Here is a 72,089-nt window from a genome sequence, read left to right as displayed (position 1 = left end):
TGGTGCCATGTGTGCAGCACTTGGTGCTCTTCTGGGATTGAACACTAAGCCTGTATGGCACCTCTGTCTACAGGGTTTGTGCTGTTTGCTCCTGGTGGCATATTCCAGCCAGTGCTATAACGGCCTCTAAAGTTTTTTATATTTTCTGGAGCTTGTTTCTAGATGCTGTCCTTGGTAGTCGTTTCTTTAATGAACCCATAACCCAGATCACTAAGTCTAGCAGAATGGAGCTGCGCAGAGTCCAGGACCTGCTCTCCTGCCTGCAGTCCTTGGAATCTCTTTGGCTCAGTATGTTATTCATCAGCACCCCATGGTCCTCAATATAGATTAGACTGCCTTCCTACGCTCCCACATCACCTGGGCACCAGGCCACTTTCAAGGCCCTTGTGTGTCCAGCAAATGTCAAGGGGTCCCAACAATAGGACCCATCCACAGAAGTCCTGGAGAACCCCCTTCTTCAGGGTTCACTTCAAGTTTACCCGCTAATGTTCCCCAGAGGGAGTGGAAAGGGGATACAGCTGGAACAACGCTGGCAGAGCCACACGTGCCATTCCAGCACAAGCACAATCACACTAGCCTGAACCATGCCTCTGCTTTAACCACCCATATGCATGTTTAATACAGATATCACGGTCTAGTGTATGGATGAGCGCAGAGAGAAAGAGAAAGCTTTGGAACAGAAAGCTCCAGACAAGTAAGTGGGGCTGGGGCTGGGTTTCAGGGGATAGTTTTTAAGGTTTGGGGGTCAGATTTAGGGTTCATGGCAAAGGGGGTTGGGGCAGTCCTATTAAAATGGGGCAGGCTTTTTGGGCTCAAGGTGGGGGAAGGGTTTGGTTTCGTTTTAAGGGCTGGGTTGGGGGTAGTTTTCAGGGGTGAAGGTATGATTTAGGGCTCAGGGCGAGGGTCTGAGTAGTTGTTTTTAAAGGGGCAGGATTTTAGGCCTCAGGTGGGGCAAGGGGTAGGGGTAGTATTAAGGGCAGCATGGGGGTACATTTTAGGGCTCAGAGCAGGGGTGGCTGAGGTAGTTTTTTTAAGGGGCAAGCTTTTAGGCCTCAGGGCGGGGGAGGGAAATAGTAGTTTTAAGGGTAGGACGAGGTAGGATTTAGGACTCAGAGTGTGGGTGAGATAGGGGATAACATTTTAGGACTTAGAGCAGGAAGAGGGGTCGGGGTAGTGGCAATCTTAAGCACTCGTATCCCCTTACTAATCATGCCTTTACAACAAAATTGCATGGTAAAGGCATGCATGGTAAAGGAATGCATGGTTAAGACACATTCGTCATCCAGGTTGCGTGGTTTAGGCATGCACGCCTCTGTCGTACAACCAAAAAGGGTAAAGGATGGAACAATGCGGGCAGAGCAACAAGTGCCATTCCAACGTAAGCGCAACCACACTTGCCTGAATCACGCATGTGCATAGTTAAGTCAAATAGAAAGGTCTAGTGTCTGGATGGGTGGGGAAAGGAAGAGAAAGCATCAGAACAGGAAGCTCCGGATGCTTACAGGTAAGTTGGGCTGGGGCCAGGTTTGGGGGTCATTTTAGGTTGAGCATCAGTGCGCATGCGTTGTCTGCAAGACCTGCTGTAATCACTCGTACTGAGTGTAATCCCGCCTGCTGCTTGCCATTGGTTCACTCCAGCATTAATTTTCCTCCCTGCCTCCTAACTTGTTTGAGCAGCTGATAGCTCACTTCTGTTTAAGGCTAAGGAGGATCACCGGCCCAGTACAGTTCCCTTGCGATTTAATTCTTTATATTTGTTTGGGAGAACTCTTATTATTTTTTTTTTACCGCGGGTTGCTGCTTGTTTTGTTTCCCTACGCTTGCCTATCAGCATGGCATCCACTTCAGGACGCTGTGATTTGTTTGGGCAGCATTTGCATTTTCCCACTAATATGTAAACAAACTTTGCCTTTTGTTTTATCAGCATGGCGTCTGTGGACGCTGCGCTTCATTTTTCATTGTGGTGGAGCTTCCCGGGTTTACTTATGGGCAGCGCAGGAGCCCGTGGCTACAGAAATGGCTGCAACTTTACTTTTTTAAGGAATGTTATGAGTTTGTAGTTTTACCGAGATTGGGCTGTGACTGCATCTGTTGTATACTCCTATAAACGCACCCCCAGCTAAAAGGTTTACATTACGACCAGCCAGTAACAACTGCATCTGGTAACCTCTGACCCTACAATTACAGGCCTCCAAGAGCATGCTGTCCAACACGTAACACAGGTGACACCTGCTTGGCATCCAGGTGCATCCAGGTGTTTAAGCTCACCTCATTAGCAAGAACACCAAGCCAAGCAGTGCAATCCGGTGTAACCAGTGCTTTAGTCACCTGCTCTGTCGTCCAGCACTTGTATCCATGACGATGCCATGCTAAAATCCTACCAGGGGTCTCAGGAGGGCAAGCAAGCTGGTACTGAGCAGGAGCTCCCGCACAGTGCGAGCTCCTGGACTGGTGCATTGCAAAGGCATACAGTACAATTCATGAATTTATATGGACAGCATGGTGACTTTTAGTATATTAGTTAATACTCTGGTAATATTGAGGTCAGAAAAAGAATATTTTGTGACTGAGCACTGAAGCCTCGTAGTTACCATCAGCATACAGGGCTACACAAGGTATTTAGTACGGACCGAGCCGGTCGATGTAACACATTTAGTACATGAAGTATCCCTAATACCTTCGTGCCATATAACATGCATTCACCCTTCCATCCCCTGAATTGTTTTTATAAGTGCTCTGTCATCAGTATAAGCTATTGATACGGTGAGAGCTTTCATGGAAAAATCTGTTTCTTGTGGGAATATAGGCAGTACATACAAAATAATTGTTAATTTTAACATTAGTAAACCTCTGCTTTTTATTGAATTGCTTTGTATAATATTAATCTCATTTGTATATATACAGGCGCTAGAAGATAATACCATTGTCAATCTATCCAAAGTGACCCTGAGCAAAGCGGAAACACAACTTTTGGCGCTGGGACTTTCTTTTTGCCCTGAAAGTAGTTTCAACTATGGCAAAACAAGAGTTGACATTTTCTCCTACATACGAAAATTGAAGCTAAAAAAATTCTTTACAATCAAAGGTAACAACAATGAACCACAAGACAATATCCACAATGAGGCTTTCACTGATGGCGGCCCTGTTACCAATCTGCAGGCTTCCGATGCGAGCATGCTTCTGACCATTCACGAACTCGCAGGGAATACAGCGGTGGAAAGTGATAGTACTGCAATACCAAACTCGACACAAGAACAAATTAAGACACTGAATTTAATTGACTCATGTGCTGGCAAAAGCCCATTCAAAAACAAATCCACCTTTTGTCCTATGATGCCAAAGGACGCTATTGATATCTTCCATGAGAGAATGACCGAAGATTTGAAAAATCTATACCACAAGGTTAACCATGTGAAGAACAAGCACAGAGCGAAATTCCATGACATTGAATACAAAAAATTGATATCCAAATTAAAAAACAATCAGGAAATCATCATCAATAAGTCCGACAAAGGTGGCAATTTGGTTATATGGCCACGCAATGACTATACAAATGAAGCATTACGCCAACTCAATGATACCACATGTTATGCTCAGTCATCTATGGGTGAATATAATAAAGCTAAAGAAGCCCTTAAGAAACTTCTGTTGGAATATAAACGGAATGGCCTTATTTCCAAACAGGAATATCTGTTTTTGCACAAGGAATTTCCTATTATACCCATCCTATATCTTATCCCAAAGATCCACAAACAAACAAAACCTGTTCCTGGAAGACCAATTATCTCTGCTATTGGGGGGATGTGTGAAAATATAAGTCGATATGTGGATTACTTTTTACAAAGTCATGTACAGATGCTCCCAACGTACGTTAAAGATACTGGAGACTTTCTTAAAAAATTGGAACAAGCCAGCTGGAATGATGATTGTATACTCATCACTCTTGACATAGAAGCACTGTATACAAGTATTGAACACCAAAAAGGATTGGCTGCTGTGCAACACTATTTAGAAACTAGATCCCTCAGTTATTATAACCACAATACAATGTTAATTGAAATGATCAATTGGTGTTTGAATAACAATTTTTTTATGTTCAATAAAAAAATGTATAGACAGTCTAGAGGTGTGGCGATGGGAGCTTGCTTCTCTCCCAGCTACGCGTGTTTACACGTGGGCTGGTGGGAGGAGCAGGCTCTCAGAGGCATTTTTAGTGAGACAGTGGACACTCATGTTAAGAGCTGGTTTCGTTACATAGACGACATCTTTATCATTTGGGAGGGAAGTGTTGAGAGTGCTGAATCGTTTATATCCAACATTAACGTCAATGAAATGAATTTACATTTTACATCATGTATCAACAAAAGTAGCGTTGACTTTTTGGACACCACGGTCTATGTTGAAAATAGGACACTTCACACAACTCTACACAGGAAGTCCACCTCAGGCAACTCAACACTACATGCCACCAGCTCACATCCATACCATCTGATAGCAAGTATCCCATTGGGGGAGATACTAAGACTTAAAAGAATTTGCAGCACAGAAGAGCAATTCAATAAATGCAAATTAGAGTCCCTTGATCGTTTCAGAAAAAGAGGGTATAGCGATGACATTTTACAGAAAGCCATTCTAAAAGCTGCCCTTAGAACTAGGGATTCATTGCTAAACAGAGACACTGTTAGTAAGGACACTAGTAGTGGAACTGAGACTAACCTAGAAGTACCCAGACTAATTACTACTTTTAGTCAACAGCAAAGACAAGTAAAGGCCATTATTGTGAAAAACTGGCCTATTTTACTTACTGACGCTGTTTTGGCACCTAGTTTACCTAAAAAACCTACCCTTACTTTTAGAAGGGCTAAATCTATGAGGACGGAACTGGTCAAGAACAGTCCTGAAATTCTTACCAACACGACATGGTTAAAGCCTCAATCAGGTTTCTATAAATGCTCGACATGTAGAGCCTGTAAATTTGGTAAGAATACTACTCATTTTACGGTTCCTTTCAGTCCCTATAAAAGAGAAATAAGAGGACATTTTACATGTCGCACAGATTTCGCTGTTTATGTCCTTACTTGTACCTGCAATTTACAATACATAGGCAGTACCAAATTACCAGTTCATATGCGTATTCTGCAGCACCTCCGTGCTATAGTTAACAATGACACAAATTATCCTGTAGCACGCCATTTTAAAACAACACATCATAATGACCTTAACTGGCTAAGGTATTATGTAGTAGCAGCAATCCCTGTTCCAACAAGAGGTGGTGACAGGGAACTCATGCTGAGAAAACTTGAAACGCATATGATAATGGAGTTTGATAGTAAGTCGCCCAATGGACTTAATACAACAGAAGATCTGCACTATTATTTATAATCAATTTCCGTTCGAAATACTTTTTCCACCACCATCAGGTATTATACCACGATGTAAATATAGTATATCCTTGGATAGACATATTTATTATTGTCTATGTACTTGGCCGTATCTCTGGAGGTTTCTTTTTACACTCGCTAGCCCCAGTCTTTCCCAGTAATATTACCATCTTACGGTCACATACACGATTTTAAAAATAATCAATTAGAAAATTATCCCATAAAAAATCAACTTAGTTAACATATATTTTAGAGTGTTTAGATGTGTTTTTAGATAAGGGTTTTACTATATATGGTATTTATTAAGCACTAGAGAAGCACTTTTGGATTAATAATTAGGTGTTTTTAGGCGTAATTTGCACAAAAAAATAAAAAAAATGTTTTTGATAATAAACAACTGGTATTTTAATTTAGATCTGACAATATGACCATGGGAAACTATCAACATTGTTCATAATCAAATAAGTGTTTGCAATATAGTTTCAAGAGAGGTACACGTGAGATTTTACTGTGGGTTTGTAAAAACAGGATTTTAGTACTAAAGGATGTACCCCATTGCTGGTTGGAATTTTTTGCATTTGAGCAAAGTATTTAAGCATATGATCATGCGAACAAACTTTTGTTTTGTAAAATATTATTTTTTACGACAGCAATTTAATGGCATCCACTCACATATTTATGTGTTTTATTTCTGCATATATACAAAATCCGGCCCACAGTATCATGTACCTCACCAAACTCCATATCTTGATTTCCATTGGTCTAGATGTATTATTTATGGATTTATCCAATTAATATTGGTGAGATTGTTTTAAATAATGTATTTATTATTGTTACCTATTTATTATAATATTAGCGTTATTTTGCACATGTGAAAGAAGAGGAAGAAAAAAACACTTTCATAGTATGTTTTCTATGCCCTTTGGGAGCACGTGACACTAGTAGGTAGTATTTAAAAAAGCTATGGTATACGCATTTCTCCATGTGATCAAGGCTGCTGCGTCAGTCGAAACGCGTAATGACATATTGAGTGAGCAATAAACATCCTGTCATTCCAACTAAGAGGAGTTCGTGCTGGTTCTTTTCATCGCCCGTGGGGAAGTTGGAAGGCAGCAATTCAGTCATATATATATATATATTTATATACCGTATTCCTTTCTCCCAACGGTCCAATCTCCCGGAACCAAGAAAGGCACGAACTCCACTTTTTTCAGTGCGATTATACGTTTATTTCTTCAGTGCATGGCCGCCATGATGCGTTTCGAACCTCCGAGGGTTCTTGATCACATGACCCACCACGTCATTTTTCCCCATTTTAAAGTGACAAGTGGATAGTTTTTTTCTCTTTCACTCTCATGATGAAACTGGAAAACAGATTGTTATGTCTGTGCAAAGTACGCTAACAGATGTAAACATTTCCTACTTATGTAAACAATCAATTATTCATTGTAAAATGAATCCTATATTTGTGCAAGATGTAAGAAAAAAAGTGCTAGTGCAATATACCCTAAATTGTGCTTATAACTAACTTGTCTAAAAGTGTATTGTACACATGAGCCCATGTTTTTACAACAACACTTAAAAGGTAAAAACAAATCGGGGGGATTTTTTTGTGTGCTATTTGAGGTTTTAGATTTTTAAAATCATAATGATTGTCAGACAGGTACATGTAGATTTTATTTGTGTACCAGTGTAGCTTTCCTGTTACCAAAATACCAAAATTATTATTATTGTTATAGCCACGTATGTAGATCCTCCGTCGTATTTAAACCATGAGGGCTTTTGCTATCTAATTCTAGAATATATTTGGTTTCTAGTCACCTCAACATGGCTTCCCTGTTCCCTCCTCTATATATATATCTACATACACACACACACACACTCATGTCAAAAGTAAAAGCCCATAAAACTCAAACTAGATCATGTTCACATCACAATGCTGTATTCAAGTACTGCAACAACATTACACAAAACACTATGGGAATGTAATAAAAGAACAATCATGTTCAACAGACTATGGTGATGATAATATTTGACTTTCACTGACCTGACAGTTATGAGGTAAAGCAATTATGCAGCTGAAATATGTTGTCAGGTAAAAGATACTACACAAACACATAGTCACATGTTGAACAACAAACGCAGTGTCCCACAAAATGCACAAAATCAAAATGTTTACTGTTCAATTGTAATAATTAACTTCAAACACATAAAAATGAACATAACCCAATTCCATTACCATCAAACAAATTCTTCAGACCATATCAAAACAATATAAATTTCAAATATGCATTTTTTAAAGTTTATTTACATATGTTTTTGATTACATATGTGGTTTTCAAACCTCAGATTCTCATTTCAGTTTAAGTTCTATGCAGATTCACATTTATTTTTGTAGATCCACCTTGTTTAACATTCACTTCCTCTAAAAGCCTGTACCCATCATTCTGGAGAGAGAGATCCAGTATTAAAAAAGAAGAGAGGCAGGAATTAGAACAATGTGACTTCTGGGATTGCCATCTAACAATATTGGGTGGAACCCCAACACTGCCCCACACTCTACTTTTTTGTTCCTTGCACTGCATCCAACCAGCCACAAATAATCTACATAACAAAACAAAGTAGAGTCAGCAATTACTGCACGCTGATTACTGCGAATATTGCCAACTTCTCTGAAGTTAAGCCACATCACTGCCTGTTACTTCCCTCTGCAGTTGACATCCACCCCCACTACTTTTACCATTCTGTCACTAAAAACCTGCATAACAAAGCTGAAGAGAGATAGCAATTAAAGCTGTGTGAGTGATGGAATTACAGAAAACTATTTTTGATAAAAGGAAATATATGTCAGTAAGGAGCCAGAGTGACCATACAGTGCCATAGATTATTGAAGAAATAGTGGAAAAATAGGAACATTGAAACTCAGTATGAACATGAAAAATGTTATTATTTTAGAAATATAAGAGCTACATCTTTCAATTTACCATGCAGAGCTCAGTGGTCACTATATCCACCTGCACCTCAAGCACCACTAGCAACTTTTTTTGCTTCATCCTCATTATCTGTTAATGGTCAGGGACTTGGTTGTCACGCCACATGGGCCAACTGGTATCTTCTTGTTCCCTTATTGGCACGATTGCCATCATGGAAAATTATAAATAGGCTGCATTGAGATGTATGGCTTGCTCCTACAGTTCTTCACTAGTGTTGTGGACAGCGTCTTTCCACTCACCAATGTCATCCCACAGAAATGACATGGCTTTGCACCAATGATCATGGTTGATTTGCACTTGGCAAGCATTGGTAATGGAGAGCCAAACCCCAAAAGCTAAGTGCCTGATTATGAGTTTGGTGGTGTGGGACCGAGTAGCCATGCCACCTCCCCGCTTCCACAACGCCAAACCTCACCCCCAGCCACCTGCCAGATTACAAAATACCTTGTCGTCAGGTGGGTGTCCTTTTGGCGTTCCCACTCTGGTGCCTATTAAAAAGGCACTGCAATGGGAGAGCCAAAGCCCGTTCCTGAATGGCATGAACTGTGCAGTCCATACCATGCAGGAAAGGGGGGGTAAATGCAGACAGGGGTGCACACCATGTGCCCCCCCTGAACGCATCCCATGCCCCTGAGGCAACAGAGTGCCCTGTAGAGCCCCTTTTTTTCTTTTCTGGAGGCCTCACAGTCATAAAAACTGTGGCGGTGAGGAAAGTCCAGATATGCTAGGCTGTGTCGCTGCGTCACCGCCAAGCATATTGGGGCCTCTGACCACCTTGCCACCGCCAGGGATAGCAGATTGCTTTGTAATTTTGTGATGTCGCTGCAGGTGTACAAAGAGGGCTGTAGTGCCAACAAAGAACTTAGTGTGCAGGTACCATCTTACTACTTAGTGGCTGTATTAAATGCAGGCAACAACATGAAAGGTCTGGGGGTTGCTCTAACAGAAACCCCAAACTACTGTTACATCCATCACTTAAGCAGTGTTGGCACAGTTTTAGATGGGACTTTATTTTCCGATTGATCTGATGCTGATGACACCAGAGCATCCACAGGAGCCTCTGATTGTACCACTATATGATTAGAATGTGTAAGGGATGATGCTAGTGTTTCTGATGTTGCTGCCACTGCTTCCTTATGGGTTTGGCAATAAGACCTTAAGCTTGTACTGCCTTGGAAGATATTTCACATCTTTATCCTTATCACCAATGGTTATTGGGATAGGATAAGATGATAGGTAGAGCAGGCAGTTTTGTGAAGTGACAGCGGCAAGTAATGAAGTTGTCTGAAGTGCAAGCAGATGATACAATGAACCTGAATACCGGTTCTTTTTCTCTGCCTACTATTGATCTGTGAACTTCTATGGAGGGTCTTCGTCTACTTCCCTGCATCCTCCTCTGCGACATTCTCTTGTTGCTTTGTATATTCTGGTAATGCTTCATGCCACTCGAACTCAATAGGGACGTCTTCCATGATGAGTTACAGGTAGTTGAATCTGAGCACAGTATGTGGTGTACTGTGGATGCGTCATTTATGTCTACTAATGGGCGTCAGAGAGAGGTGGTGGCAGATGTGGCACTAGTGATGGTTGAAATTGAAGTGAAGATTGTGATGGAAATGGTGGTTGCAGTGGTGGTGGGAGACATCAACTTCTCTGCATTGTGTCTCCCGCTTGCCACCGATGCATCCTGTTTCATGATGCCACCTACAATCAGATACAGAAAGAGATGTGTATACATGTCACGCTGAACAAGTATAAATAGTCCAAGGTTCAGAGCGAATACTAGGCAAGGAAATTGCAGCTGACATATGAACACATAAGTTAGATTTTGCAGAGACTTTTTAAATAAAACATTTAAAATGAAAATGATAAAAATCAACTGAAGCAGGCCCTACATTGCAAACAAAGAGACAATGCACTAATTAAAAATGTACGGTTTATATCTGTCCTTGAGGCGAGGAAAAAGGAGCTACAGGAGTTAGCTTGGGATAACCTATCTATGGCAGCAGATACAGCTAATAATGTTATTTTGGGAAACAGTGAATTCGCCATTTTTAAAGTGTGATTCATTCCCTGAATTGCTATTGCATGTTACATATAAAGAATGGGTGTCACATTTCTTAAGTATTTTTAATCTTTCAGATTATGAATCATCTAGGGTTTTAAGCGTAGCACAGAGTAATTGGCCAGCTTTACCACTAAATATGACAACTGAAAAAGTTCAGATGGGATGAAAGGGAAGCAGGGGGGGAGTCCCAGGCCCGGATGGGGTCTCAGTAGATGTATATAAAGCGTGCAACAGATCTATGGGGGCTCATTCCTACTAGTGTTTTTAATACAGCCGCAGCAGAGAATATACCTCCCTCATGGGGTCAATCTGTTATCATTCCTATTCATAAGAAAGGCAATAAGTCAGAAGCAAAACATTACCGCCCCATCTTGCTCCTAGATTCGTCAGTAAAGGTGATGAGTAAAGAATTGTTAGTGAGATTGGAAGAGTGTGCAAACGAAAATAAGATACTCTCCCCAGCGCAATATGGTTCTAGGAAACGTTTAGGGACCATAGAGCAATACATTCATTTGGAATTACTAATAGGCAAATATACATGCGCCCAAAAAGGGAGATTATATCTATGCTTTTCAGATCCAAGCAGCGCTTTTGATCTTGTTGACCACACAATTCTTTGGCCAACTCTGTTTAACCTTGGCGCGCCCAAACCGATCATTTGTTTCCTTGCAAGGCTTTATGAGATGCTATTGTGCAAGGTGCGATATGGGCAATGGGGCGAGTGCACACCACATTTTGATGTAAAAAAAGGTATTCGCCAGGGCTGTGTCCTCACCGCACTCCTTTTTTCAATATTTATAAATGAGGACGACAAAGTTTTGCAATTGGTCCAGGCGGAATCCCCACAAAATGCTGATAGTTATTAATCGGTGCTGCTATATGCAGACAATGCGGTGTTGCTTTTTAGAACCCCGGTAGGCCTACAACGATTAATTGATTATTTTATGAATTTTATTGCTGCAAGGAAACTGCTAATTAACAAAACAAAAACTTTTACTATGATATGCGGTCCTAAGCTAAAGAAATGAAAAAAGTTTATGTTGATAGCACCCCTGTAGAAACTGTTAACACTTTCTGCTACCTGGGAATATCTTTCTCGTGCAGTGGGAATTGGATACATGAAATGACCAATGGTCGACCTTAGATGAGTAAGAGCGCATATGGGGTTTTTAGATTTGCATCAAAATTGGGCAATCGCCAGATCATGGAAATGTTAGCAACATATAAGGCTAGATATGTTGCTACTGTCCTTTATGGTGCAGGGATGTTGGGCCATACATATAGCCAGATACTCCAGCGAGAAGAAAACTCCTTTTTTTAAACGGCTCTTAAGTTTACCCCCAACAGTGCCCACTGAAGTAATACTTGAAGAAGTACGATTAGTATATTTAGCCGATCTAATTGCTATGCGGCTGCTGTTGTTATGGAGATGTATCTGGGCCAAAGATGAAACTAATTTTACCAAATCAATAATTAAGGACTGCCTCCTCGTGGATAAAACATTGTGTATTCCTTGATTAAAATATATTAGTGACACATATAGTAAATTATTTAAGTTAAAAATTGAAATGAACCAGGGGCAAGTGGTTACCTTAACTAAACAGGAAATTGAGGATGCATTTTTGACTTATAAAACAAAGGCCTGTATGAGAGGGTAGGGAAACAATCAGCTGTTATATTTTACCAAACAATCGAATCTAGGAAGGGAGTCCAAGATCATATGACTCAGGTGACTAAACCTACACGTCGTTTGGTATTGATTAGACTGAGACTAGGAATAGTACACCATCTAGTCGCTTTTCCTGTGATTAAAATATGCCCCTTAGATTCTACGCCCTGCCCTTGTGACGTGTAATCTGAGCAAAGTATAATGCACTTTATGCCCTTTGGCAATTGTTATCTGTATTTTAGGCGTTATTATTTGAAACCACTTTTTATAAAATGCAATGTGAGAACGCACACAGATGCTATGAAATTACTTGCTGCCCTTAATGATCCTGGAATATGTTTTAATGTTGTGTTATTTATTTTAAAAGCAATTAATATAAGAAACGGCATTGTCTTCTGATAATTGATCAACATGTATTTGATATGGAGTGTTCTATGTATAACTGTGTTTTTTTTTTTTAAAGGACTGTTTTTAGTACTATATTTTAAACTTGTGATTGTTTTTATGGTTGTTTGTACATGCCGAATAAAGCTTATATTGAATTGCATTGATAAAATTATACAAAATAATGATATATGCGATAAAATATTGGAACCTCAAACTGCCTAAACTCCCAATATGATGACAAAGGTTGAAACAGAATGAAGGAGTGTATTACCCTATTATGTGGTTCTCACCGCCTGCTCTCTACTGTACTAATGGATGTGAACAAAAGAAGCAATATACTGAAATGCACACTCGTTCGCTGCGCATCTGTAGCAATCTATTTCTGGATAGATATCAAGGTCCATTAGAAATTCACCCGACAAGAAAGAAGCACAGAAAAAGAAAAAATGGCACAAACAAGGATGTCAACAGAAAAAAGAGTGACTGCTGATGCTACATTGCTGCCCATCACTACAAAACTTACCTGAGTGCCTGGCTGGGCAACGCATCAAATTTACAAGCACTTTCTTACTTTTCTTACTGTCTAGTTAAATGTTTAGAAGCAGCGCCTGGCCGTAGGTACAAGATCCCATGTACATGTGTTTTTGCCTACGTTAGTATTAGAGAGTGGAGGGTACAAGCAGTTATTAGACGCCTGCAGGGCCGGCTTTAGGGCGGTGCGACCGGTGCCACCGCACCGAGTGCTGGCTTCCTGGGGGCGCCGTGCTTGAAAGTTTATTATGCTTTTCAAGCACCTGCTGCAGTGTTTCTTTCCCCCTGCAATTACCAGGCCTCATATAGATGTCACAATAAATCCTGTGATTAATTAACGTCCTGGAGAGAGATCAGCGTTTTGCATAGTTGATGATTTGACTTATGTGAAGTTAGTGCAGAGGGTTAATATGCCTGCTGCAAAGAACGTGTGCCAAGTAGATTACAGAGTGCGTATGATGTAAACAGATCAGCAGGTTACTGCTTTTAAATGAGACATCATTTTGTTACTTGCAATTTATAACTTAAAGTCCTAATATATAATAGTGAACTATTAACTTTCATCCTAGAACTGCATACACACTGCAAAGTATACATTATTAGAACATTGATTAATGTTGCAAAAAGGATTAATTTGGCTCGAAATCGATTCTTATTATTAAAGAGAACTCCCAACTATGCTGTTTCTTTTTCGACTCTGAGTTTGTGCTTCTCCACACCAAGCACTCTTAAACTATACTGCCTACCAGTATGGATGACATGTGACTCCTACACTTTTAGTCCTTTGGCTTATGTAACATTTCCTATACACTGATTTACACACTATGATTGATTGTCTCTTTGTAATGTGTGTGTGATGTAAAGTGATCGGACACCCTACACTGGTGCGAGTGGCGCTATATAACTAATTCAATGCATCTGAGAGAGTGTGGTTATGGAGACCTCGTCACTGTGAAAGGGTGCTAGTGAGAGAATCCGTGGTGGAGGTGGTCATTGGGGGGGGCGCCAACAAACATTGTCGCACAGGGCGCCGCCAGCACTAAAGCCGGCCCTGGACGCCTGTATCAATCAAGGACGGGAAGTAGAGGCAGAGAACATGAGAGATAGAGTGTAGGAGGAAAGAAAAAAAAATCACAAACAGATATCAGCAAAAAAACATTAACGCCTGCTTACGCTGTACAGTTGTGGGTCGGTACAAAAATGTACTTGATTTCCTATCTGGAAGCCTCCTGGAACGTTTGAGTGTTTCCCTCTCCACTCTCTAGCCAGATATCTTTCAGGCAGCTCCTGGCCATAGGTCCTCCAAGTCCCCCGGTCTGTGCGCTACTTTTGTGCATAATGGCATGCTTGTTTCTTGCCTATTTGCGCACACCAGTGTAATTTGGTGAAGTGATGAAAATATTACATACGACCCAGAAAGCCTTCCTCCTATTTGTAGAAGCAAATAAAATTTAGAAAACGTGATGGAGATATCGTTTAATGTCCCGCCCTAGATCCAGGGGAAATATTGAACTTCCTGCTATAAGCCAATCAGGGATAAACACGGAGTGGAGCAACCTGCCATTTATAGGGGGAGAAAGCCAGGATTGCTGGAATTATGCAGCAGGGGAAGCCCAAATTATGCGAAAGTGTTGAGTAAATTATGAGTCAAGAAAAGGTAAATTATGGAATAATGTGGCTGATTTTGTTCTAGTATACGTCATTATGTTGTCCTTTTCACACATTAACACTGTGTGGGGCAAGATTTCCTCTCATTAATAATACCCAAACATAGAATAAGCAATTGAACCACGACCAGTCAAGCTTTGTGAAGGGCCTTCCACTGATTGGTAACACGTGTTGTTGCATGTTTAGTAACATTTGAACCATTTCAGCTAGAAAGATGTTTTTGTTAAAATCTTCAGATTATGTAGCATTTGATGGATTATGTGGCAAATGAGTCAAATCCATATTTATGTGGAAAAAGTTGCCACCGCAGATTTCTATAATTCCAGTGGCCCTGGATACAGCTTTGCTGCTAGCTTGCTTTTTCCCCAAGGTGATAAAGAACTTCATTTTGTATGTGATTGTAATATCCCACGTTAGAAGGGACAATGACCAGCTGAGATGTTTTCTCTCAGTGTAGGGGTTATGAGAGGTTGGGTGGGCATCTGGAGACCTTTCCTTTTATGCCATTGCCCTGTTGGGAGTTGTGTAGTGCCACAAGTGGGCAGCCACTGCATGGGTGTGGATGAGGAACTGACCCGAAATGCAACACATACAGGTTAATGTTCCAATGGTAAATGCTGTTTACTAGTAATACTGGCCTGGGGGCAATCCACCGGGGCTGAGATCATATGAATTTTTACCATTCCCAGCAGCAGGGTATCGATTTATCACTGAGAGCTTACTGCTACAAAGCATTTTCGATAGGGGGTTGCTTGAGCCCAAGTGCACCAGCCTGTCACAAACACTTTAAAACAGTTACCTCTGCGATGAATGCTTGCAGTTTATGTTATGGTCTATGACACCTTCGACAATCAAGACCACCTAACCACTCCATCTCCCCCTCATGGGACGTCACCCAACAGACCCTGCTCAAATGGATCCTGCTCACAACAGAAAACAGATCCCTACCCGCACTACAGAGCCATCTCTACCATCGCACCCAAACTACGTTGGACGATCAACTGCTCCTACAAGACTACCACCTTCCCCGATCACTGGAAACACACCAAAGTCAACCCTTTCCTGAACTTCAGACCTATCTCCCTGCTTTCATTCACAGCCAATGTCATCAAAAGGCCATCAACACCCAGCTAGCAAACTTCATCAAAGCAAACAACGTCCTAGACATTTCCCAATCCGGATTTTGAAGCAACCTCATTACTGAGACCGCCGTACTCACCACCACTGAAGACATCTCCTCCCTCCGCGACCATGGCCAAATGGCAGCTTTCATCCTACTGGACTTCTCGGTTGCATTTAACACTGTCTCCCACTACACTCTAGCCGCCAGTCTCTACAACACCGGCATCCACTGCAATACCCTCTACTGAATTTGCTCCTTCCTCACCAGCAGAACATAGCAGGTCAGACTCCCTCCCTACCTCTCGGAACCGACAGAGACCAACTGTGGAGTGCCACAGGGTTTCTCCCTCATCCCCACCCTCTTCAATGTCTACATGGCCCCCCTAACAACCATTGTCAGGAACCTCGGGCTCAACATTGTCTCGTACGCTGAGGACACACAGCTGATCCCCAACTAACCCAACATCACCAAACACATATCACTTCACCATGTGGCAGGCAGCACATGGTGACTGCCACGTAGTGCAGGGATATGTTCCCTGTCTATTTCTTGCACTGCAGCGTGTGCTGCAGCACACAGCAGCCGCCTCAATACAAGAGATAGGCAGTGAGACCTCCTTGGAGGTGGTCGCATTCTAATAAGGTTCATAGGACTACCGGCAGCAAGTCGGTCGGTCCCGTTTTCTGAAAGGGTGGCGGGTAGATGTAACTCCACCCGCCATCCTAATCATCCCCTTAGTTTGTGATTTGTTTTATTTAATTTGTCAATATTATAAAAAGTTATTTAAGTATCCTTTAGATTAATTTATTATGTTTTATAGATTTCATTATCTTATAGGAGTGGGATGTTGGGTTTATAGGGGAAAAGTGTTGTGAGATTTTAAAAATATGTTCATAATAATTTGTTTGCAAAGTTTGGTGTGTGGATATTGATATGATCTGTTTTTACATTTAAAATGCAATCTATTTTATTTTTTGATAACATTTTGTTTTATCATGTTGTTAGATTTCAAACTGAATATTTGTAATTAAAATGTGATTATTTAAAATTTATGTTGACATGAATGTAAATATCTTATAACAAAATATAACAAAATAAAATGTTGAATTTTTTTGGCAGTGTTTTAAATGTTTATTCTTGAATAATTTTTATCTTTTTTAATATATGTTTTATGTTAAATATTTATTTCTAAGTCATTTAAATGTTAATATATACATTTTTTGTTTTGAATCTTTAAATATTTTTATAAAAATGTCGTTTCGAATTAAGGGGCTCCATCATAACCTGATTTACCCCTGTAATGGCGGGGGTATTGCGGCGGATGCAAGGTGCGTCCGCCGCTTTTCTGACGGTCTGCAATTGTTCCAATCGCTGGCCGGGTGGATTTGGGCCACAATATTGTGGCAGTACCTAGCAAGCACCGCCAACCATATTATGATAAGTGTGGTGGAAGGCCTTTCCATGGCGGCGATGCTGCCATGGATGGCTGACGGGGATGAGCTTTGGGGGCCTGTTGCAGGCCCCCAGGGGTATGGGGTGGGGGGTGCACTTGGGGGGTTCCCATGGTACCCCCTCCATTTCCATGCACAAGGTGGCAGGCACCGCGCGGTTCTGTAAGCGGCACCCACCGCAATGTCAAAAATGCGGAATGCGACCGCCAGGGTGGCAGTCTCATCCTAATTAGCAGTGCAGGACCGCCGCACGTCTGGAGGCCGCTCCCAACACCATGAGGATGGCGGGCGGACTCAGGTCCGCCCGCCATCCTAATAGGCCCCTTAATGTATAGAGCAAAACATTAATTTAAATATCTTTAATTAAAATATTTATCATCAATTATATTATTTTATGTTATTTGATTGATTTTGTATCCAGGTATGTTGTAGAAATATACATTTATATCAATCTTTTTTAAATTAATGAGCACTATCATTTTTGTATTAAAGTTTTTAAATGAAAAAAAAGTTGTTCAAATTTTCTAGAAACATGCATATATTTAATACTTTTTGTTGCTTTTTATCTTACATTGTTTCCATGTATGTGATGGAAAATGATTATATGGTATATATTAAGCATTGCGGAGTGGGGGCAAATCTACGCCGACCCGCACACTTCGCGTAGCCCCACTACGCGCTGCCCGCCTCCCTCCCGCCTCATTTTACAATTACTTAGAACATTACATATAAAGAAAATTACTTACATGAGCTGCCGCATCCCGGGGCTCCATCTTGCTGCTTCCTGGCTAGCTTCTTCCTCACGAATGAGCATGCGCGGTAGCCCGCGCATGCGCATTCGTGAGGGAGAAGCTAGCCAGGAAGTAGCAAGATGGAGCCCCGGGATGCGGCGGGATGCGGCAGGTCAGGTAAGTAATTTTCTTTATATGTAATGTTCTAAGTAATTGTAAAATGAGGGTGGGAGGGAGGCGGGTGGCGGGCAACTCTGCTCCGCCGCGGCGTGTGCGTAGTCTGCCCCTGCTACACCTAATTTGGGAAGCACGAAGTAGGCAGTACTACACACACTCCACGGGCGGAACGGAGCACTGCACCCACCCTTAGTATTTATGTGCATTAGTTATAAAATTATTATATGTTATTTTATAATGTGTAATTGATGTATGTTGTTTACTTTTCCAAATGATTATTTATTTATTTCATTTTATATACAATGTATGTTTTTAATTCATATTATTTTCTTAATCATATTAATAATTTGTGTATATATATATTACCTACTGGCAGTCGCCAGCAAGTAGTTATAGTTAGGACCTAGTTTCTATAGGAAAAGAGTTTATTGTTTTCCCAATAACTTTGGCGCCGCTTGACGAATCTTCACGAAAGTTTCAAAACTAGTGGGGCGCTCTGGTCAGCTCCTATCCTTAAAGTTTTGGGGTGGTTCGTCAAGTGAGAGCAGAGAAAAAAGGGGTGTCCCAAAACGTGTTTTCTCTAATGTCATTCCCATAGGAAACTTTAGACAAAGCTACAGCCCGAACTGCTGAACGGAATTACACCAAATTTGGCAAAAAGGTGGCCCTTGGTTCAGAAAGAGACCCTTTTTTAAATGGTGTAAATCTGTTCAGTAGTTCCTGAGAAACTCAAAAAATAGAGGTCAGAAAATCAATTTCCCATAGGAAATTTTAGACACGGTTACAGCCGAAACTGCTGAACAGAATTACACCAAATTTGGCAAAAAGGTAACTCTTGGTTCAGAAAGAGACCTTTTTTAAATGGTGTAAATCCGTTCAGTAGTTGCTGAAAAAATCAAAAAATAAAAATATCGATATCTAAAGGCACTGTGGATCCGTGCACCCTCCCGATCACGAGCTTTATTCTAATTTGCTGTCAACACTCCAAACCAGGAAGTGTTGGCAGCCATATTGTGCCTCAGTAACCGAAGCACAAGAAAACAGTAAAATAAACGCAAAAAACAAGAAAAGGCCTGCTCAGGGGGTCCCAAAAAAGCTTATTTTTGGAAAAAAAATCGGGCTCCCGCACTTCGTTATTATTTTGCCCCCGGGTGGGCCAAGTCCCGGGGGGCATGCTTAAATATAATCGCGGAGGCCAGGAGGACCCCCGCAGCCTCGAGGACCGCCACCTCCCTGGGGCACTAAAATCCAAAATGCTTATTTGGGGTCCATTACGGACCCCGAGCCCCGGGGCCACCACCGCCCTGAGGCTGTGCATGTGATGGGAGTGGGGCCACGCGGCCCCCCTCCTGGAGCCTGTGATGGCCCTGGGGACCGCCACCCCTCAGGGCCGGCTCCTGCAGTGTCCCGGAGTGCCCACCCCCGGGACCCTGCAGTTTGCTATGACAGGGCGGGAGCCGTGCGGCTCCCGCCCTGTTATAGCAAACTCTGGTTTGTATTTTGAAAGAGAGAGCAGTAAACCTGCTCTCTCTTCCAAAATTCAAACCACATTGCTTTTCCACACGGGGAGCTGAATGTCAGCAGCTCCCTATGTGGAAAAGCAATGCCGGCTCCCGCAGGAGGCGGGGAGCCGGCCGAGACCGTGGGGGCATTGCGGCTCCCCCCACGGTCCCCAACAAAGTGGCCAGGCCCCGGGGGATGGGGTCCCCGGGACCCTGGGGCCAGAAGTGGCCCAGGAGGGGGGCCACGTGGCCCCTTCCCCCTTAAACACGCAAAGGCTGCCCCGGGGGATGGGGTCCCCGGGGCCATAAATGACCTGAGGAGGGGGGCCATGCAGCCCGCTCCAAAGATATAAAAAAAAAAAACACTGTCCATGCCCCGGCGGATGGGGTCCCCGGGGCCGAATATGGCCTCGTGAGGGGGGCCACATGGCCCCCTTCCATTTAAAAAAAAAAAAATAGGGGTCAGGCCCTGGTGGATATGGACCCCAGGGCCAATAAAATAGGAAAGGAAGAGGTGGCCACACAGCTCCCATTCTTAAAAAAATAAATTTAAAAAAAGACTGGCATCGCGCCAGAGGCCCTGCCCCCACCCTGCAGCACTCTGCAAACGCACCCCCTGGCACGTTGTAAGATGGGGAACTAATTCCCCTTGAATTTGGGGGTCCCTGGGTGCCAACTAGCCCACCTGGAACTCCAGTTTGCCCCAGGGAACTGCGTTGCAGAGAGGTGTTCAGAGGCCACACCTCTTTTTACACCTCTCTGCAACGCAGCTCTCTGGCGCTTACCGGAGGTACCTGGTGGGCTAGTTGGACCCCAGGGACCCTCAGGATTCAAGGGGACTTTATCCCCCAACTTAAAACGTGCCACAGGGTGCGTTTGCACAGTGGTGAAGGGAGGGGGCGGGCCTGAGGTGACATGTGTGCAAACACGCCCTGTGGTGCGTTTTAAGTTGGGGAATTATTTCCCCTTCAATTTTGAGCGACACTGGGGGCCAACTAAGCCAGCAGGTACCTCCAGTAATCGCCACAGGCCAGCGTTGCAGAGAGGTGGTCCAGACCATGCCCCTTTTTACATCTCTCTGCAACGCAGCTCTGTGGCACTTACTGGAGGTACATGGTGGGCTAGTTGGACCCCAGGGACCCTCAGGATTCAAGGGGACTTAATCCCCCAACTTAAAACGCTCCATGGGGCACGTTTGCACAGTGGTGAAGAGAGGGGGCGGGGCCTGAGGTGACATGTGTGCAAACACGCCCTTTGGCACATTTTAAGGTGGGGAATTAATTCCCCTTCAATACTAAGGGTCCCTGTGGGCCAACTAGCCAACCAGGTACCTCCAGTAAGCGCCAGAGGCCTGCGTTGCAGAGAGGTGGTCCAGGCCACGCCCTTTTTACACCTCTCTGCAACGCAGCTCTGTGGTGCTTACTGGAGATACCTGGTGGGCTAGTTGGACACCAGTGACCCTCAGGATTCAAGGGGACTTAATCCCCCAACTTATAACGCGCCAGGGGCGTGTTTGCAGAGTGGTGAAGAAAGGGGGCATGGCCTTTGTCTACCTCTCACCATTCCCACTGCCTGGGGTTACTGGAGGTAAAAGGTAGACTACTTGGCCCCTAAAGGACCCCCAGCAGTGAAGGAGACTTCAATTCTCATCCAAGAGCATGCCAGGTAGCGCGTTTGTGGGCTGGTGGGCAAAGTGGGCAATGCTGCTGTGTGGGACTGACTGGAGGCAACAGTTAGGAATGTTGGCCCCCAAGGATGTCCTTGGGGCCAACTACCCCTCTTGTTACCTCCAGTAAGTCCCACACAGTGAGATTGCTAAAACGTCTTCGGAGGCCTTGGCCCCATTTCTCTACCACTCTGCAAATGTGCCTCGTGGCAGACTACGGGATGGGGGATGAAGTCCAATTTAGTCCTGAGGGAGTTTGGTGGCGAAGAATCCCTCCTGGTACCTCCTGAAAGTCCTACGCAGCGGAATTCCTGAGCTATGGTTGGACGCCCAGCACCCTTTCTCCATCACTCTGCAAACGCGACTACTAGTTAAAATAGCATATTTCTGCACCTCTGACTTAGAGGTAGTTTTAATTACCCTGCCCTATTATGTACTAGGGCCTTACAGAGGAGGTCATGCTAATCACAGGGGTAGCCCAACGCAAAGTGTTCCCTAGTGTATGTAGGTGTTTTCACTGTATTCTAAGTGTCTTTTAACATAGCACTGGCTCTAGGCCTGGTTAGTCAGAGTCAGGTACCACCAGTACCCGTCTGAAAAAGTTGTGGGCACAGGATGTTCTTGCAACAAGGCCTCTTCCTGATGCTCTGTTGGTTCTTTCTGCACATGTCTTGCTTCTTCCTGTACTTTTCTTAGTCTTTGTGGACTTCTGTTGCATTTGTCTTCATTTCTTTTGTTTCTTTCTGTGCGTTTTTTCTTCTTTCTTCACATGTCCTACCTCTGTAGGCATAGTTTGAAACTAGCATTTAGAAAACCTTACAAATTCACTTAAAAAACCATAGGTTTCAGGCACGTTATAGTTAAAAATTAGCATTTAAAAAACCTTTGAAATTCACTGAAAAAACTATAGGTTTCAGGGGTGCTATAGTATGTTGGACATTTCACTTGTACAAAACCCGTGAAATTACCCCGTTATAGTTAGTTCAGCTAACTATAACTTGCACCCCCACAATGCACTGCTGATGACATCACATATTACATCACTCATGACATGGTCAGTGACATCACTGATGACATCACTGATGACATCTCAAATGACATCACTGATGACATCACTCATGACATCATCCAGTGAGTGTGTGTTTCTCTAAAGTTTAAATATGTTTAATATATATAGGGAAAGGCATATTGAAGAATGAATGGGTGTATAAGTGTCTGAATAGATGAATTAGTAGGTGCGTGACTGACTCTATAAGTGAGTGATTAAACATATCTTACTGAATGCATGGGTTAGTGACTAAACTGTGTGAATGTCTGTATCCGTCTGTCTGTTGGTGTGTAAGCGGCTGCATGGGTTTGTGAATAGCTACATGAGTGTCTCTATGGGTTATTGATTGGTTGTCTGGGTATCTGTATGGGTGACTGAGTGTTTTTGTGGGTAGGGTGTGTGTGACTCTGCATAGATGTGTGAGTAGGTGATTCACTGGGTGCATGGTTTCAAGAGTGCATCTGTGATGGACTGTATGGGTGGATGAGTGTGTGTATGGGTGTATTAGTGAGTGAATGTATATCTCAGTGGTACATGTGTGAGTAACTACATATGTGAAAGGCAGTATATATGTGTGTTGGAGTATATAAATGGATATAAGTGAGAGTGTGTAATTGTGAGATGGCTGTATGGATGAGTGTGTGCTTGTATCAGTGATTGTATAAGGACGTAAGAATGTGCTAGTATATGTATGAGTAAGTGAGCTGGTATGCATATAACTGTAGAGGTGAGTAAATGGCAGTGTGATTAAATATTTGCATGACTGATGAGGTGTGTGAGTGCATATGATAGTCCTGTACTGAGTGACCATAAGTATGAGTGACTGTACGGATGAGTGAGTAGATGTGTGTGTAAACCTAAGAATCAGTGAGTGGGTATGTAGTTATTGGTGTTGGAGTGTCAATGGTTTAGAGTGGGTGTATCAAAGGTTATATTAGGATGTGAGAAGATGCATCAAATTATCACATGGATGAAGTCATCAGTGCTGTTATTTGAGATGTCATCAGTGATGTCATCAGTGATGTCACTGACCATGTCAAAAGTGACGTAATATGTGACGTCATCAGCAGTGCATTGCGGGGACGCGAGTTATAGTTAGCTGAACTAACTATAACAAGGGAATTTCACGGGTTTTGTATGAGTGAAATGTCCAACTAACTATAAAGCCCTTTAAAACTATGTTTTTTTCAGTGAATATATATGTATTTATTTATGTGACCAAGGATACTTTGTTATCCGAAACGCGTCAGAGCTGTGAAGAAATAAAGACCTGATTACTACCACGAGGATTTTGGTGTCCGTGACTCTCTCTTCTCTCTTTACCGGCTGGGAAGTGGGAAGAGTCAGGAAAGTGCCTCAGATATATATATATATATATATATTCACTGAAAAAACCATAGGTTTCACACACATTATAGTTAGGAATTAGCATTTAAAAAACCTTGCAAATTCACTGAAAAAACCATAGGTTTCACACATGTTATAGTTAGCGGAAATTTTACTGATAAAAAACCAATGAAATTCCCCCGTTATAGTTAGTGCAGGCAACTATAACTCACGCGACCGCAATCCTCTGCTGATGCTAATACTGTATTTAGACACTTATTTGCCCATGTCTTCTTCCATACATTTTTAGCTATACATATATTACAAATATTTTTTTTTCATAAAGACACATATGTCATCAGCAGAAGATTGCGGTCGCGTGAGTTATAGTTGCCTGCACTAACTATAACGGGGGAATTTCATTGGTTTTTTATCAGTAAAATTTCCGCTAACTATAACATGTGTGAAACCTATGGTTTTTTCAGTGAATTTGCAAGGTTTTTTAAATGCTAATTCCTAACTATAACGTGTGTGAAACCTATGGTTTTTTCAGTGAATTTGTACGGTTTTTTAAATGCTAAGTTACTTTACGCCATTCGTGGCATGCGCGCCCACTTAACGCAGTTTGTTCCGTGCGCGCACGGTGCGCTTCACGCACCGTGCGCGCACAGTGAGCACGCGGTGCGCTTCGCGCACCGCGCGCCCACTTTACGCAGTTAGTGCCGTGCACGCACGGTGGGCACGCGGTGCGATGACAAAGCAAGAAAGCACGTCAACAAATCTGTTTCTGCTTTCCTCCGTGACTATGGTATGGGTGCCATTTACCACAACAACTTGCGTTACGACATGCAAGACATTTATAGAGGAGATGGTGTGCACTTCAATGATGAAGGGAACAGAGTCTTCCTCTTGAACCTTAGACTCTGCATCGGTACTTACTTGTAGGTACCACTAAAAAATCATTTCATAAACACAACGGCTCTTTTTAGAGCCCCCTAATATCTAAACACTTAAATCTGATTTTCATTTTTTTTTTTTTTTTTTTCCTACCGTACGCTTACCGTAAGCTTACCGTACGCGTACCCCGTGATTTTTTTTAAAATCAATAAATGTTTTTTTTGTACTTTTCTGTCCTTCTTTGACCCCCTTACAAATGTTAGGGGGTCTGTAACTCTCCTCATTGCCCCCTTTCCTTGTTTTCACTCTTTTTTTTCAGAGTGAAATACACAAAATGGCGGCCGCCGCTTCCTGGTTTCGGCCGATTCGAATGTTTACTAAGATCTAAGAGCCAATCAGAATCGCGCTCGCGCACGCCACCGTACGCTTACCGTAAGCGTACGGTAAGCGTACCGTAAGCGGGCTCAGATATATATATTGATTTAAAGGCTATTTTCTCAGAATCTACTGAACAGATTTACACCAAACCTACAAAAGGCACTTCCTTGACCTATGGACTACCTCTCTGCCAAATTTTGAGTAATTCTGTTCAGCCGTTCGGGCTGTAGCTCGTTCTAAAGGTCCTATGGAAAAATGCATGGGAAAAACGCGTTTTGGGACCCCCCTTTTATCTCAGCCCCCGCTTGACGGATCCCCCCGAGACTTTCGGGGTAGGAGCGGAGCGTAGCGCCCCACCTATTTTGAGAAATTCGCGAGGATTCGTCGACCGGCGCCAAAGTTATTCAAAATAGAATGTTGAGGTTTTCCTATGGAAACGTGGTCCTAACTATAACTACCTACTGGCGACCGCCAGTAGGTAATATATATATATATATATATATATATATATATATATATCTATATCTATATATATATATATATATATATATATATATATATATATATATATATATATATATATATGTATATTTTTATTTTTATTTTTTTTCACTGAATAAACCATAGGTTTCAGGCACGTTATAGCATATAGAAGTTAGCATTTAAAAAACCATAGAAATTCACTGAAAAAAACTGAGGTTTTAGGGACGTTATACCTAGTTGGTCATTTCACTCATAAAAAACATGAGAAATGTAGCTGTTATAGTTAGTTCAGCTAACCATAACTCACACCCCCACAATGTACGACTGATGACGTCACATATTACGTCATTCATGACATGGTCAGTGACATCAATGATGACATACCTGATGACATCTCAAATGACATCACTGATAACATCAGTGATGTCATGAGTGATGTAATATGTGACGTCATCAGCAGTGCATTGCGGGGGCGCGAGTTATAGTTAGCCGAACTAACTATAACGGGGGAATTTCACTGGTTTTGTACAAGTAAAATGTCCAACTAACTATAACTTTCCCCAAAAACCTATGTTTTTTTCAGTGAATATATATATATATATCCACCAAAGACTGTGCTATGGTCGTTCACCAAAACAGAACACACCGCAGCCCAAAGCATGAGTTTAATTGGCAACAAGTGTCGATGCCAATTAAAATCATGCTTTGAATAGTGTATGGGCCACGGTGTGTTCTGTTTTGGTGAACGAACATAGCACAGTCTTTGGTGGATGATATTGGGGCTCGCTACCCCACCACGGAGCGCCGTAATGAGAGGCTTGGGATAAGAGCAAAAATGAACTGGTGGATATGTATTTTTTTAATTATTATTGTTTATACTTTGTGATATTTTTACTGCTAATTTCAATAAAAAGGTATATTAGATTCCCATCAGAATAGTAGATGTTAACCCTTTAGAGTTCAACACCTTCCCAAAAATGGCTTATATTGGAGTGGGAATATTAAAAGTCACCCTTTTAGTGTCCAACATCTTACCCTAAATTGATTAGATGTGAGTGGGAATAGTAAATGCCACCCCTTTAGTGCCCAACATGCTTCCCAAAATAGCTCAAATTAGAGTGAGAATAGTAAATATCATCCCTTCAGTGTCCATCACCTTCACCAAAATGTCTTAGGGTGGAGCAGGGATAGTACATGTAACCCCTTGAACCCCTTTAGTGCCCCATACATTCCCCAAAGTGATTAGATTGGAGTTCGAAAAGTAAATGTAACACCTTTAGTGTCCAAAACCTACCCTTAAATGGTTTAGACTGCAGTGGGAATCATAAACGTCACCCCTTTAGTATGCAACACCTGCCACTTAATGACTTAGATTAGAGTAGAAATACTAATGTAACTTCTTTAGTGTGCAAAACATTTCACCAAAATGGCTTAAATTGGAGTGGGAATAATAAAGGTTACCTCTTTAGTGTTCCCCAAAATGGTTTAGGGTGTGATTCCAAGTTTGGCTGTCCATAAGACTGCTAAACCTGCAGTGGCGTGGTGACTACTGCTGCACCGGTGGTCCGACTGCCCTATTCTGAGTTTGGCAATCGGACCGCCGCAGGCCCGTTGCAACTGCCGGGGAACCACTGTTCCCCGGTGGTGTTGCAGCGGTGTAAGGCCGTTGCGACACCACCAAGCATATTACGAGTTTCCTTACTGCCAGCTTTTTCATGGTGGTGAGCCCACCATAAAAAGGCCGGCGGTGAGGGAACTCAGGATGCCTTACAGGGCTCCGTGGTGCCTCAGGCCATGCAGACTTATGCAGGGGACACATTTGTGCCCCTTTGTGTGCATGCACGCCCTTTCCTGCACGGCATGGACTGCAGGGTTCATGCCATGCAGGAAAGGGATTTAGTCTTCCCATTGTGGTGCCTTTTTCAAAAGCACCGCAGTGGAAAAGCCAAAGGAACACCCTCCAGACAACAAGAAAACTCCTAGTCTCTTGGGCTGGCCGGCCGGCATTGAGCTGTGGTGGTGTGGGAGCAGGGTGGTGGGGTGCCACCCTGCTCCCACACCTTCAAGCTCAGAATCAGGCACGTAGATTTGAGTGGAAGTAATACATATCACCCCTTTAGTGTCCAACCCTTCCTCAAAATAGGTTAGATTGGAGTGGGAATAGTAAATGCAACCTTTTAGTTCTAACACCCTCCCCAAAATGGCTTAGATTGGAGTAGGAATAGTAAATGTCACCCCTTTAGTATCCAACACCTGCCTCCTAATGGCTTAGACTACAGTGGGAATAATAAATTTGATTTGTTTAGGGAAGAAAATATTGACAACAATGGTTTCAATAGAAGTGGGAGTTCTATTTTGTAATTCTTTTTTATTAAAGTGTAAATATGAAATAAAAATATTTGAGTTTTTCATTTTTTAAATGCAATAATATTAACAAAATGTTTCTGACAATGAAAAGAGCATGACACAGTTTACTATATTCTTTTTCTTTTTACATTTTAGTTTAATTATATATTAACATTTCGAAGAAACAAGCTGCAGTAGCAACCTGACCGTTAACAGACCTGTAGGAGCAAGCCGGACAGCAAGGAAAGAGTCCAACAAATGAAAAGCTCTCTTTCAGGAAGGTAGAGATATCAAGATTTAATTGACACATGAGGCATTTACAAACAAACAAATTTATGATTTCTTTTAACATATGTATTTTTTACATTAAAAAACATTGTTTTACATTTTGCATTTTAAGACATTTTTGCCAATTACGGAACAATGGGCCAGATGTACATAGACTAAATTTGCGATTTCCTATTAGCAAATTTTTGCAATTTGCTATTAGGAAATTGCAAACAGCTATGTAAAACAGTGTGTTTTACACTGTTTGTGTTTCCCAATGGATCGAAAGTGACCTGCCTCATTAATATTTATGAGGGAGGTCACAATTTGCGACCCATTGGGAATGGCCAGCATTCACAGGGGTGGTGGTCTTTTGGGTCTGCAGACCACCACTTCTAGGACTGCTTTTTAAATAAAGCAGCATGTTTTTTTTTAAAGGAAAATGGGATGCATTTAAAAAAAAGAAAAATGAAATGTTTCCTTTATATTTTTTAAGAGCAGGCAGTGGGGCCTGGTACCGCTGTCTGCTCTAAAACAATGTTGGCTTTGAAGTTGGTGGTAACTGTGAATGTTTTGCGACTGCATTCTTGGTCACAAAATATTCCTACATACCAGTGCGACTTGCTATTAGGAAGGGACAACCTTGGCATGCACCTTCCTAGTAGTGACTCGCAAACCCCATTTGCGATTCGGTAATAGCTTACTGAATCACAAATAGGGCTTTGTACATTTAAAAATGCTTTTTTCAGGTCGAAGCCAACGGTCCGATTCTGCGAATCAGGCGGTTTGCAAGCTGAAAAAAGCTACACACATCTGACCCAATGCTAATTTTTCCAAGAGACGTTTTATGTAATGCATTATATATACTTTATTAAGTATATTATAAATAACACTATATTATTATATTTGTTGCTTTCTATAGTAATATTTATTGTAGATTTTAAATAGCTTTTTATAATTTGATTAAACAATTTATACTTTGATATTTTTCAAAACATGTTTAAACATTATTTTGAAATATTTGTTTAAAGTCTCATTGTTTTCTTTATGGAGAGAGATTTTTTTTAAATTTCATTCAGCGCCCATTTTTCCACTAAGGGCTCAATTACAAGTCTGGCAGTCCATGGACCTCCAGACTCGTGAATGCGCGGTGGTGGCAGTCTCCCGACTGACCTATTACGATTAGGGCGGTCAGACCACCTTTACCCCGCCGCAGCAACCAGGGAACCACCATTCCCTTGTATTGTTGCAGCGGTCAGGTGGCATCAGTGTGCTTGGGTGGACCGCCGCGGTACCGCCAAGCATATATTGGAGTTTCCTCTCTGTCATGTTTTTCATTGCGGTTCCACCTCCATGAAAACCCTGGTGGCGAGAAATCTTTTCACTGCACCCTGGGGTGCATGCAGGGGGGCACAAAGGGTGCCCCCCTGTGTGCATGCACCCTAGTTCCTGCACGGCATGGATTTTCCAGCCCATTTTTTGAGGCACCACAATCGGAACATCAAAAAAAGCCCGCCAGACAGGAAGAAACTCCTATTCTGGTTGGATGCCCGACCATGACTTTAGATGTGTGGCGGTAGGGCGGACCCGGCATCGCACCATCAAAGTCGTTATCAGACCCTAAGTGTACTTTTGTAGTTATTTGTGTCATTTTCAGTCCGGTTTCCTGTGAATAAGTCATGGTTACCAGCTGCACATTGTCGGATATGGTAAGACCTTTTATTAAGTCATTTTAAAGAAAGTTGGGGTGGGGTAATTAGGTGGAACTAGTTAATGGTAGTTATAATGCTTTTTTTTACATTTAGAGTTTTTTAGTAGGAGTAGTAGTAGTTTTGAGTTCATTTATATAATTATGTTATATTTTGCAGGTGATATGCTTGCAATATAATGTTTAAATTGGATTTAAAAGCAGTGGTTTTTTGTGGGTGAGCTTTGTATTTTGTTTCTACATGTTTACAGATCGAAGTTATTCTATTGACATGTGGATTTTGTGCTTTTTTCTAAAGGAAATTATATTGCTTTCTAGCACACCAATATTTTAATTTTTGAATTCCTTTGATATTTCAGGTTTCCTGTAGCAGTTTTCTTCGGATTTTATGGTCCCTTATGATACGGGATTGCTGTGTTAGATTTAATTTGAACCCATTTCATTTTTTGGGGGCTTTTTTGAGATTTAATATTCCTTTTTTGGTGGATTAAATTTTGACAACATTGATCGGGATGAACATCAGCAGCTACAGACGAACTGTAAGATTTATTTAGTTAATGATGTGTTGGTGGGAAATATATCTTATTATGTATGTATAGTTGGTCCAATTGCAATGCCTTGTTTTACATTTGTTTGTGCTGCATTAACTTGGCTCAATTTATGTTTATTTTTTAATTTTGTGCTTTGTGGTTGGTGAAGTGTTGATTTTTTATTAATTATAAACATTATTTTTATGTATCAGTCTTTTTTCAATTTTATTTATACGTTATTTTGACTAATGTATAGAAATATTTGTTTCATATTTATTTTTAAATACTTTAATTATGGTGATGTGCACCTTTGTTAAGGTTTGTTGGCTTCTGTGTCAGTAGTTTAGTGTTTTATAATAGAGATTTTGCTATTGTTTCTAGGTTGTGTACTTCTTTATTGTTTTTAAAGATTCTAATGTTTCATTGAGGCACATCATAGATTCTATTGGTTTGTTTGTTTATTTTAGGATTCATTTGGGTTACTGATTGTTCGATTGTTAGTTGTTCTTTTTCTATGGCTTCTACGAATTTGTAAAGTGTTGGGTTCTCTCTAGTGTGGATTTGAAGGCATTGTGCCATTCCTCTCCTGTGCTGTTCGTATTGGCTTCTTGGGCCATGGCACTGTTAGAGTTATTTCACCATGTTATTTCGAATTTGGGTTGGCATCTGTGACCTGAGTGGTGAAGTCTGCCAATCCAAGGGGCATATTATCAAGAAACGGCGTTACAATTATCGCCACTTTAGCGGCAGAAAACTGCCGCTAAAGCGGCGATAATGGGCTTGGTAATATACTCTGGAGAATTCCAATAGAAGCCCATGTTGACACCAGAACATGGGCTTCTATGGGAATTCTCAAGGCACCCCAATTCGAATGCCATTGCAGCTCCCTACAGGGTATGGACATCCAAGTCCATGCCGTGCAGGAACTGGGGTTGCCAATAGACTGGAGGGCGCACCATGTGCCCCCCTGCATGCATCCCCTGGCGTTGAGGCAACACTCTTCATGACGGCCTCACCACCATGATAACTGTGCTGAAGAGGAAACTCGTAATATGCTTAGGAGAGCTGCAGCGGCCCCACCAAGCATATTGCGGCCTTAAGACTCCTGCAACACTGCTAGGGATCTCTGATCCCTGGCTTTTCAGTGATGCCAATGCAGTCCCACCGCCAAAGTCGTAATGGGGCAGTCGGATCGCCGGTGCAGCAGTGCCCGCACTGCCATGATGGCTAAGGCCCTAGGGGCCATATGTAGGAAGCAAAATTGCGATCGCAAACGCCGAAATTCGCAATTTGGGCAGTATGCTATGTAGGGAACAACAACCCACATGCAAAATAAGGAATCCCAAATAGCGATTCCTTAAATGCAATGTAGAAAGCACCAAATTTGTGCTATTTTGGCTTAAGGAATCGCAAATTACCACCAACTTCAGGTTGATGGTAATTTGCGATTTCTTTTAATAATGCAGTTTTTTGCATTATTCAAAGTGCCATGTGGCACACATACATGCCCTTAGGGCATGTATGTGCGCCACATGTGCACCCATGCTCATTACAGGGGTGCAACAGGGTGTCCTATTGACACCCTTGCAACCTTGAAATAGCATTCTCAATTTGCGATTCTCTAATTGAGAATCGCAAATTGAGAATGTCTTCCTATTCATTCCTATGGGCCTTTTAGCCCATAGGAATGAATGGCAAGGTATTCCTTATTTGCGATTCTCAATTAGAGAATTGCAAATAAGGAATAGGTGGGATTCGCAAAAAAAATTGCTAATCCTACCTACATAGCGTTTTGCTATTCTCTAATTGCGATTCCCTAAAAATTGCAATTAGAGAATCGCAAAACACAGCCTACCTACATTTGGCCCTAAGTCTTTTTTGATGTTGTATGTGTTAAAGCTTTTGTGCCCCTTTCATATATCGTATTTTAATTATTTGGATGTTTATTGGTTAGATTGCTTTATGGTTGTTTTTATTGGATATTGTTCATTTAGTCTGTTTTTTTTGCAGTGATTGCCATTCATAGTCGGCATTAATTAGTGTTTCTATTTTAATTTTAAACACATGTTTATAATTTTTGTGTTATTTATGGTGTATGATTTATGTTTAAAATCGAATTTATTGTTGTTGAATTTTTATATCACATTAGTTGTACTAAGTATTTTTAGTTTCTTCATTATTTGATGTGTTTAACCTCTTCAGTGCCCATGACGAGCTGGACTCGTCATGGGCCGCGGTAGCGCTGTGCCCATGATGAGTCCAGCTCGTCATAGACCCCGCCCGCTAATGCAACGGCCGGCACAGGGCGGGGAAAGGGGCGGGCACTGAAGGGGTTAAGTGTATACTTATTATTTAATATTTTTAGACTTTAATTTCATGTTGTATTTAAATTAAAATGGAGTTTATATATTGTTCCATAATATTTGTCCTAATTGTTTTGCATTATCAATGCAGTCCATATTGTGGTTTTCGATATTTATGACATTTTATATTGTTATTTAAAGGTAATTTTATTTTTGTTTAGAATATTCATGTTATCGATGTAAGTAGAAATAGAACATTTGTACTGTAATGTTTTGGTTATCAATATTTGTTTTTTTTAGTTAAATATAGAATATAGGAAGGCAATATTTTAGTAAACAATATTTAATTTTTGATATTTGTGCAAATCACTATTGTTTTCATCAATATTATGTCTTGTGCTTGTGCTGTGATGTCCCTTGCACAGCCCTGAACACTATGAACATGAGCTGTGAATAAAAGACTTTGAGTGAGCACCATTTTTTTATATGATCATTGAGAAGAAAGAGATGTAAAACATGTAGAGCATAGCATAGCTTTGGACAAATATTTACATTTAGTGGTGCTAATAACACTCCAGCTGAATGTCAAATTAACTCTGTGGCAGTGACAAATTATTGTGCATCATTCTCGACAAAAGGCTGAACTTACAGGCCCACATCCATGTCCTAACCAGAAGTGGTACAAAAGGGGGTGGTGATGGACGGAGCATCAGAACCAATCAAACACTCACACCCAGTCAACAGATCTGGGTTTGATCCATCACCGTTCTTTAGCCCACTGTGCCACCCCAGTTCAGACATGGCCATATGCAAATCAGTCTGACCCTGTGCCTCATGGGAACAGTCCAGCCCGAACTGCCAAGCCATGCCTTCCCTGGACCGGAAACAAGCTTCCTAGGACCGGTTTCTGGCATTTCAGCCGTCTTCAGCCAGGCTTGCTTGAATCCAGTGGCAAAGTGAGCAAGGGACTCACGTCTGAGCATACCCTGCCAACTTATAAAAACAAAGTGGTACAAAAGGGGGTGGTGATGGACGGAGCATCAGAACCAATCAAACACTCACACCCAGTCAACAGATCTAGGTTTGATCCATCACCGTTCTTTAGCCCACTCTGCCACCCCAGTTCAGAAATGGCCATATGCAAATCAGTCTAACCCTGTGCCTCATGGGAACAGTCCAGCCCGAACTGCCAAGCCATGCCTTCCCTGGACCGGAAACAAGCTTCCTAGGACCGGTTTCTGGCATTTCAGCCGTCTTCAGCCAGGCTTGCTTGAATCCAGTGGCAAAGTGAGCAAGGGACTCACGTCTGAGCATACCCTGCCAACTTATGGCGAACAAAGTGGTACAAAAGGGGGTGGTGATGGACGGAGCATCAGAACCAATCAAACACTCACACCCAGTCAACAGATCTGGGTTAGATCCATCACCGTTCTTTAGCCCACTCTGCCACCCCAGTTCAGACATGGCCATATGCAAATCAGTCTGACCCTGTGCCTCATGGGAACAGTCCAGCCCGAACTGCCAAGCCATGCCTTCCCTGGACCGGAAACAAGCTTCCTAGGACTGGTTTCTGGCATTTCAGCCGTCTTCAGCCAGGCTTGCTTGAATCCAGTGGCAAAGTGAGCAAGGGACTCACGTCTGAGCATATCCTGCCAACTTATGGCGAACAAAGTGGTACAAAAGGGGATGGTGATGGATGGAGCATCAGAACCAATCAAACACTCACACCCAGTCAACAGATCTGGGTTAGATCCATCACCGTTCTATAGCCCACTCTGCCACCCCAGTTCAGACATGGCCATATGCAAATCAGTCTGACCCTGTGCCTCATGGGAACAGTCCAGCCCGAACTGCCAAGCCATGCCTTCCCTGGACCGGAAACAAGCTTCCTAGGACAGGTTTCTGGCATTTCAGCCGTCTTCAGCCAGGCTTGCTTGAATCCAGTGGCAAAGTGAGCAAGGGACTCACGTCTGAGCATACCCTGCCAACTTATGGCGAACAAAGTGGTACAAAAGGGGGTGGTGATGGACGGAGCATCAGAACCAATCAAACACTCACACCCAGTCAACAGATCTGGGTTTGATCCATCACCGTTCTTTAGCCCACTCTGCCACCCAAGTTCAGACATGGCCATATGCAAATCAGTCTAACCCTGTGCCTCATGGGAACAGTCCAGCCCGAACTTCCAAGCCATGCCTTCCCTGGACCGGAAACAAGCTTCCCAGGACCGGTTTCTGGCATTTCAGCCGTCTTCAGCCAGGCTTGCTTGAATCCAGTGGCAAAGTGAGCAAGGGACTCACGTCTGAGCATACCCTGCCAACTTATGGAGAACAATGTGGTACAAAAGGGGGTGGTGATGGGCGGAGCATCAGAACCAATCAAACACTCACACTCAGTCAACAGATCTGGGTTTGATCCATCACTGTTCTTTAGCCCACTCTGCCACCCCAGTTCAGACATGGCCATATGCAAATCAGTCTGACCCTGTGCCTCATGGGAACAGTCCAGCCCGAACTGCCAAGCCATGCCTTCCCTGGACCGGAAACAAGCTTCCTAGGACCGGTTTCTGGCATTTCAGCCGTCTTCAGCCAGGCTTGCTTGAATCCAGTGGCAAAGTGAGCAAGGGACTCACGTCTGAGCATACCCTGCCAACTTATGGCGAACAAAGTGGTACAAAAGGGGGTGGTGATGGACGGAGCATCAGAACCAATCAAACACTCACACCCAGTCAACAGATCTGGGTTTGATCCATCACCGTTCTTTAGCCCACTCTGCCACCCCAGTTCAGACATGGCTATATGCAAATCAGTCTGACCCTGTGCCTCATGGGAACAGTCCAGCCCGAACTGCCAAGCCATGACTTCCCTGGACCGGAAACAAGCTTCCTAGGACCGGTTTCTGGCATTTCAGCCGTCTTCAGCCAGGCTTGCTTGAATCCAGTGGCAAAGTAAGCAAGGGACTCATGTCTGAGCATACCCTGCCAACTTATGGCGAACAAAGTGGTACAAAAGGGGGTGGTGATGGACGGAGCATCAGAACCAATCAAACACTCACACCCAGTCAACAGATCTGGGTTTGATCCATCACTGTTCTTTAGCCCACTCTGCCACCCCAGTTCAGACATGGCCATATGCAAATCAGTCTGACCCTGTGCCTCATGGGAACAGTCCAGCCCGAACTGCCAAGCCATGCCTTCCCTGGACCGGAAACAAGCTTCCTAGGACCGGTTTCTGGCATTTCAGCCGTCTTCAGCCAGGCTTGCTTGAATCCAGTGGCAAAGTGAGCAAGGGACTCACGTCTGAGCATACCCTGCCAACTTATGGCGAACAGAGTGGTACAAAAGGGGGTGGTGATGGACGGAGCATCAGAACCAATCAAACACTCACACCCAGTCAACAGATCTGGGTTAGATCCATCACCGTTCTTTAGCCCACTCTGCCACCCCAGTTCAGACATGGCCATATGCAAATCAGTCTGACCCTGTGCCTCATGGGAACAGTCCAGCCCGAACTGCCAAGCCATGCCTTCCCTGGACCGGAAACAAGCTTCCTAGGACCGGTTTCTGGCATTTCAGCCGTCTTCAGCCAGGCTTGCTTGAATCCAGTGGCAAAGTGAGCAAGGGACTCACGTCTGAGCATACCCTGCCAACTTATGGCGAACAAAGTGGTACAAAAGGGGGTGGTGATGGACGGAGCATCAGAACCAATCAAACACTCACACCCAGTCAACAGATCTGGGTTTGATCCATCACCGTTCTTTAGCCCACTCTGCCACCCCAGTTCAGACATGGCCATATGCAAATCAGTCTGACCCTGTGCCTCATGGGAACAGTCCAGCCCGAACTGCCAAGCCATGACTTCCCTGGACCGGAAACAAGCTTCCTAGGACCGGTTTCTGGCATTTCAGCCGTCTTCAGCCAGGCTTGCTTGAATCCAGTGGCAAAGTAAGCAAGGGACTCATGTCTGAGCATACCCTGCCAACTTATGGCGAACAAAGTGGTACAAAAGGGGGTGGTGATGGACGGAGCATCAGAACCAATCAAACACTTACACCCAGTCAACAGATCTGGGTTTGATCCATCACTGTTCTTTAGCCCACTCTGCCACCCCAGTTCAGACATGGCCATATGCAAATCAGTCTGACCCTGTGCCTCATGGGAACAGTCCAACCCGAACTGCCAAGCCATGCCTTCCCTGGACCGGAAACAAGCTTCCTAGGACCGGTTTCTGGCATTTCAGCCGTCTTCAGACAGGCTTGCTTGAATCCAGTGGCAAAGTGAGCAAGGGACTCACGTCTGAGCATACCCTGCCAACTTATGGCGAACAGAGTGGTACAAAAGGGGGTGGTGATGGACGGAGCATCAGAACCAATCAAACACTCACACCCAGTCAACAGATCTGGGTTAGATCCATCACCGTTCTTTAGCCCACCCTGCCACCCCAGTTCAGACATGGCCATATGCAAATCAGTCTGACCCTGTGCCTCATGGGAACAGTCCAGCCCGAACTGCCAAGCCATGCCTTCCCTGGACCGGAAACAAGCTTCCTAGGACCGGTTTCTGGCATTTCAGCCGTCTTCAGCCAGGCTTGCTTGAATCCAGTGGCAAAGTGAGCAAGGGACTCACGTCTGAGCATACCCTGCCAACTTATGGCGAACAAAGTGGTACAAAAGGGGGTGGTGATGGACGGAGCATCAGAACCAATCAAACACTCACACCCAGTCAACAGATCTGGGTTTGATCCATCACTGTTCTTTAGCCCACTCTGCCACCCCAGTTCAGACATGGCCATATGCAAATCAGTCTGACCCTGTGCCTCATGGGAACAGTCCAGCCCGAACTGCCAAGCCATGCCTTCCCTGGACTGGAAACAAGCTTCCTAGGACCGGTTTCTGGCATTTCAGCCATCTTCAGCCAGGCTTGCTTGAATCCAGTGGCAAAGTGAGCAAGGGACTCACGTCTGAGCATACCCTGCCAACTTATGGCGAACAAAGTGGTACAAAAGGGGGTGGGGATGGACGGAGCATCAGAACCAATCAAACACACACCCAGTCCACAGATTTGGGTTTGATCCATCACCGTTCTTTAGCCCACTCTGCCATCCCAGTTCAGACATTGCCATATGCAAATCAGTCTGAAGTGGACATTACCACATTAGATTTCTTAGAGGAATGAAATCCTTCATCCCTGCAAATGAATTCAAAACTGTGACCCAATCCCTAGTCCTCTCCATACTGAGCTGTGGACTCTGCCTCCTGTCACCCACTCCGAAAAAAATGCCTTTCCCCACTATAACTGCTCATCAACTCCATGAATTGCCATATCTCCAGGGCAAGAAAATAATTCACATCACTCCAATGGCATAGGAGCTTAACTAGCTTCTCAATGATGTGAGAAGGTATTTAAACTTGCATGAGTGGTACCCAAGTCCATTCAGACAGAACCCCCCCAACTATCTCTCAAAGAAACAGATAATCTCTGTGGGTGTTTGCTAGCTTAGAAACGCTGTTACCAGCCTCCTGGAAAATACAACTTTCAATCAGTTTTCTAGTAAAAATAAAATCCTGCAGCAATCCTTCTCTGTGAAAGGCCCTAGAATCTGGAACTCCATACCCCCATCATCAGAGCCAACCCTTTATATACAGCCTTCAAGAAATAACTCAATGCACTACTCTACCATGATGACTTATCTAAACATCTACTTAATGACCTCTCTACTAAGTGCCGTTTTACCAACTAGAGCTTTGTTGACTGCCCTCCACTCCCAGAAACAGGACTATGGCCATGGATGTCATCACTTACAGAAGAGTTGTCCAATCCAATCTGTAACACCCATTGTTATCTTGCCCCTCAAAAGACTTTTAGCTGCCTTATGAATGTCCCTCACTGTCTCAAATAATGACCACCAATTCTGCTGTTTACCCTCTCCACTTGTATGTGTGTATATATCTGCATATTTCGAACAATTGTATTTTACATATTGTTTATTAATTTTCATTTTTGTATCCATATCATTGTGCAGTACTCCAGACCCCTGTGGGTCTGATTGCACTTTACAACATTACAAATAATAATAATAATAATAATAATAATAATAATAATAATAATAATAATAATGTGAACACGTATTTGGGGGCCAGCCCTAATGCTTTTAATACAGCTAGTCCACTGTCATTAGTTCTCTTTAATGGGTTAATGGCCAGACTGCCTTTGACAAGGGACTCTGGCCAGACTCTTTGCTATGCCGTCACCTGACTGTAAAGGTGGATTACCAAGTAGCTAATAACTTTGAGAGTCTGTCCTTGAAGCTGTTTATTTTGGATAGAGGTTTCACTATGCAACTTTTCAAAGCATATGAGCGAATGAAGCAGGTATAATTCACAGATTTTCCATTTCCATCCATGAGCAGCTCCTCTGGCTTTTTTCGGTGTTTGTAGAGCTGAATTTCTATAACAGGAGCACACTGTAGCACCTCGAGCGGCTATTGCAGGTGTATCATAAAGATGGTACAGAAGTATCCTTCTTGCAGTCCTGCACCCGACGTATGTAAGGTACTCAGAAATTGCTGCCCTTGGAGAATGGGAGAAAGGAGCTGCAGCACATAAGATATAAAGTGCAATGCAACTTTAGAAACATGTTTACCTTAAGTAACACCAATAGGAAGGAATCTCAACACTGCAGTTGGACCGTCCAGCTTTAGACAAGTTAATTAAGTTACCAGTCTGTCACTCATGGGATAAATAGGTTATATGTAGTAGAATGTAATGAAAAAAACTAGAATATATAGGGTATTTGCACATGATTTCAAGAAACCTGAGCACTTTAGAGCCAGTAAATGTTTGACAAGGACTGAGCCACTATGTATTTGCTGTTTACAAATTGCTTCATGGCTTTTGAAAAAGGAGTTAGAAATGGACTAGATCTCATCTAGGGGTCAAAACAGCAGCAAACAGCAAAGGGCTTGTGTAGAGGTCCAAACTATATTAAGTTCAACTAGCCTTGCAATTTCATATGTAGGCCTTCATTTTGATGTTGGGCGGAAAAGCCTCTGACCTGTGGTCGGAGGCTCTCCGACCGACATCTTTGGTTTCACTTTCGACCGCCATATTACAATGACGGCGGTCACAAATGAAACCGGCCGGTCATTCCGGCTGGCTTTGGATGGGCTCAAGGAGTCTATCAGCCAGTCAGAACAGACACGTAATCCCTTAAGGATGGCGTTTCTGCCATCGGTATTACGATGTCGGTTTCCCACTGTTTTTTCATGTCGGGCTTTCTAACATGAAAAGCCTAGCAGGGCCCAGCAGGGTCCCTGTGCAACAGTGGCCTCCAGTTGGAGGCCTGGGGGGCACATTTGGTGCCCCCTGTCAGTCCCTGCACCGAGTGGCAGGCACCATGTGGTGCCTTCCACGCTGTGCAGAGATTAACGAAAACTCCTATTTCTCTATGGGAGCTTGTGCTGCAGCCGGTTTCCGACCGCAGCACAAGCTTCAATACAGAAATAGGCGTGAGACCCACCATGTGTGGTAACATCCTAATACTGCGATCAGTCATAATTTCACAACGGTTTCGGGTGGACGTGAGGCTGCCGGACAGTGTAAAGAGGCCCATAATGTAGCTTCCATTAGTTACAATGCACATCTGCTTAGTGTCCCCATGTCATAGTAGGTATTAGCAAGTTTTTAATAAAGTTGTTCATAAATATATTCATAAATTACTGAGATAAATTCATGATGAATTGTAGATCCCTACAAACATGGTTGCTGTCTAACTCTCCTACCCAATCATGAATCGCAAGAAGGATCACAAAGATTCAGGGATTTCTTGGGATGAGTCAGGAGTGTTCATGAGGTTTTGACTTAGTGACAGGAATTCTAAGTGAAAACATTTTCCAAAAATAATTGACTTGGAGAAAGAAGGGTTGAGAAGAGAGAGGGAGAAAGGTTGAGCGTAGGATGAGTCTTGATTGAGGCTAACAAAAAGAATGAGTATATATTTTAAGCATCCAGACAAGAGAGCGTATTAAACTCTGCATTGAGATATCAGGGTGGTTTAATGTGCCTGCTGTGATAATCTGTGTGTAAATTGAACACTAAATTTTGAATGTGGGCATGGACAACATCATTTTTATTATTTGGAAGGTGAGACAATAAGTAGTTGCAGAATATGCTTGGCAATTTGAAGACTAGGACTGCACTTCTGTAGATCTGTGCTAGAGTAAGTTACATGTCCAACTTGTATGTTGTGGCCATTCATCCTTCTTAGGTCTCAAAAATAAGTAGCGGTGATATTGGATGCTCATGACAGGTCTGTCCCTCTCGAAGAGGTAGCTGCCAAGTGGCCCTATGTTATATCTGACACGTTCTACCCAGGCCAGTCTATAGGGCAATATATTTGTCAATAGGAGCAAAAAAGAGTGATATTTTGAGTGCAGTGTGCATTCTGAATACAATCATGTTCTCTCAGTTTTATCACTTCAGGAAAATGTGACACAGGTTGGTAAATTGATTTGCCTAACATCACAATTTGAACAAGTGGGGAGAACTGGGATCTGAGCCCAGGTTTCCTTGATTCACCTCCTGGTAGGAGCCCTGTGTTTACCTGCACCCTGATACTAGCTGCTTTTAAATATTCAGCCTATCGCTACTGGATTAATCGAACCATTGGTTTGTCTCAGGGGAATGGCTTATTGAGTGGTTGTTTAACTCTTTCCACAAAATCAAGATTTGCAGTTGTAATGGACAGAAGGTAAGTAGAAGTGAGAATATTAGAGGGCTAGAGATAGATAGTTGGATGGTGTTAAGGGGAGGTGGAGAAAAGTGTGAGAGGTACTGGAGTAATACAAGAAGGGGAATTATGGAAATAGAGATAAATTAATCCAAAGGTGAAGCAACAGAGAGACGAAGATGGAGGTGAATATGGGGGAGTCATAGAATGAAATGGAGGTTAAGGAAGGGAAAAGTAAATATCTGGGGGAATTTGTAATGTAAGAGAAGAGGCTATGAAGGTGATTGTCATCATGGTTAATACTCCTGCCTTTGTTGAAATCATTTAAAGTCTTAGCATCCTCTGCAAACTGTCCATGGTAAGTAGACAAAAATCTCAAATTAGCTGGAGTTAAAGGAGCTGAGGGATGTCTTTTTCTGAGATATTCGAGTAGCAATCACAAATAGAGGGTCCAAGGGGATCATTTGACTGGCCAAAATGTACCGCTCCCTAATATACTCAGTGGACTGTGAATAATAATTTTACTTAGGCTGGTAACCCTCACCCACTCAAGGGTGGCATGCTTTCTCATCGAGTCCCTTCTCCCACCAGACCAAAGGTATATGGTGTGGGCTACAACTCCCTATATAAGGGAGGAGCTATTGAGGTTTTTTCTTGAAGGTATCGTCCCTAGTGAAGTAATGGTGAGGAACACTGAATCTAGGGTGTGTATTTAGTGAGTTAAAACTGCCTATTGGGCTGCTAAGCAGGCAAAAATACTTTATTCTGGTGCCTCAAAGAGATAGATTAAAAACCAAGGGGAGAATGGAAAACTTCAACCCAATATAAGAAAGGTCATCATGCTTCTGCCATACTTATAACCCTATAAAGAGGTTATGGCTTTTCTTCAGGACCTTGATTATATGTAATTCTGGAAATATGTCGGAAGAAGTATATTTAGAATGTGTTCTTGGGTTGAAACAGACATTGACTGTGTGTGATAAATGTCAGCAAGGGAGGGGGTCCACCATCGTTTTTACCCACACTAGTCAGGTGTTGTGCTTCAACTCAAGTCAATTTTCAGGGCAAATCTATAACAACAGGGCTGTCCCAATCCACAATGTCCCCGGCGAGAAAAGTAGCGTTTATTCAGGTTTAAATTATATACACAAAGCAAATTAAAACACATTTACTGGTACTGCTGCTCGATAAATTGTCCTACAGGTTTTCTTAAGTAAGCAAATATGATAAGGAATGATATGGGATAATAGTGACCTTGATTGCTTAAGTACAAACCAGTGACTTTGCAGATATGAAAGTAAGTAACTGAGTTGGTTTAAATAAGAAGTGCAAACTTATTCATCAGAAATATTTACATGCTCTCTGTATGTCTAGCAAACACAGCACTACCGGTGTGGATAATGAACACTTTGTCCTAGGAAACTGGTGACTCTGCTGTCCATATGAACTGGGTATCTATTTCACACTTTTACCTTTCCTGTAGTGCTTTTATTGCAGCTGATTTCCGTCATTTGTGTCTCCTAGGTATGTTTTATTTATCTATTGTTATATGTACCAAAAACTTTCACATTTTCCAGGTCCATACAATAGTAGGACATGTGCAGGTTTGTGTTCTACATTGTGGGTATCTAGCCCTCCAATATATTAACGTGATCATCATGGGACTATAAGTCCCACAATGCAAAGCAGTACCATGGACTGAATGAGCTACTAACCCATAAATCTGGGAAACTTAAGAGCTCTGTGTAAAATGATTCCCTTCCTGTTAGATGCAGTTAATGTCATATAAATACTCAAATAAAAAAACAAAGGAATAGGGACAAAGAAAGATGGTCGCAAATTTTTTACCTTAGAGGCTCCTGTTAAGGAGGTCTTTTTTCAGTTGAGACATCCTAGCTCTGATCACTAAGGATTAATGCATGTACATCTAAAGTGTGTAAAGTAGAACATGGAAAACATTTGATGGCTCTTCTCCTATTTGGATAACACAAAGCCATGATGGTCTGATGGTTTGTCCATCATTTCAAACTAAGCACCCAATGAACTATTCCCTCAAACCTAACCAAACCAAGGGTGTTTATATTACATGCTAAACTTTTGATAGGCCTTAAATGAGTTTAATAACTGCACAACTCTCCTGCACAACCAGGTTTATGATCTCTAGCTACAAAGAGGCAATTTTCAGTGTCAATTGTGCAGTTGCTAAGGATCATAATATGATCTGGATGAGTGAACAATTTAGCATACATAGCCTGGGATCTGACTCTGATAGAAAATGTCTGTCTCTGTTTGTGGAAAGAAGATTCAAGCTGACAATGCTGTAATTAGTTACACAATCTCCATCTGTGCTCGGTGACCTCAAGATTCACTGGTCCTCCTTCTATCCAATGCGATACTCCAGGAATAGATTCTGCAAAGGCAGATTTGGAGCAATTCAAGCGGACAACAAGATTCCGGTTCTCCAGGTGAGACAGATTCCTGTTCAGAGGTAATCTCGGGGGGCAGGGGGAAGTTTTTCCTAGACAACTGGCGCACAATCTCTCAAGATGCATGGGTCTTGGAAACCGTGCAGGGGTACAAATTAGAACTGTACGACCATCCTTCCCAGAACAGACCCCCTCTACAGATGTTTTTTTCCCAAGACGATCAGACCTTTATTTCAGCAGAAATAGATTCTCTAATTCAGAAAGGGGCTATAGTGGCTTCGACTCCCCACCCTCACGGTTTTTACAGCAATGTTTTCCTGGTGGAGAAGAAGGGTGAGGGATCCCGACTGGTCTTAAACTTAAAAGATTTCAATTCCTGGATAATCTACTATCACTTCAAGATGGAGGGCATCCATCTTTTGCACGATTTCTCCACGAGGTTACTGTATGGTCCATCTGGACCTGAAGGATGCATATTTATCCATTCCTATCTTTGCCCCTCATCGGCAGTTCCTGCAGTTTCTCTGGCAGGGGATCTGTTACGAGTACAGGGTTCTCCCGTTCGGCTTTTGGTCAGCACCGTGGTACTTCACGAAACTCCTCCACCTGGTGGTAGAATCTCTGAGAGCATGAGGAGTTTATTTGATCGTCTACCTGGACGACATCATCTTGATGGCACACTGCCCCCAACTAGTCATCTCGCACCTTGAATGGACTATCAATCTCTTACAGAGTCTCGGGTTTATTGTGAATCAACAGAAGTCAATGTTGATCCCATCTCAATCAATCGAGTTTCTGGGTTTCCTTGTCAACACCCGGACTTGTCAGCTCCTTTTACCAATGCAAAAGATCAGGTCAATCAAGAGGGAATTGAGGTCGAAAAATGTGTCCTTGAGATCCGTAGCCTGGATAGTGGGCTTACTAGCTTCCTCAATTCAGGCGATCTTCCCGGGTCCCCTTCATTACCGGGTCCATCAACGGCTGAAAATACGACATCTTCGAAAAGGCCTCAGTTACTCGGAAATGATTCCCCTATCAGAGGAGGCGAGGCGAGGCGAGGCGAGAGATGTTATGGTGGTTACACCACATGGAGGCTTGGAACCGCCGAGCCCTGTTCGGATCAACCCCGGATATAGTAATCGAATCCGATGCCAGCCGGTGGGGTTGGGGAGCCCGATGCAGCTAGTTGTCCACGGGTGGCCGTTGGTCGCCGGAACAACTTTCCTTGCATATCAACTGCCTGGAACTCTTGTCTGGTTCTTTTGCGATTTGTTGTCTGTCACCTCAGAAAACAGACTGTTGTATCCTCCTACGGATGGACAACATTTCGGTGGTACAGTATGTGAACAAGTTGGGCGGCACGAAGTCCCGCATACTGGCAGAAATTGCCAAGGACTTCTGGCACTTTTGCATCCATAAAAGAATTTCGGTAGTGGCAGAATATCTTCCGGGCTACAGCAACGATGTGGCAGATTGGCACTCCTGTCACTTGCAAGATTTCAGCGACTGGATACTACACCCTCGGGTGTTCCAGAATCTGATTGACCTTTGGGGTCCCTGCCACATAGATCTGTTTGCCTCCCGCCTCAACAGGCAAGTACCCAGGTTTTACATCTGGCGTCCGGATCCGGAGGCCCTGGCATGAATGCGTTCCTTCAAGAGTGGCCGTCATCCCTGTGTTAAGCCTTCCCTCCGTTCATGATGATCCCCAGGGTTCTGGCGCGGGCCAGACGTCATTGAGCGGAATTGATTCTTATCACTCCATTAAGGAGGGCACAGGCGTGGTTCCCAGTGGTTCTGGAAATGCTCTACGCGGTTCCAATTTTCCTTTTGCAATTATGGAACCTGTGGCGGGACCCTCTACAGAATCCTCATCCGTTAGTAGAGTCAGACCCACTTCCGCTGGTAGCTTGGCGGGTTTCAGGGACAGATGGAAAGTGCCGGGCCTTTCAAAGGAAGGTGATAACTTCATCAAAGAGGCCTGGGTGGCCAACACTCACAAACGATATGCTTCCTCTTGGAGACGGTGGTGTGATTGGTGCTCTCAACGGGACGTGGATCCCGCTACAGCACATGTCTCTCTAGCAGCAAATTTTCTGGCTTCAATGGCATCCTCGGGCCTAGCATACAGGACGGTGAACAACTTCAGTTCGGCCATCTCCGCAGGGCATGTACCCGTGGATGGCAAACCAATTGGTGAGCATCTGTTGGTGTGTAAACTGCTCAGAGGCGTTCAAATGGTTAAACCCCCATGTCCAAAGTACTCTCACTTATGGGACGTTTCGGTTGTCCTGAAGTTTCTGGAATCCTGGTCTTCTAACAAATATCTTTCTCGGAAACAGTTATCGGCTAAGCTCACTATGTTGCTTTGCCTTGTCTCTTGCAAGAGAGTTTCAGATGTTAGAGCCCTGGATTTAGCGGGGCACCGTTTTTCCCCAGAAGGGGTGTCATTCAATATCTCGCAGAGGACTAAGTCTAATACTTCCTCGGTCTCCTACCCAGCATTTCCTAATAATCTGAAATTGTGTGTTGTACAGTGCGTCAAGGATTATGAAGTAACTACTGCCAAATTCCGAACAGATATGCAGCGTCAATTATTGATTGCTCTTCAGAAACCCTTTCGCCCCATGACTCCAGCCACATTGTCACGATGGATGCGTTGGCTCATGGGCGAAGCGGGTATCGACGTTTCAAAATTTGGGGCCCATTCAGCTCGTGGAGCGATGGCGTCCAAGGCTTATTCAGCTTGTGTCAGTTTGTCAGACATTATGAACGCAGCTGACTGGTCTACAGAGAGTACATTTAAAGCTTTTTATTATAAACCGATTGTTGACGTTGCTTCTGTTGTGGTGGCTAAGCTTTGAACAAGCATTATCAAAGACTCTGGTCCTGACCTAGAATTAAAAATTTGCGAACATTTGTGACCAAAAATTTCAATTCTATGAAGGACACGGAGGCGAGGATTATCCCACCCAAAACTATGATGCATTTTATGACATATTGTCTGTTCTATCATGCTATTTTATACTGCATATGTCTGTTTTTTTCTCCCACCCTTTCTTCTTCTGATTTGTTGATGTTTTCACCTTTTGGTGATGGATTGCTATTACGGGGTACTCTTTTCTTATTCCAGGTGCGGATACTAAGTAAAGCCTGAGTAATCGTGCAGCTGCTGCTGAGTATGGTACAGTTCTTCATGTTACCATGATGTTGGAGTTCCTGGGCCGTGTCCCAGTTCGGAAGTGCAGCCCCGTTGGGCCTTCAGTTAATGGTTTGGAGATGTTCTCATCCGCCGATTGTTCTTCAAGAGCAGGTCGTGAATGGACTTAACTGCTATCGGTACAAAGAAAGAGGACACTGTGGTTGTGCTGGGACCTTATATACCATAATACTCTATGGTTGGTCATGTGACTTTTTGTTATTGTGTTTTCATTGGCTGCTGAGTTTCTAGTAAAGAATTGAGAAGCATAATCCTCACCTCCGTGTCCTTAATAGAAGTGAAAATTTTTGTCACAAATGTTCGCACATTTTTAATTCTACAGTATTGTCTGTGCTGTACCCAACAAGGCACCAGCCAAGCCTTGCATTTTATTTAGATGCCCAAATTTCACCTTATGACTTTGCTTGCTTCTAGCAATGCAAAGATTCTAGGGGCAGATTTACAAGAAAGTGCTGCAGCGTGCCACCACAAGCCCTTGGCTGCTCCACGCTGCGGTACTTTCAGAGCACAGAAATGCGACCTATTTACAATGATAAGTCACATTCCTGTACTCTGGCCCGTGCTGGCGCACAAACAGCTGCAATGCGCCAGGGCTGGTACCCTTGCACCATGGTGCAAAGATGCCTGTGTCATGGGGAGATTGTTTTGTGCAGGAAGGGGCACCTTCCTGTATGAAAACAATCACTACAGGCAATTTTCCTCTTTCAATGCATGCTGTAAAATGCAGCACGCATTGAAAGAGGAAAAAAATGAGGAGAAATGAAAAATTTTCTCCTCGTTGCGCCTCGCTATGCCACCCTCGGGTGGCGTAGCATACTGACACATTTCCAAGTTCGCAATTCCTTGCAAATCTGGAAATGTGTCTGGCTCCATGGGTGTTGCGTGGGAACACCCACAGTAACACCCATGGTAATCCCCTTTCACGCACAGTGCTGCGTGTAAATGGGCTATATTTACAAGGACAGGAAAAGCCACGCAGGGTGGCTTTTCCTCTCCTTGTAAATATGGGCCACAGAAACGCGCTGCCTGTGCATCACAAAAAGTGATGTACTGGCAGCCCAAGGGCCTTGTAAATCTTTGGGGGATCCTTTTGCTTTGAGATGTGAGCTAGAGAACTTCTTCAGAAAGATTCGACTCCACTTTTTCTTTAAAGACAGAGAGATGGATAATACTGTGTCCCCTAGTAACAAGACGAACACCGGTCTACGTCTTAAATCCAATTTTACACCTTTGTCACATCAGGTTCCCTCCCAGGTCATCACTTTTGAGAAGGCAGTAACTCATGATGTGATGGCATTATGCGACATACGATTGACTAATTATAGCAATTTTACTAAGAAGGACAGATTGGCCCTCCAGAACCTGACAAGAGATGCGTCCGTTACTATCAAGCCAGCGGACAAAGGGGGCGCTACGGTCCTTCAAGATACTGTAGTATACCGGACCGAGTGCTTCAGAAAGCTGAATGACACCAAATCTTACCGGATTTTGGATACAGATCCCACACCAAGGTTAACTTTGGAGATAAAACATCTAGTCGAGGAAGGTGAGGCAGAAGGGTGGATCACGCCACATGAGGCCAAATTTCTGGTAACCAACAAACCTGTGATGCCATACTTTTATTGCCTCCCCAAAATCCACAAAAGTCAACGACCACCTCTGGGACGACCCATTATATCTGGGATTGGCTCATTACTTGAGCCTTTGTCCAAGTTTGTGGATTTCTTCCTACGGCCAATGGTCATTGAGATGCCCACCTATCTCAAAGATACTTCTGATGTATTACGGATTTTGCCTGAGATCGAGTTCAACACCAGCACCGATATTCTGGCCAGCTTTGACTTGGAGTCTCTTTACACGTGCATTCCCCAACAAGAAACCTTAGACTCCATTAGGGGTCTTCTGGAGGCACGAGAGTTGGACAGCATGACTCCGGTCACCTTCATTATGGAGTGTGCCAGAATGGCAATGATGGAGAACTTTTTCAGGTTCGAAGATCAGATCTTTCTCCAGGTCTCTGACACCTCTATGGGCAGCGTTTTTGCGCCCAGCCTCGCCAACCTTTATGTCCATCTTTTTGAGCAAAACTTTGTACTGAACCACAGCAACCCTTATCGTCAACATCGGGTGCTGTGGAAGAGGTACATAGATGATATACTGGTGGTTTGGCGGGGTACTAGCCAAGAGATCCTGGCCTTTCACACTTGGCTTAACCAACAAAATGCCTTCTTGAAATTTACCATCGAGTTTAGTCAGCAACGGCTATCTTTCCTTGACTTCTCCATCTTTTCCCATGAAGACACATTGCAGTGCGAACTGTTCAAAAAGCCCATGTCGAGGAATTCTCTTCTATCCTTTGACAGTTATCATCCGAGGGCTCTCAGGGAGAATCTTCCGGTGGGACAGTTCCTACGTGTGCGTTGGAATTGTTCCACCATGGACCTCTTTGACAAGCATGCCAATGAACTGGCACTCCAACTACGGTCACGCGAGTACCCGAAGCGACTGGTACGTCAGGCCTGGAAGAGAGCGTCGGAGAATAATCGGGATGCGCTGCTGGATGACAGCACTCCGAAAACCCCCAATGACAGGTTCACCTTTGTGACTACCTTTTGTACACTATCCAATCAATTACAGAAAACAGTACGGAAGCACTGGCGTATCCTGAATGTGGCATCGGAAAACATCCCGCCTCCTCTCTTTGCGTTTAAGAAAGGCCCAAGTTTACGGAACAGCCTGGTTCACACACGACCACTGTCACAGCCTATATGTGACATCAACACCCTATGGTCTTTACCCCCTGTACGTGGCCACTATCCTTGTGGCTCGTGCAGCGTATGTCCCCAGACAACTAAAACGACATCAGTGGACATAGGCACTAGCCATCCCTGGATATTGCAGAATCACACAAATTGCAATTCTGAGTGTGTGATCTATATGATCACATGCCCTTGTGCTCTGCAATATATTGGTCACACTACACGCAAAGTGAAGCTACGTATAGGTGAGCACAAGAGCACCATCCGGTGTAGGAAACAGTCCACCTGCTTGACTGACCATTTCCTTTCCAAACAACACAAGGCCAACGATTTGAAATGGCTTGTGCTGGAACTTCCCTTTATTCCCCAGCACGTAGCAGATATCTCAAGATTTCTGTTCTTAAAAGAGCAAAGGTGGATTTTTAGAATGAAAACTGGCATTCAGGGCCTTAATGATAGTATATCATGGGCCTCTATCTGAAACCATTTCTGACCGTCTTAGATCCCCTTCCAATTGACCAGTGTGTAGACATTCTACCACATGACGATATTAAGAATCATCACGAGTACATTTGATTCTAACAGGTACCCGCGCAAACGTGCAGAGTAAGCTTAGGTATCATCCCACACTGACACATGAACATTCGGGTATTTGCCATAAATCCATTGAGCACTGGTTTACTAGATTTTGGGTGAAGGTAATTTAACTATCTACCCCAATGCGGTAGGTGGATGCTACTGCTTGCCATTATTGTGTATGAGTCGAATTGTGCTATAATGACACATGAATGTGGAGGAGGCTCGTCAGTTGTGGCTTGTTTTCGTATGTGCCACTCGCATTGTTAAGAACGGCCCGGAGCAGAGTTTGACTGCCGGTATACAGGTCTCCTGACTAAACTGGCGTATGGTTACGAATCTAGGGTACATACATACATTATCAGATGGGGGCTTCTAATTGAAGAGTCAGTTCCACTAGGATAATAATAAATAAGACACAGAGCGATTTTATCGCAACGGCATTTTGACATCGAAATGGGCTGAGTAAACAACATGTGCTGACTCTGCCATTGCTCAAGATTATCTCATCGAGCCTGTTCTGATGCGAATGCACATGCGCGGGTGCGGAGCCCAGGCACACCACCAGTCCCTGATACGGCGCATGTACAAAGTGGAGTGTCTTTACTTAGAGCATGACAATAGACCATGTCGCGCCTTGCAGTCAGTTGTATTACCGTAGTGCGCATGCAATGTAGTTAGTGTCTCGGTGTTCGAGCATTCGCTCTTTAGGCGCTTGCATATTGGGGAAGGAAACAGCGGCAGAAACAATTTTGAGCAATCAAGGCGGGCATAAAAGGAGCTCTCCCTCCCCCTGCCGTCACCTCCCAGACTGCTCGCAGTCTGGTTTGAAGTACCGACGGACAGGTAAGGAGAGGAGAGCCCCTGTTGTTGTCCCTGAGGCTTAGGTCCATTTTGAATTAATTTAGCAGCAAGAAGGCAAGACTTTCCTGCTTGAACCTCTCATACTGTGTGGTTTTCTCTGGACTCTGTCTTAATCAGCTCTTGAATGAGCCATGAGGGACTATTTAGTTTGAGGTTTTTATTTTTATTTTTATTGATATTTTAAACTACATGGCTATTGAGTCTTTTGAAGACTGAGGTTTCACGAAGGATACTTTTTCCTCTACCTGCTTCGTTGTATCTATCAGGGGCTGAGTGTTTTTTGGTTTTTGATTTTTGAGGTTAATTATAGTGTTTGATTTACATGTGAAATGTGCAGACAGACTAGTATAAGTATGCAACTTTTCTGTTTTACTTCACATACAAACAGAGTGGTGCCTCCATCTCCGAGCAGTCTGCCGGGTGAGGTGAGGTTTTTCTCCCACATAAAGCTGGGTAAAGTTAAATATAGTTGTTGCCAAACTCTTTTTTGCATGAAATCACTGTTTGGGTATTTCTACGATTTAACCAGCGCATAATGGGCACTGTTGAATAGCAATCGCTGATGCTGTGATCTATGTAGATACGCTTTTTTGATGGTTTGATTCTTTGAATTTTCTCTAGGAAAGAAGAGGTAGCTCTTACCTTCAAGCACGAGGTTCGCTTGCCTGGTAGGGTGGCAATCGCCACAGACTTACCTGATTACTATACTTCCTCTATGAGTATTGTTCCACACGATTTTATGCACGAGTTATGTTTATCCTGCAGTAGTTTCTATTACATCTAGGTCCTGAAGAAAGTCGGGTCAACTGACCAATTCGGCTGAAACATGTCGACCGTACTAGACTTAGCCAGGAAATAGTCAATTTTTTTAAGACTATTAGGTTATTTTAAGCATGACACTTGGACAATTCTTAATAAACACATTTTTTGCCCAGGTAGCCATTTTTAATTTTCACTTACACTAGAGCACTGCATGTCACTAGAGTTCATGTAGTTTGAGCATACACCTTGGCAAGAGTTCTTCTCAGGAGCAGAAGGTCAGGTACCCAGTAGGGCCTGGTGGCTTAAGACTGTGGCCCTAGATCTAGATCTCCTAGAGTTCCATATGACGAAGTTCCGCCAGTAAGGGTGGGCTGATGGCCTCTTAACTCTGGCCAGGTGATGAGCAAACTATCTGAAGGGGTTTCTTAGCATTTTTCACAGCGTTCAGTGGTTTTCTGTTCTCCGCGAACGGACTGAGCATCTCCTGCTAGTTGTTAAGCTTGTAAATCTGCCCCCTAGTTTTTAGTTTGGCATGTGCATAATCTTCATGTGCGAATTGTTTACTTTCACAGTTTGTACACAGTATTTGTTACTGGCGGCAGTTGTTCATCTCGGATGTGTTTTAGAGTCACAATGCTTGTTATTGATGTCAGTTATTGGTATCGAGTGAGTTTTACAGTCACTCTGTTTTTGGTGGCAGTTATGGAATTTGGGAATGTTTTAGTGTCACAGTGCTTGCTGTTGGTGGCAGCTGTTGGCCTCTGTGCTTTTTAGTGTTACTATGATTTTTATTGGCGGTAGTTATTGTTCTCAGTTGTTATAGTTTCGGCAAGTGATGCCTCAACAGACTGCCGGCCTCATCTGTGGGGTCCCGAATTTAAAATAGCAAACAGTGTAAGTCTTGTATGGCTGCTTACAGCCAAGTGACTAAAATTGTAATGCATGTGTGCAATTTTGTTTAAAATGTGTTCCATCCTTTCTCGTGGTTTATTTCAGATGCATCCATTTTTGGGGCATGGCCGGCTCAGTGCTTTGACCCTAGAGGCGGAAGAGACTCCTCATCCCAGCCTCATTAGAAGATAATGACAAGCTGCTGCAGTGAGTAAAAGTGAAACCCACTTCCTGAATGGCCTGACCTTTGCTCCAGCAGGGTTTGGTCAGAACCTCAAGTTTAGTTTTTGATGCTTATACTAATTCCAAGATGTATCTATCCTCTGGCGCTTTGTCCAGGCTGATGGTTCAGGGATGGGAGAAGGGAACTGCCAGCTTCTGTCAGGTCACTAACAGAGTTGGCACTACTAAGGACCCCTCTGCTGAAACGTTCTTGCATCTGGATGCCAGGTGCGCCACTGAGCAGTGCATGTGGATGTTACACGCTCAGTAGCAGCTAATTGAGACTATGAAGTGGCACACCATCACCTCAATATTAGGCCCAGGCTGCAGTAAAGCCATATTCTGTAACTCCTAGGAGCCCAATGTGGCTAGGTGAAGTGAGGCAATTTTATCTGAACTGCATGTATGGAGGCAGAGCCTGATGCTCGGTCATCATGGGACCGCCTTTGCCCCTTCCACAATATTACCCCCTACTTTAAATTTAAAAGACACACAATGGATGGATGGAATGCAGAACCAATCAATACATTCACCCCCAGTCAAGAGATATGGGTTAAATCCATCATTCATTTGCTCACCATGCCACCCCAGTTTAGACCTGGCCATATGCAAATCATTAGTGGCCCTGTGCCTCATGGGAACAGTCCAGCCCGAACTGCCAAGCCAGGTCTTCCCTGGACCGGAAACAAGCATCCTAGGACCGGTTTCGGGGTTTCACCCCTCTTCAGACAGGATAGCTTGAGTCCAGTGGCACAGTGAGCCCGGGACCCACGTCTGGACTCACTGTGCTGGTCCTACGATGTTTGTTTCCAGTCCAGGGAGGACCTGGCTTGGCAGTTCGGGCTGGACTGTTCCCATGAGGTTAACAAAAAAAGGGGGAAAAAGAGGTTTCTAAAGGTTAGGTTCACCCTCCATTTTGTACATACATCAAAAAGAACCTGAATGAACAGGTAAAAGAACCTAACCAGAGGGTGTCGGAAAAAACAATAGGATTCCGCTGATCACCCAAAAGAAAGAAAGGGGCAAAACTTTGCCTTTCTTGAGTCCCCTCACTCACCAGGGTTTCCCCTTGGTGACATGCTTCATCATTGGGGTCCTCTCAGTCCTCTACGGGCTGAGGCGTGCTGCGACTTGCGGATTACATAGGAGCACTTAAAACAAGTTTATGTGTAGTGCAAGTGGAGTGAAGTGAAGTGGGACAAAGTGTTTTAAAATAATCAACTAGTGGGCCAAATATATTTTATTCTTGCTCCTAGCTAATTGGTTAAAAACGGGGTAATATGCTAAAGGCCCTAACTATAATGGATAGGTGTACCTAGCATATGGTCAACTAGTTTCGAGCTTCCCCAGCTCTTCCTCAGGACCACACCGGGACCAGCCCAGTGTGAGAAACCACTCCTAGTAGACCTAAATAAGGTGAAGAAAGTGAGACGCTGCAACTACTAAGCATGCGTAAAAATTAATACATACGTAAGTATACGTCAGGAAATATCTGTTGGATAAAGAAACACAAATATTAAGGGATCCAAGGCAGTCAATATGCAAACAATAAAATCAATAGTGATCACACTATACACCAGTGTAGGGCACACTAAGTTTTCTAATGTGTCGCTATGTGGATGTTCAAAACAGCGTTAATTAATTCTTCCATGCAGGTGCTGTGCTACAAGGTGAGTGAAAAGTTTAGTGAATGCAATTTCTGCTCACAAAACAAACAACAAACATGTGTCTGACAAAACACATTACACATACAAGACTGACAGATATACACAACATTAAATACATGTTTTGAAGCAAGCAATAAGCCTCATGGTCAACGGAGGGGGTGTGGAGATCTCGTACACCTAGAGAGAAATATATATGCATACGAGTTTGTTAATGGGCTTGGTTGTCTCTCAAAAATGGGCTCCGTATCTTGTGGTGAAGCTTTTTCGATTGGGAGGAGAACGGAGTTAGAGTGAGACTCGAGAGGTAATGTCTCCGTAATATCGGAGAGCGTGATCGGCTTCCCCGGGACTGGTAACTTACTTGTACGTGGAAAACCACACTCTGGCACACCTACTAGAGCCCAGCCTCTCTGACCGCATACTGCTCGGTCACGGGCGGGCTGCCTAATTTTAATTGGCATTTCCGCATGGAAAAAGAGAAAGGACTCTGCGGTGCAGGTCCTTACTATGGTGGCCATGTTGGAACGGGGAAAGGGTCAGTGTATGTGCCCAAATCTTCAAGGCTCGTTGAGCGAAATCGCCGATGACGAAGAAAGTATTAGGGGAATTTCGTGTCATAACGGTGGAGCGATCGTAAGGACTACCATTGATTATGGGCTCACATAGTAAGATTATCAATGAGGTCAAGGTGGAATCAGGATTGGAGTTTACAGCAATAAGCGTCGCTTGGATATGTGATCCCATGTGATAACTAAAGGGTTCAGCATGGAGAAGAAGTGGTTGGAATATACCCCTCGCTTATCATTCACCAGAGTGGAGAAAAAAGGAAGGGTTTTTATGTTTTTCAGGAAATGCCTTTGCGATGAATGTGAAAGGATCCTTATCAATAAAGTTGCATGATTCACGCTCTAGAAAAAATACATACATTTTGAAAAAATATATCATGAGGGTGGTAAAGTGGTCTCATTATGGCCCTAGTTTGAAGTGAATTGTCCCCACGGTATGTCGTCATTAAGACCATTAATGTCAGACCGCAACCTGAAAACCCAACGCTGCTCTTTTTCATGTAATATCCTTTCAATATTGGGGTGGTTGTCCACATGTTCAATAATGACCCAACTGAAGTCATTAGGTGTGTGATGGTGTTCAAGAAAATGTGTGGTCATTTTTGTATTGTTTCTTTTACACCTGAAATTGCTTCGGTGTTCTATCATTCTGGTGTTCACCTTTCCAGAGGTCATGCCCACATAGTGGAGATTGCATACGCAAGTGATAAGGTATATCACGCCTGTCGTGTTGCAATTTGTGAATGCTCTGAGGTTCCATGTTGTACCATTATTGCAAACGACGGTTTTGGTCGTAGTGGTTAGGTGGCACACGCTGCAGTTACCACATGGGTGGTGACTTTCCGGTAGTGGGTGGAGCAGGCGTATAGGTCCAGCGGTTTTCGCTGGGTTGGGTCTAGTGTGTACCAAGTAGTTCCTCAAGTTTTTTGCTCTTTTGTGACTGAACATAGGTTTTTGTATGTCCAGTCCTCCACTGTTTAGAGTGCGCCAGTGTTTTTTTATTATTTTTGTTACTTGGTCTGAGGCGATGTTGAATGTGGTAATGCAGATATGTCTTTTGAGGTTCTTTTCTGTATCCTTGGGTTTATGTTCAAGGAGGGCCTTCCTGTTGTTGTTGGAAGCTCTTTTTTGTGCCTTCGATACTAGATGTTGTGGGTATTGTCGTTGGACTAGTTTCTGTGAGAGATCCTTGGCCTGGATCTTGTAATGCTGCCGTGTGGTTCAATTGCGTCTCAGGCGCAAGAATTGTCCAACAGGGAGATTGTTCTTTAGACTTCGCGGATGGAAACTGTCATATGTTAGAAGGCAGTTTCTGGCCGTAGGTTTGAAATGTGTGGAGGTGATCAGACGACCTTCCTGTGCTATTATATTAAGGTCAAGGAAGACCAACTTGGACCTACTGATGGTGTAGGTCAATTTCAGAAAAGGGTCTTGTTGGTTAAGCAAGAGTTGGAACAATTCAAAAACCGCTTCGTCACCTTCCCAGATAAGAAACACGTCGTCAATGTATCTTTTCCATAGTTTGATATGGTCGATGTACGGATTGTTTTCATGGAAGATCTTGTGTTTCTCTAGGTGGTGTACATAGAGCCCCGCTACGCTCGGCGCGAAGGTACTCCCCATGCTGGTACCGTGCGTTTGTTTATACAGTGAGTTATTGAATTGGAAGAAATTTTCCGTTAGAGCCAGGCGACGACATTCGAGGACCACATGTCTGGGTGTGTGGTATTCCCAGGTGTTAAGAAAGAGTACTTCCTCCAGGATATCTAGCGTGTCTTTGTGTGGTAAACTTGTGTACAAGCTTTCCACATCCAGACTAATAAGTATCCTTGTCGTGGGATCGAATTCCAGATCTTGCAGTAAGCATAGGACAGCTTTAGTGTCCTGTAGGTATGTTTCTGTGGCTTTGACCAAAGGTCGCAGGAAAGCATCTGCAAATTTACTACAACACTAGTAAAATTGAACAGGAGGCAATCCATCAGCTTTCAAATGAAAAAAATCTCACCATCAAACCAGCTGATAAAGGAGGAGCAATAGTCTTACAAAATACTCCTGACTATCAGACTGAATGTCTCCGACTGTTGGCCGATACAAGAAACTATCTACCAATCCAAAAGGACCCCACAGAACGCCTACGGATAGAGATTGTAAATCTGATTGAGGAATCACTGATCAATGATTGGATAAGCAAGAAGGAAGCAGACTTTTTGGAAAACAAGAAACCCGTTATTCCTTATTTCTACACCATCCCCAAAATACATAAATCTATGGTGACGCCCCCCGGCAGACCTATAGTGTCAGGGATAGGTTCAATCTTGGAACCTCTGTCTAAATTTGCAGATGATTTCCTGCGACCTTTGGTCCAAGCCACAGAAACATACCTACAGGACACTAAAGCTGTCCTATGCTTACTGCAAGATCTGGAATTCGATCCCACGACAAGGATACTTATTAGTCTGGATGTGGAAAGCTTGTACACAAGTTTACCACACAAAGACACGCTAGATATCCTGGAGGAAGTACTCTTTCTTAACACCTGGGAATACCACACACCCAGACATGTGGTCCTCGAATGTTGTCGCCTGGCTCTAACGGAAAATTTCTTCCAATTCAATAACTCACTGTATAAACAAACGCACGGTACCAGCATGGGGAGTACCTTCGCGCCGAGCGTAGTGGGCTCTATGTACACCACCTAGAGAAACACAAGATCTTCCATGAAAACAATCCGTACATCGACCATATCAAACTATGGAAAAGATACATTGACGACGTGTTTCTTATCTGGGAAGGTGACGAAGCGGTTTTTGAATTGTTCCAACTCTGGCTTAACCAACAAGACCCTTTTCTGAAATTCACCTACACCATCAGTAGGTCCAAGTTGGCCTTCCTTGACCTTAATATATAGCACAGGAAGGTTGTCTGATCACCTCCACACATTTCAAACCTACGGCCAGAAACTGCCTTCTAACATATGACAGTTTCCATCTGCGAAGTCTAAAGAACAATCTCCCATTTGGACAATTCTTGCGCCTGAGACGCAATTGCACCACACGGCAGGATTACAAGATCCAGGCCAAGGATCTCTCACAGAAACTAGTCCAACGACAATACCCACAACATCTAGTATCGAAGGCACAAAAAAGAGCTTCCAACAACAACAGGGAGGCCCTCCTTGAACATAAACCCAAGGATACAGAAAAGAACCTCAAAAGACATATCTGCATTACCACATTCAACATCGCCTCAGACCAAGTAACAAAAATAATAAAAAAACACTGGCGCACTCTAAACAGTGGAGGACTGGACTTACAAAAACCTATGTTCAGTCACAAAAGAGCAAAAAACTTGAGGAACTACTTGGTACACACTAGACCCAACCCAGCAAAAACCGCTGGACCTATACGCCTGCTCCACCCACTACCGGAAGGTCACCACCCATGTGGTAACTGCAGCGTGTGCCACCTAACCACTACGACCAAAACCGTCGTTTGCAATATTGGTACAACATGGAACCTCAGAGCATTCACAAATTGCAACACGACAGGCGTGATATACCTTATCACTTGTGTATGCAATCTCCACTATGTGGGCATGACCACTAGAAAGGTGAACACCAGAATGATAGAACACCGAAGCAATTTCAGGTGTAAAAGAAACCATACAAAAATGACCACACATTTTCTTGAACACCATCACACACCTAATGACTTCAGTTGGGTCATTATTGAACATGTGGACAACCACCCCAATATTAAAAGGATATTACATGAAAAAGAGCAGCGTTGGGTTTTCAGGTTGCGGTCTGACATTAATGGTCTTAATGACGACATACCGTGGGGAGAATTCACTTCAAACTAGGGCCATAATGAGACCACTTTACCACCCTCATGATATATTTTTTCAAAATGTATGTATTTTTTCTAGATCGTGAATCATGCAACCTTATTGATAATGATCCTTTCACATTCATCGCAAAGGCATTTCCTGAAAAACATAAAAACCCTTCCTTTTTTTCTCCACTCTGGTGAATGATAAGCGAGGGGTATATTCCAACCACTTCTTCTCCATGCTGAACCCTTTAGTTATCACATGGGATCACATATCCAAGCGACGCTTATTGCTGTAAACTCCAATCCTGATTCCACCTTGACCTCATTGATAATCTTACTCTGTGAGCCCATAATCAATGGTAGTCCTTACGATCGCTCCACCGTTATGACAGGAAATTCCCCTAATACTTTCTTCATCATCGGCGATTTCGCTCAACGAGCCTTGAAGATTTGGGCACATACACTGACCCTTTCCCCGTTCCAACATGGCCACCATAGTAAGGACCTGCACCGCAGAGTCCTTTCTCTTTTTCCATGCGGAAATGCCAATTAAAATTAGGCAGCCCGCCCGTGACCGAGCAGTATGCGGTCCGAGAGGCTGGGCTCTAGTAGGTGTGCCAGAGTGCGGTTTTCCACGTACAAGTAAGTTACCAGTCCCGGGGAAGCCGAGCACGCTCTCCGATACTACAGAGACATTACCTCTCGAGTCTCACTCTAACTCAGTTCTCCTCCCAATCGAAAAAGCTTCACCACAAGATACGGAGCCCATTTTTGAGAGACAACCAAGCCCATTAACAAACTCGTATGTATATATATTTCTCTCTAGGTGTACGAGATCTCCACACCCCCTCCGTTGACCATGAGGCTTATTGCTTGCTTCAAAACATGTATGTAATGTTGTGTATATCTGTCAGTCTTGTATGTGTAATGTGTTTTGTCAGACGCATGTTTGTTGTTTGTTTTGTGAGCAGAAATTGCATTCACTAAACTTTTCACTCACCTTCTAGCACAGCGCCTGCATGGAAGAATTAATTAACGCTGTTTTGAACATCCACATAGCGACACATTAGAAAACTTAGTGTGCCCTACACTGGTGTATAGTGTGATCACTATTGATTTTATTGTTTGCATATTGACTGCCTTGGATCCCTTAATATTTGTGTTTCTTTATCCAACAGATATTTCCTGACGTATACTTACGTATGTATTAATTTTTACGCATGCTTAGTAGTTGCAGCGTCTCACTTTCTTCACCTTATTTAGGTCTACTAGGAGTGGTTTCTCACACTGGGCTGGTCCCGGGGTGGTCCTGAGGAAGAGCTGGGGAAGCTCGAAACTAGTTGACCATATGCTAGGTACACCTATCCATTATAGTTAGGGCCTTTAGCATATTACCCTGTTTTTAACCAATTAGCTAGGAGCAAGAATGAAATATATTTGGCCCACTAGTTGATTATTTTAAAACACTTTGTCCCACTCCACTTCACTACACTTGCACTACACATAAACTTGTTTTAAGTGCTCCTACGTAATCCGCAAGTCGCAGCACGCCTCAGCCCGTAGAGGACTGAGAGGACCCCAATGATGAAGCATGTCACCAAGGGGAAACCCTGGTGAGTGAGGGGACTCAAGAAAGGCAAAGTTTTGCCCCTTTCTTTCTTTTGGGTGATCAGCGGAATCCTATTGTTTTTTCCGACACCCTCTGGTTAGGTTCTTTTACCTGTTCATTCAGGTTCTTTTTGCTGTTCCCATGAGGCACAGGGTCAAGACTGATTTGCATATGGCTGGGTTCAAACTGAAATGGCATGGTGAGCAAAACAACAATGGATTTAGGCTCAGATCTCTGTACTGGGGTGAATGTATGACATTGTTCTGCATTCTGTCCATCAACTGTTGTTTTTCCATACTTTAAATTTGGCATACTTTGAAGGCTACTGGCTGCCCCGCCTCCCCGCCGGCTCTCTCCCAACTGGGACTCCATCCTTAGACTCCTTGACCAGGACGGCTGTCCACAGAGGTGACGTTTTGCTCTGGAGGGGCTCCTCTCAGCAGGAAGGAATTCTGTTTCCTTTACTCCTACCCCCTCCCCTTTTCCTTCCCATTAACTACAATGGGGATACAATGGCCGCTTCCGGCCAAAGGGCTACAAAGGTGAGCACTTCTCCTGATGATTTTCTGGTTTTGTTGGCTGTCTTAGCAATTTAATTTTGTGGGTGAGCACGCTGGTAAACTACGCTCCATTGGCGGTTGGTGAACCCTATTCTAGACCATTAATATCAATAGTAAATAAAAGGGGTTCAGAATCCATCCCTGCCTCACACCTTGAGTAATGGGGAAGTGTTTGATGCATGAACCGTCCTCCCCGAATCTTACTGACACAGACATGTCTATGTGAATGTCCCCCAAAAAGGATACCAGAGCTGGATCAACATCTAGAGACAGCAACATTGACCAGAGCTTAGAATGGTTCACCCTGTCAAACACTGATATAAGGTCCATCTTTGACCAGCAAATATTTCTGGATTAGTAAATGCAGATTCAAATTCTGATCAGTAGTACAGTAGAATTCAGGCCAGGTCTGAACCTTAACTGTGAGTCCAATATGATGTTTTTCCCCTCGGTCCACAGAGACAACCTTTCCAGGACCACCTGGCCCAGACCCAGGTAGCGCTATCAATAGGATCACTGGTTCTCATAAACTTTTCTCAGACATCGTCTTTAAGGGACTCTTTCCTCTCCCTTGTAACCTTCTTGTAAATAGCATATAAGCATTTTATTTCCCCCCTGTCCCTTGGGGAACATTTAAGGGCTTTCATTAGGGTTCAATGAGCTTTAGAACAGGGCTCAATAAACCAGTGACCCCCCCTCCCCGGAGTCAGTATGGCCTCAACTAGGTGCTGTGTGGGTAGTCCTCACACCAGCACATAATGCAGAAAAGGCATCCATAACATCAGTGGGGGCTAGATTGGGACTGAGACAGCATTCTAACTCATAGCTTTTCTGCCTAATTGTATTACCACAAAACTCCTCTGGTATCAATTTAGTCCATTTCAGACATCTACCCTGATGAAGGAGCCACATTTTTAGTAGAAAGGGTAGGTGGTGGCGGTCTCTGACACTAAAATTTTAATACAAGAGCTAAGGGCTTATGATCACTCAAACCAGACAATTTGGTGATGTAATCCACAATTGATTAATCTTCACAGGGGAAATCCTGAAAATGTTGGCAAGTCTTTAGACAAGGTTGAAGGTTAAGGTCACTCAGGACCACAATTGAGATGTACAAGGTGGAAGCTAGGCTCAGAACCAAAAATAGGGCAACTTATGTTCAGAATGTAACAAACTACATACTGCTAATTTTGAACCTAATGTTAGCATTCTAGACACAGAGTCCATGGTGCATAATGGTGAGACTAGGAATGCTTACAAATTTAGTGGGCATGATCTACTGTTTATCAAAATTGCATAATGATGGATAGCATGATGCTATAGGGACAAACAGCACACTCATTAAATCTCTAAATTGCATATGTGATGTACTCAGGCAGAACTGAATGCATTATGGTAAGTATCTGTGTGAAGTTGTGTTTAGGAATTGAAACATTAAACACATGAATGTACCAGTAGGGAAATACAAATTGGGCCTGATTCACAAAGGGCCTCCGCACTCATGACTGGGGCCCACAGTCGTGGGAGAGTCTCATCTCTCGGGCAGAATCTCTGCAATGAAAATTCGAATTGCGGGGATTCCGTTCTGATTACGGAGACTCCCCTACGACTGTGAGACCTCCATCACGAGTGCAGAGGGCCTTTGTGAATCAGGTCCTTATTATCTGTGTGTGCCGTTAATCACGTGGCAGTGTTACTATCTGTATGTCATACATACACCATGGTGCAAGTGTACCTGTGTAATGACCTAGATTGTTTCTGCTCAGAAAGGGACTCCTTCATGCACTCAACTAAAAAGTAGAAGGTAGATTAGATGTGTGTTTGTGATGCTGTAGGTATCACACGGGCTAGTAAAGTGAAATGTGCATCTGTTAGTATATGTAACTGTCTCATGGATACTTCCCAGATGCATGATAAATAATTGACAAGGAGTGAATACCACTGTTTGCGATCTACACGGTGAACTTACACGTTCTATGTGTAATTTCCTATATCTCACTGCCTGTGTATCTGAAACACACAAAAGGTGATGAGAGGCTGCTTGCAATAAGTCTAACCACTGGCAAGTAGAGCAAAACTTGTCCTAGTTTGCCTGTATTCTGGTTCCGGGAGGTCCTGGCCTACCAGTTCGGACTGGACTGTTCTCATGAGAAACAGGGTCAAGACTGGTTTGCATATGGCTGGGTCCAAACCGAAGTGGCATGGTGAGCAAAAGAATGATGGGTTTGGATGCTACACCGAGTGATTGCTAGTGGTTTGACAACTTTCAAGCATTCCTCCCATCACCATTTGTGTGTTTAATATAACTTTGTGTGTATTGTCATTGATTTCTGACCCGATCACAGAGTCTCCATCCCATGTATGGCGATCCCACTCTGCTCCCACAGAGGTTCCACACTCGGGGGGGGATGGGGGGTTCCACACTCCACACTCAGACGGAGACTCTGCAATCAGGCCCGAAACCAATGAAAGTACACAGAAAGTGACATACATGAAATTACATACAGGAAGTTGAAGGCAGCCATTCTGTGTTCATTCTGTGCCATCCTCACACTTCAGAGCAACATCCTCTGACATCCTGTAGCTATTCTGCCTCCAGTATGGCTGAGGGACTTGATAACAAGGCACCCCCTTCAGTGAGTCTGAATTAAATATACTTACTGAGGAGAGGGGTGCTTGATAAGTGCCTTCAGATTTATGGGGGCCCAGATAACTAATTGAGTAATGCAGTGCGTATGCAAATCTGGTGTGATATCGTTAAGTGCTGCAGTTCAGTGGGTGTGCGCAAGCGGTGGGGCAAGATGTGCCACAAGCGCTGGGAGGACCTGCGATGCTGGTCCCACATCAAGACCCAGGACATCTGGCTGTGTCCTCCCAGCCACATTCACACCGGCCCATATGGGACCACTGTACAGGAGGGCCCTGAAGACAGCCTCCATACTCAGCTGGAGCACTTTGAGCAGCAGAAAGCTGGAAAGCGCATGAGCTGCATTATGTTTCTGGAAGTATATTTTTGATTGGTGAGAGAGATGTACCATAATGTGCTGTTTGTCCTCTTTAACTGGATGTGAATAATGATTGCAAAAAGTATAAGGTCTATGCATCAGTGAAGCTACTGGAATGCTATTTTTGAAGGATCTCTAGAATTTGTAGTTTTTATAACACAAATGGATAGACTTTCATACCAATTTCATTTTTAGGATAAAACGCAATTGTATAATCAGGACTAGTGAACTAAGGACCTTATAACTGCTTTATGATATTGTGAATGAATGGATTTGACAATGTACATTGTTAGCTTGTTAGTATTTGTGTGTTGTATGTTGTATCATGCATGCTTTTTGTGCGTTGTTTGGCATAACTACTAATATTAGTTGTAAAATAATGACTGTCATTGTGTCACCGGTTTCTCTCAAAATGATACATATATATCCAATGTGTAGTAAATGCACACATAGGGCATCATTAGGATGGCGGGTGGACTTTGCCTGCCCTCCATTCTGACGTAAAAAGGGACTGCCCCCATGAGTGCGGCAGTCCCGTGGGGGTGATTAGGATGCGCCCACCACACTGGTGGGCACATCCTGCATTTTTAACATTGCGGCGGGCGGTGCTTTCAGCATCACACCCAGCAATGCCAAAAATGTGTGTTGTGCATTTGCATGTACAACGTGGCAGGCACCGCGTGGTGCCTGCCGTATTGTGCATGCAAATGCAAGGGGGTACCACACGTACCCCCCATGTGCACCCCCCACCTCCCCTACTTCATGGAGGCCGCAACGGGCCCCCAAATGTGATTCCCGCATGCCTTTCCATGGTGGCAACGCTGCCATGGAAAGGCTGCTCCCCGCCTGCATACAAATATGGATGGCGGTGTCTAGCAGACACCGCCACCATATTGAACCCTTTTCCGCCCAGTCGACTCGTCGACTGGGCGGAAAACCGGCAAACAGTCTTCCCGTCCACCACGGTACCCAGTATGGCGGGGGAAATGGGAGGCAGCCGGGGGATTATGGTGGGCGGATCGCCACCGCCATGCGGGCGGTGGCGATCCGCCCGACATACTAATGGACCCCTTAGTCTAAAAAGTGGCATGTATGTCATTTCCAGTTTATATGTAGTTGTACTGAGTAAGCACATATGATTTGCAGTATACAGCACAAATGAATCAGGTTTGTTACTCAAAATGTGACACTTGCCATATACAGTGTCTAATGTTTCCAAGAAATATATAAAAACTTTTGAGCACATCTTTGCAAAGGTTATCTCCAAGGACTTGTTTGCAAAGGTACCAAAAAAATTGCATATATGGTGTTATACAACAGATAAGAGTTGATAGTAACTGTAAGACTGTTAAGACTGAACATTCAGGGCTGAGAACTCCACACATAAAAGGATAAACCTGGATCCACTTTTAGGTGTGGAGATCTCCATCCTGACTGTGCACTATCTCCACTGGTAAAATAACATTGGAAGATTACTATGTGAAAATATTAGGAACTTCACATTGCACTAAAGCTGAAGGTGAGGTTGGTAAATACTGATATTACAGTGATCAAAATTGAGTACTTGTTTTAAACTATATTTCTTTCCATTACAGTGACATTACACCAATTTTTGTATTCAAACCACATAATATTGGTTAGTGAGATCAAGGAACTACATTGTTAGCCCTTGCTTTATGTTGTACCATGTACATAGTAATTATTTTTCATTTTAAGTGGACCAGGCTCGCCATGGACCATCTGGACAGGACCAGAGGCAGAGATGGACATCCTCAGCCGACACGTCCTCTGGATACCACCAGGGAGGAAGTAGAGGAGGGAGACCAAGCACCAGGCATGGCTATTGCACCCACCCGACAGAGACATTGCAATTTTTTCAACAGCCCAGGTGGAGGCTGAGGAGACTGAATGGGGGTACATTGAGAGGGCCACCACCAGTCAAGAGTATGATGAATGTGGGTCTTCCCCTAGCCCACAAGAACTGGAAATGGAGATCGTGTCCCCTGAGCAGACCACAACACCATCTGGACTTGCCACAGACCCCTCTCTAACTCCTGAGGCCACCATTACATCCAGGTCTCCAGCTGCACCCTCTGCCACTACTTTACCTCCAAGTGCCTGCTTAGAAGAGCTGAGGGAGACATCTACCCTGGACAAACCACACCCCTCTTGTTCGACCCAAACCCCTCCACGTGGGTTTGTTCCTAATACCGCACCAAAGGGGGTGATGGGGGGAGAAGATGATGTCCTGACTGTGTTCTCCCGTGGCTTACAGGAGATCAGAGATGAGATCCCTTTGTTATGAGAATCACAGTCCAGGCAGTTGGAGAACATCAATGCCTCCATCACTTCCTTGGATGCAGCCATAATGTCTGCATTGTCCAAAAGACCCACCCAGATCACTGTTGTTGTGTCCCCAAGTATGCCTTCCCTCTCTGTTTCCCCTGCTACCCCTTGTGTACTATCCTTCCGTGGGTGTCTGGTCCTGCATCGGCCAGCCACATATTGACTAGGTGTGGATGATCTCAATTTTGCCATTAAAGAGGACAGTGATGATGGCCAGTGACTCTTTACCCCCAAACCTGGACACTCATAGGAAAACTACATGTGTCTTGGGGAGAGGGACATTGTTTTTTACATAGACCATGGACTCTTATGTTAGGACAATGTTTTTACTGTGGACTTAATTTTATTTAAGCCTTGTACATAGACTGGTAACCCCTGATGCTTCCTGACACGTTTTGTTATATTGCTCAACCTCCTCCAACTTCGCTTGCCCTTCTGCTGGAATAAGTTGGTGAGGATCTCTGGGAGTTAATGCGCATTCTGGGTTGGTGCTGATGTGTGGGTGGTGTTTGGCATCTGCTTGTGCAGGTTTACTCAGCTGACAAGGGTGGGGCCTGTACAGTTTGTGAGGGTGCCTGTACAGGTGGGGGTGCCTGTACAGTTGGAGGGGAGCCAGTACAGATGGTGGGTGCTTGTACAGGTGGAGTGTGACTGCATAGATGGGGGTACAGGTTGTTGGGTGGAGTGGCGTGCACTTGGTGTGTTAGCTCCCCTCAATGTGCAGACCGTGAAGGAAGCTTTGAAACATTTTCAACATGTCCTCCATCATCTTCATGGCCAAGGCATGGTTTCTTGCACTCTCTTTTCTATACATTATTATTTGGTCATGGTGCATCCTCGACATGTCTTAGCAACATGTCATGCTACTGTCCAAGGCACTGGTCAGCTTGCCAATCATCTGAGGGGTCTCCTGTAGTGAGTCTGAAATATCAGAGAGAGCATCTCAAATGTTTTGCCTCACATCAGACTGTTGGAAAGAGTATAATCTTCCCACTGCTGGCCAACATGAGCATCTGTCAGCCCCCTCCCTGCTTGAGATGCCCCCTGATATGACCGTCAGGTCCACCAGCATGGAGAGAGGCACGTGGACATCTGTGGGGAGGAGTTTCAAGCATTGGGGATATCTGCTCCTCATCAGGGGTGTTATGTCCTTCAAATGCTTGAGAGTAGGCCTGGGATGCACTGTCATGTGAGGAGTGTGTAGGAGATTCACACATCAACCTCAGACATGATGGATGTGATGAAGTGATGATTGTGATGGGGAGGAAAACTCTGTTGCTGGTTGGCTAACTGCTGGGAATGGGCAATTCTCAGAAGGGAAGTGGGAGCTACAATGTCTGCTAGACCTGGTATAACCTTCAGTCTTGTGGCCAGTGGGACAACAATGCCCTCCCCCTCATTCATGTCCTCATCTGCGATCAGTACCTCTCATCTTCTTCCTCCATTTTCTTGTCTTGTTGAGCAGTGCTGGTCACTGATATTGCTGCTTGGAGGATTGGGTTCTCTCCTCAAATTGCCCACTGCCCTTTGCTGGTGGATGGACCAGCTTCATCTAGAGACTCATTGTTCCTAGCACCTAAAAGACAGAGATTGCAGCGTCTTAGGTATTTGCCATAGTTTATCATGTGCTACCGCAGAACAGCTTTGGCAATTCTTCCTTCCATCTATCTGAAGTTCCACATATGATCTGGTTCGTGTAAACCTACATGTGACATCTCAGACTGTAGTATTGAGGTGTTTAATGGAGATATGAAATGCAAAATCTCACTCACCAACTCCAGTCATAGATCTGTGTGGTATTGATGTCCCCTGTGATATCAGCTGCTGAACCTGGCTCCTTGATTCTATGGTGGAAGACATGATCCTTGATCCAGCAGCTTCAGAAGGAAGTGACACCTTAATTATTTTTCTGCATGAATAACAAGTGAGCATGCAAAATAAACACAGATCTCACTGATTATGTTGGGAACCTATCACACACCAACATTAGATGCTTAGATATAGTTTGCAACACTACATGGCATTCTTACCTGATGGACGGACGGTAGTGGTTCTGACTGCTGCAGCCAGAAGGTCTCTAGGTTCCCTGGATGAGGTTCTGAGGCACTTTTGATTCCTGAGTCACTCCTGACAGCAGCTGTGATGAAACAAACACATCCATTACAATACAAAAGATGATGTGCATCATTTGATATGGTTGTGTATTTAGAATGCATTTTCAACAGTTAGTGCTACTCCTCTTTCGATGAGACAATATAAGCAATTAGGTACATACTTTATTATTTCAATTTAAGTGTTGAGTCATACTTTCATTAGCCAACATGTTATGAAGCAGTTTACTCTTATGAACCATATCAGAGCATATGGAGCTGGGTGACAGCAGGGATATTAGACTCACACCACATACTGCTAATTTAGACTATTAGGATATTAGACTATGAACGTTATATAAAGATATATGTAAGTGACCTTACCTGGGACACCCATACACCTAGTGTGTGGTACCTGACCATTTGTGACAACTGTGCATGGAGCAGAGGTCACTGTCTCATGTGTTGCCATGACCAAAGTCACAGGGCCTAAAAGGGTAGGGTTATAATTTCATTCTCATTCTATTTGGTAAATGTTAAAGCCAACATTTACTAGTTAACATTACATGTGTGAAACAAATGATGGTGTTTAAGAAAAATAGACTGTCCGATAATAATATAGTACATGGAACCCACTTCTGGCCATAATTACGAACTAGTTAGTGCAAGTGGTAATGGTTGACCTGCCCCATGATGTTGATTTCCTACAGGAATCTCTGCTCCAGCAGCTGAATGTAATCTGGCTGTATGTGGAAATTAAATGTAGAAGTTAACAGACATATACAACAAATGATGATTGTGTACAACTTTTACCATAGCTACTTAATTACATTTACAATGCAACTATGATGTTTGCAAATTCATGCACAATTTTAGTTGCAAGTTACAAACCATCATTGAAATCACCAGCAGGGATGGTCAACTGTTGCTGAAGAAGAAATTGCAAACTAACATTTGCAGTCCTTAAGATTTTGGGACATGGAGTGTGACAGACAACATGAAACACAGGAGAGTAGAATTCACCATGAATATTTGCACAAACTTGAAGTGACTTCCATAGTCACAATTGCACTTCATGTTAAACATTTTTTTTAAATAAGTCATTGTGGTACAAAAGGGGGTGGTGATGGACGGAGCATCAGAACCAATCAAATACTCACACCCAGTCGACAGATCTGGGTTTGATCCATTACCGTTCTTTAGCCCACTCTGCCACCCCAGTTCAGACATGGCCATATGCAAATCAGTCTGACCCTGTGCCTCATGGGAACAGTCCAGCCCGAACTGCCAAGCCATGCCTTCCCTGGACCGGAAACAAGCTTCCTAGGACCGGTTTCTGGCAATTCAGCCGTCTTCAGCCAGGCTTGCTTGAATCCAGTGGCAAAGTGAGCAAGGGACTCACGTCTGAGCATACCCTGCCAACTTATGGTGAACAAAGCGGTACAAAAGGGGGTGGTGATGGACGGAGCATCAGAACCAATCAAATACTCACACCCAGTCGACAGATCTGGGTTTGATCCATTACCGTTCTTTAGCCCACTCTGCCACCCCAGTTCAGACATGGCCATATGCAAATCAGTCTGACCCTGTGCCTCATGGGAACAGACCAGCCCGAACTGCCAAGCCATGCCTTCCCTGGACCGGAAACAAGCTTCCTAGGACCGGTTTCTGGCATTTCAGCCGTCTTCAGCCAGGCTTGCTTGAATCCAGTGGCAAAGTGAGCAAGTACATCTTACCTGACACCACAGCAAGGTTTTTAGTCACTGGCAGCCCAAGCAGCAGGTGGCGGTGCACGGTGGAGAGGAAGTCCCTCTTGGGTGGTGTGAAATGGAGACGAGTTGCAGTTTGTCCACCTAGGATAGCTCTGGCCACCTCTATCCTGGTGAACTTCTCTTTCATCAGTCTCCTCTCTTCTTGCTACTTCTTTTTAATTTCAGTGATGGTCCGGACATTTTTCCAAAACGCACTGACTGCATTAGCCAACTGCTGCCAAATGACTGCCTTCTGTGTTACATTGGTGAGGGATGGAGGTAGAACATGGAGGTTTTTGTAGGTTTCCACTACAAATTTCACTATCATTAGGGTCTCATCCTTTGTGAATGTTTTCTTTCTCCTGACATTCAACATGCTAACAGTTGGCAGAAGGGCAAGGTAAGGTGCAGAGCAGCCAGGTGAAGAATATGTTAGGAAAAAAGTCAGAGCCTTAGATGTGTGCTGCTTTTAAGTGATTTGAAGTGCATGGATTGCAGGTGGCATTAAGTGTATGTAAATACAATTTCCCCACCACAAGTGCGGAGATTTGCGCTTCGCATGTGGAGGTTCTGCCTGAGTGCAGAGATTCCACCCCGAAAGGGGAGATTCTGCCCTGAGAGTGAAGCCTTCGCCCGAAGTGCAGAACCTACACAGGTGTAAAGATACTATTCATAAGTCCCTTAGTGAATATCAAAAAGTAGTAAAGTTAAACTTTTGGTCTAACTATACCTTTGTGAAGCAGGCCCCAAATATACAACAGGCAACAGTCTGAGGGAGATATTCTCAAGAATGTGTGATAATAATCACAAAATTAGCTCAACGCAACTTTGCACATCGCAGTCTATCAGGGGAAAATAACACCGTGGTAACGTGATATTCCCAAGCCGGCGGTACCATGTAATAGGTCCAAGATAACGCGACAAATGTCCGCAAGAAAGTCAACGCTAAGCCGCAAAAATGCGAAACACGAACACAAAAAAAGCTGCGATGAGGCCAGTCATGATACAAAAATCTGTGAAAACCAGCGAAAGGCCTGCAATTCGCAAGTGTCATGCGGGAAAAAGCACTATAAAAGCAACAAAAAAAAGGGAGAAAAAAAGAAACTGCAGATCCACCTGAACCGAGTGCAGAGGCCAACGCGAACCCCACAAGCCCCACAGACCACCGGCAAGGAACCTCATGGTCAGGGAAGGTCAAGGAGAAGAGGAAGAGGCAGATAGGGTGCAGTCCGGAGGAAAACCAGATCAGCGTCATGGAGGTGACAGAACCCTACCATCCACTGAACATCAATATGACAAACAGGAATGCAGTCGGAGTGTCGAGGAGGTCTATGGCGGAGGACAAGAAGCGCTGGCATGATGTGAAAAGCCAAACCAAGCACAAACCCGCTGCCAACAGGAAGGCAGCAACGGTGACTGGAGGTGGGAGTCCTGCACCACAGGAGGGATCAGTGACTAAATATCGAGGGACAGAATATCGACTACCCAGAATATCGATGCCAAAATATCGAGGGACAGAATATCGAGTCCCAATCTACAAACAGGTAAGGACTAAAATATCTAGTACAAAATATTGAAGTTTAA

This window comes from Triturus cristatus, chromosome 7 (genome assembly GCF_964204655.1).
Source record: "Triturus cristatus chromosome 7, aTriCri1.1, whole genome shotgun sequence".
NCBI classification, from domain to species: domain Eukaryota; kingdom Metazoa; phylum Chordata; class Amphibia; order Caudata; family Salamandridae; genus Triturus; species Triturus cristatus.
This window is presented reverse-complemented; position numbering follows the sequence as displayed.